General features: G+C 43.4%; 2 protein-coding genes across 6 annotated transcripts; one reads left to right on the top strand and one right to left on the bottom strand.

Annotated features, from left to right (window-relative positions):
- Nucleotides 1-34,161: 34,161 nt before the first annotated feature.
- INSIG2 (insulin induced gene 2) lies at nucleotides 34,162-46,900 on the bottom strand. Of its 5 annotated transcripts, none has more exons than XM_073305246.2 (6): nucleotides 46,520-46,900; nucleotides 40,720-41,054; nucleotides 38,388-38,512; nucleotides 35,658-35,824; nucleotides 35,075-35,174; nucleotides 34,162-34,463 (listed from the first exon to the last, which is right to left on the bottom strand). In XM_073305246.2, the coding sequence occupies exons 2-6, from the start codon at nucleotides 40,961-40,963 to the stop codon at nucleotides 34,422-34,424; spliced, it is 678 nt and encodes a 225-aa protein (XP_073161347.1). In that variant the 5' UTR covers nucleotides 40,964-41,054; nucleotides 46,520-46,900; the 3' UTR covers nucleotides 34,162-34,421. The 5 variants fall into 5 exon arrangements, with proteins under 5 accessions (XP_073161347.1, XP_073161348.1, XP_073161349.1 ...); XM_073305247.2 differs by having other exon boundaries at nucleotides 40,720-41,075; XM_073305248.2 differs by lacking the exon at nucleotides 40,720-41,054 and having other exon boundaries at nucleotides 46,520-46,880.
- A 9,524-nt stretch (nucleotides 46,901-56,424) lies between these two features.
- LOC140895484 (uncharacterized) lies at nucleotides 56,425-59,180 on the top strand. The gene is made up of 3 exons (XM_073305244.2): nucleotides 56,425-57,452; nucleotides 57,549-57,954; nucleotides 58,533-59,180. Exons 1-3 carry the CDS (start codon nucleotides 57,261-57,263, stop codon nucleotides 58,787-58,789), a joined length of 855 nt encoding a protein of 284 aa, XP_073161345.2. The 5' UTR covers nucleotides 56,425-57,260; the 3' UTR covers nucleotides 58,790-59,180.
- Nucleotides 59,181-68,270: the final 9,090 nt, after the last annotated feature.

The raw sequence follows: 68,270 nt of genomic DNA on the forward strand, positions 1-68,270 counted from the left end.
CTGCTTTCCCTTCATCCACAGAACCAGTAATCTCATCATAGAAGGTGATTAGTCAGGCACGACCTTCCCTTGGTGAACCCATGCTGACTGTTCCTGATCACTTTCCTCTCATGTAAGTGCTTCAGGGTAGATTCCTTAAGGACCTGCTCCATGATTTTTCTGGGGACTGAGGTGAGGCTGACTGGCCTGTAGTTCCCAGGATCCTCCTTCTTCCCTTTTTTAAAGATTGGCACTACATTAGCCTTTTTCCAGTCATCCGGGACTTCCCCCGTTCGCCACAAGTTTTCAAAGATAATGACCAATGGCTCTGCAATCACAGCCACCAATTCCTTTAGCACTCTCGGATGCAACGCATCCGGCCCCATGGACTTTTGCATGTCCAGCTTTTCTAAATAGTCCCTAACAACCTCTTTCTCCACAGAGGGCTGGTCACCTACTCCCCATGCTGTGTTGCCCAGCGCAGCAGTCTGGGAGCTGACCTTGTTCGTGAAGACAGAGACAAAGAAAGCATTGAGTACATTAGCTTTTTCCACATCCTCTGTCACTAGGTTGCCTCCCTCTTTCAGTAAGGGGCCCACACTTTCCTTGGCTTTCTTCTTGTTGCCAACATACCTGAAGAAACCCTTTTGTTACTCTTAATATCTCTTGCTAGCTGCAGTTCCAGTATCTGGGCAGTATCTGGAATGGGGGCAGGAGCTGGGGTTGGTTGGGGCAGTGCAGGGCAATCAGGGGCAGGGGTTCCGGGGGCAGTCAGGGGAGGGAGAGGATGGGGCACGGGTCCTGGGGGGGGGCTGTTAGGGAACAGGGTGGGTTGGATAGGGCAGGAGTTCCGAGGAGGGCTGTCAGGGGGCAAGAAGCAAGGGGGGGCGGATGGGGGCAGGGGCACACCCTGGCCCAGCTTCCCCTAACCAGCCCTCCATACAATTTCTGAAACCCAATGTGGCCCTCAGCCCAAAAAGTTTGCCCGCCCCTGCACTACACAGATGTTTGTTGTAGGAATTAATGACAATTAGCTGCAAATGTTCAGGTCCTGTCTGCACTAGAATTTACAATCATGTTAGCATGTGTGTAACAATGGCCAGGTTCACTATCTTGGGACTTTTGTTACTTTTCAACGAAACAACATGAAACTGGCTTGAGCCCCCACCCAGTTACCTGGGAAATTTACACACCAGCTCCTGGGTGTCTCTAAAAGGCAATACTTCCTCACTCACAAGCACAGAGTCCGAGTGTAGCAAAGAAACTTTTAATAAAAGGAGGGAAGTCACCCAGCATTAAATTGGAAAAACACCACAAACAGGGTTCATAACATAAACCATGAGCAAAAGACCCACCCCCAAGTAAGTTGGGCAGTGTCCTTTTCTCCCAACTTCTTAAATCCAGCAACCAAAAGCCCCTTTAGCATGCCTGTCCTTTCTCGGCACCTCATAACAGTTGTTGTCCTTGGTCAGGGCAAACTCAGAGTTCAGAGGTGCATCTGCAGAGTTCACCTCCCACCCTGGGTGTGGAGGGGAGAGTAAAAAGGCGCCTTGCTTGCTCAGCTGCCCAGCCACTCACTCACTGTTCCTCTTCACCAGCCGATTGGCGCTGCGCTCGGCTCCTCTCCACCAGCTGCCCCGCCGGCCGATTGACACTCGGCTCTTCTTCACCAGCTGCCCCGCCAGCTGATCGCCGCGCCTCTCCACCAACCACTCTGTCAACCAATCACCAGTCCACCAGGGTGACTTCAGGCCTCACAGCTCTCAGTAATTGTAACTGTTAGTGGAGAAACCTCACTGCTGGTGCACACTAGGCAGTGTCTTGCATCAGAGACACAGCCTCAAAGCACATCTAATGCTTAGACCTAACTATCAATGATTTCAGCTCTGCAGAGTGTAACAAGACTCTCAATTAAGCCTAAATTAGTCTGTTGTTATTATACAGGAAAGAGCACCCACCCAACCAAGCACAAATACCTATCCCCACCCTCTCTCAATTCACTGAGCTTTGGAACCCATGCCCCCTGCCTAGCAAGTGCCATTTAGTTGAGGGTGAGTCCTTCAATCAGGGTATGCCAAGCACAGTTCTGCTGCCCTTGATTCACACAACAAGGATAACAATCCTTTATTACTCCTGCCCCAATAACAAGGGAACTGGGGATCCAACACCAGCCAAAAGTGATCCTTTGGGCAAGCAATCCCATCATGCTGAGCACCTAGGCAGGGTGGGTGTGCCTATTCAAACAAGATCAGCTCCTGAAGTCCTCTTCCACAGCTCATCACTAGATGTCAGCAGAGAGCTCATTCAGACCCTGCTTACGTGAGTTAAAATATGACTAAAATTCCAAGTATAACCATACTATAGAAGAGTGTGAATCTTTGTCCCCAGATAGTGGCTGGTTCACATAAGGTTCATTATTTTAGCTCTGTGGTTGATGTATGTGGCCTGATATCAGGAATATATATCTGTTTGATATTTAGGAATGATCATTATTACAAAAATAACAAGGATACATGTTATTCCAGTTCATTTAACTAGGATGATGGCAGCAATGGTAAGAATTTATTTAAATTTGAAATTTCAATGACATTTTGAATTTCAAAATTCAGAAATAAAATGACAAGACATTTTCATTAAAGTCTTTCATAATTCATTCTATTGTATAGACAAGGTGTGTGACTGGAACAATAGTTCAGTTTTTAAATGATGTAGAACTTTGAGAGTCACCCAAAACTCTATAGGGTGAAATCCTGAAAAAACTCCTATTGACTTCAATAGCACCATGATTTCCCCCTAAAAGGTCTTCACTAGATTAAGCAATGTTAAGATAAGTGAAGACCTAAGACCTAAGACCTATTCTATTTTGTATATGTTCCTATTCTGCCCTCCTCACTGTAGTATATAAGCACCTTCCAGAAATGAATTAACATGTGACTAATATCTGTCATGTGTGGTTCATTCTTTCTCTCACTCTCTCCCCAGAGGAAGAATTGTGGATTTGAAATTTGGATTCTTTTTAAAAAATGTACACGCTGCTCTGTCTCTCTGCTAGAAAAGGCCAGTTGAAGACGTGTGCCTTGCACTTGGAATAGAAGATAGTGAGATTTGTGATGGTTCTTTGTTCCTGTGGCAGTTCATTCCACAGTCTCACACTGGACTCCGAGAAAGCTTTGTCTCCTCCTGCATAGACAAGCTTTAGTCTTATGGTATAAAGTTCCATTGTGGTTGAGGAGTGGAGCTGTTGATTACAGCCCTCACCCCAGAGCTTTAGATGATCTTTGAATTACCCTGGGCCCAGGGCACTAAGTACCTTGAAATCAGGGACCTGCACATAAAAACGTCAGTGAATTGAGTGAAATCTTTTTTGCAACCCTGTAGAAAAATTAAACTCCCATTTTTGTTGCTGGCCTTACCAATATGACAATACTAGCTATTGTGTGTGCAGACACACACACACACACTTTCTACTAACAGCCAAATGTAATTTGAACTCCTCAGCTCATTCCAACTATTTACAAGTATCATACATCATAAACAGACCACCTCTTCGGTAACATTCTTTCAGAAAGCTGTATAATATATTGGCATAATAGTCTTTTTCAGGGAAAGCATTTCATTTCAATAAAATGTGTGCCACCATATTTAATCAATCATATTGATTGACAACAGCAATAGTTGAGTATCGCAGCAGATGCTGCTACTACCTCATTCTTATTCCAGCTTCATTTCTCAATCAAATCCATGTGTAAAAAAATATAACGTGCTGCCAAGATAATGTAATAAAACTTCAACTGAAATGCACACCAGCAAGACCAAAACTGATAAGTCAAAGTATGGGAAAAGTTAACTTTAGAAAAATCATTTATGACATGCAAATATTAAAGTTTTATAGACTAGCTATGCAAAGACTAGCCCTAATAAAAATGGGAAAGTTTCAGATATCAGTGTTGAATAGTCATTGGGAAATTAGCTCTGGGCATATTTAAAATATTTTGCAACAAACCTTAAATTTTGTTAGTATTATCTGAGTTGGATTCAACTGGTCATTTCACAAGTGAGATGACTTATAACTTCTATCTGAACAGCTGTGTTGTTTCTGTTGTGGTGAATACCAGTTAGCAGTGATGCATTGCTCTATGCCAGAGGCTGAACGAGCCGCTTTTGAAGTTAATGATTCATATAAGCATACAGTGAGCCCCAATTGTTAGTATGTCAAGTACAGTATAAAATTACTGTATTCCAACTCCCAACTTCATTAAAGTTCTTTCTAAGCAACCTGCATACCTCACTTTACCAAAATAAGGTTTGATGACCAACTGAGACCACCCTCATAGTGGATTTGCTTTATCATATATTTAGGCCCAGATCCTCAGAGGTATATGGGCACCTAACTCCCATTGATTGGAATTTCAATATGTTGGATTTTCATGCATATAGTGTTATAAATCCATTAACTGTTAGATCACTATAACATAATGGGCCAGGTCCTCAACGAGTGTAATTTGGTGTAGTTCCATTAATGTTAACACAGCAATGCAGTCGTGCTCCAGCTGAGGATCTGACCCAACATGTCTATCTATCTCTAGCAATATATCTTTTTCTGAAGTCTCTGTTTTATGCCATTCAAGTACCATGGCACATTATATTTTTAAAAGAGTCAGTATATTAAAAAAAAACCCAGAAAACATAAATCTCCAAATAAGTCTCCTTTTATGCTTCAGAATAATTGAGTGGTTTTCTGGGTGTCTTGAAATTAACTAGAAGATGCAGCCAATGACAATATAATTAGGCTATGGATGCCAGTATTGTCTGGCATCCTTCAAGCTAACCTCACACCCAGAACTGAATTTAGCAGGAATGATGTTGATAGCAACTAGAAGAACACACAGTTCCTCATAGTAGCAGTCACCCTGATGAATTTCTTATTCTAAATCAATGGAAAGTGAACCAGGAAACAGGCCAAACAGACCTCAGGAAATTTTTCCCAGAATCATTTTCTCACTGAGATGCCATCTTTTCTTGTCTTTTTAAATTAGTATATTGCTCATGACATGAAAGGTGCCAGATTCACAGTTCTCCAGACTAATTAGAAAGGGTTCAGAAAAGAGCTACAAGAATAATTCGTCTGGAAAACATGAGAGACTAAAGAAGCTCAGTCTATTTAGTTTAACAAAAAGAAGGATAAGAGGTGATTTAATCACGGTCTACAAATACCTACATGGGGAGATGGTTTTTGGTGGTAGAGGGCTCTTTATTCTATCAGACAAAGGCATTACAAGACCGACAGGTTAGAAGCTGAAGCTAGACAAATTTAGCTAAGGCTTAATTTTTTGACAGTGAGGGTCAATAACCATTGGAAGAACTTTCTTAGGCATGTGGTGGATTCTCCATCAGCTGAGGTCTTTAGATCAAGGTTGAATGTCTTTTAAAAATATGCTTTAGTTCAACCATGGACTTGATACAGGAACCACGTGGTGAAATTCTATGGCCTATGTTATACAGGAAGTCAGACAAGAGGATTGTAATGGTCTCTTCTGGCCTTAAAAATCTATGAAAATCCTCTAGTTACACATGAGGTATAACTGTGAAATTTTGGGAGGACATAGGGCCTAAACCTGTGAGGTGACGAGTATCCTCAGCTCCCAACTAAATCAAAATAAAATAGCCTATAATATAGTTCACCTGGCAGTCAAAGAATGTAGTTTGAATTATTCAGGACTTCACTGGAGGTACTCACAGACTAAAAACCATGGATCCCTGTCCTCTAGAAAATGTAGTGAGCGGAAAGCAGGTTGAAATTTTTGGGTGAATAGTAAATTTGCTGAAAAATGTATTTGTGGTGGTACACAGTACTCATGAATTCAGGTCAAATTCATTTAATACTTTTGGCCAACCCCCACCCCACCCCACCCCAAAAACCCTGAAAACAAAAATTTTGAAAGTGTCAAAATTGTTTGTTTTGCAAATATCAATTCAAATCACCATTTTGTTTCAAAATGTCATTTTCAATCCATATCCAAAATGTTTCATTTTTGACCCAAACAATTTTTTACAGTCTTCATTTTGTTGAGAAAAACTGAAAAAAAATCAAGTTTCAATTTGAAACTAACCAGATTTGGTTTTTTTAGATTTTTTTGGTTTGGCCACTCAACTGAAAAGACAATTACTCACTTGGCTCTAAATGAAACTAACAACTCATTTCACATAGACCACCAACCAATCATATTATACAAAAGGCTTTGAAATCCCATACCAGCCTGCTTAGCCATCCATTCCCCTTATTATGGTTATATTTTATATACCATAGCAGTGACTAATGTTCAGTTTGTGAACAAACACAATGGACATACTTTCCTTTTAGTGTTTTAGTTTGGAATACAAAAGCTCTTGGAACATACATGAATACAATTTTATTGGCCTATGCATCATGTCTGTCTTTCTAGATTTGTATAATGGCACTCATCATTGTTGTAACTGAGTGTCTTGCATGAGAAGCAAACACAGTTATTATAATGCAATGTGTTGGGCTGGGATGGTGCACAAGGTGCAAGGAGACTTTTGGGTTTGCTTTGATGATGAAGATGATGATGATGATGAAGAATTTATTGGGCTTCAGTCTCTCTCACAAGTTTGTAGCCTACCCGTCTACACATGTAGAATTTTTAAATGTTCTCAGCTTTGCCTCTATGTAGTTCTTTGAAAGGAACCTCTATATTTTTAGCACAAGAACCCTTTTTTTCCTTCCCCCATATTTTTAAAAAGTGATTATAAATATCTGTGAAAGTAACTGGGGTGAATGGTTGGAGACCACTGAAGCCGTCTGTTTACCCACTGAAGAGATACAGCTCTTGCCAGCTTCCCCAGGCTGCCCCTGCCAATGGGCCTCAGCACCCTGGCTAGAAGTGCAAGAGTAGTTCTTTTTCCATGTCTTCACTTCTGAGATGCCAACACAAATGCTGATTAGTGCCAGTTAATGAATCAGTGCAGTGGGTTTTCCAATGGGAAGGCCCCGGGGGTAGGGCAGGTGGTTCCGTTATACCAGGTCAAGGTTTGGCAGGGGCCTGCATAGGCAGCATCCTGAGCAGTGCTTGTGCATAGAGATACAACATCATGGCCATGTTTTGGTGGAGCAGCAGGCTGCCTGTTGCCACCAACGCACAGGGGATCCACTCATGGATAACATAGCTTGGGTCTCACCAGGCCCAGTGGAGACAGAGAGATTCCAGCTGGAGGTGACAGCACACAGCAGAGACCGGACACTTCGCTGAGCTGCAGCACTGGAGGTTTCCTCTTTTCAGAAAGGTTTCAGAGGAACAGCCGTGTTAGTCTGTATTCGCAAAAAGAAAAGGAGTACTTGTGGCACCTTAGAGACTAACCAATTTATTTGAGCATGAGCTTTCGTGAGCTACAGCTCACTGATGAAGTGAGCTGTAGCTCACGAAAGCTCATGCTCAAATAAATTGGTTAGTCTCTAAGGTGCCACAAGTACTCCTTTTCTTTTCAGAAACAAATTCCCAGCCGCTCCTCCTTCCCTTAGGGCTTGGAAAGGGAGAGTGAGTATCACCTGGCTACGGTACCTCAGCATCCTCCCAAACCTGATTCTAAGGCCCCAAGCCATACCATTCCTCATCCTGAATCCGATCTAAATCATATAACTAACCCAAACATCCCAATATCCCAGTAAGTCATTCTTCTCTTAACTGAAAGGGTTCACGCTTCTTCCTGCCCTTTCCTACATGGAAACTTTATACTAGGGAACCAAAATTAGACTCTCTCTTCATGTCCTCACCTATGGCCAGGTTACCACATGCTGCCTTCAAGAGCTCATGCATTTAAGCCTGCCAATTCAGGACATGCTCGGCTCTGGATGCATAATCGCTAATTGGCAGATCCAGGTGGACATTCCAGCCAGGAAAAGCAAATTAAAAAAACAACCCCCTTGAACAAGACACCCTGACAGTGCGTGATGTATCGTATACCAGAACAAAGGAACAGCAACACAGCACTAGAGCAGAGCTTTTGGAGATGATGCTGTGAAAAACCTGCCCACACTTAGAATGGAGAAACATCTTGTGAAGTCTTTCTTAGCTCTGCTTGCCTAAAGAAGCCCTGTAACTATTATATTACAAAAACTCGGCCACTGGAGTAGTGTTGATCCTGACACTTCAAATGTGCTGTAAGCATTCCTTGGCTCTCAAAGTGGCTCCAAAGAAAGAACGTGATGAAACAGTAAGTGTTATATAAAAATGTAGATAAGACAGATGGATCTGCTGGAAATTTGTCCTGATTTGTCCCTTGCAATCTCCCACACTATGCCTAGTACTCAGAAGTACTAGACACAGTGGTTCTCAAGCAATTTACCATTGTGGGACACATATGCAGTTCTATGTGTTATGTGGGCTGCGTCCACACAATCGATATATTACCTGTATGGCCCTGAGGATGTCACATGGGCCACAACTGTGTGCTGATTGGTCCGCAATCCATGGGTGGAGAACCACTGTATAGAGGAACATGACTTACTCCAAAACTCATCACTGCTGCCATGTCTTAATCAGCCAGAGGGGTCACTGTTGAGGCATTCATTCCCTCCCTCCAGGAGATGAACCAGCCTGCTGCCTTCTTCCTGCTGCTAGCCCCCTGGAGTAAGAAGCTGAGAATCACGTCTGCGTTTCCATCGTGGCCATTCAGAGCAGAGTTTCATTTTCAAAGAAAGCCATTTAGACATGAGAATAACAATATTTTGCATTAAGAATATTAAAACCCCTCCCCAATACCAATGAATTAAACCTCCCAACAGTCTTCTGAGGTGGGTAAGTGTTATTTTCCCCACTGTGCAGCTGGAGAAACTGAAGCATGGAGAGGTTCAGAATTGCCCAAGATCACACATTGAGGATTCTGGGACATTCACCCAGCCCAGGAGCTGGTTATCTGGCCTTAATGTGTCTCTGTGTTCTACAAAACATACCTGCTCCTGACCGATTCACTGTTCCAAGTGATGCATTATAATTTGGTTGAAGAACTTCAAAACGGAGGACAAGGATCAGCCTCTGCTCCATTAAAGACAGAGACGAGCAATATATAGAATCATAGAATATCAGGGTTGGAAGGGACCCCAGAAGGTCATCTAGTCCAACCCCCTGCTCGAAGCAGGACCAATTCCCAGTTAAATCATCCCAGCCAGGGCTTTGTCAAGCCTGACCTTAAAAACCTCTAAGGAAGGAGATTCTACCACCTCCCTAGGTAACACATTCCAGTGTTTCACCCCCTCATAGTGAAAAAGTTTTTCCTAATATCCAATCTAAACCTCCCCCACTGCAACTTGAGACCATTACTCCTCGTTCTGTCATCTGCTACCATTGAGAACAGTCTAGAGCCATCCTCTTTGGAACCCCCTTTCAGGTAGTTGAAAGCAGCTATCAAATCCCCCCTCATTCTTCTCTTCTGCAGTCTTAGGATGACCAGATGTCCCCATTTTATAGGAACAGTCCCAATTTTGGGGTCTTTTTCTTATATAGGCTCCTAATACCCCCCACCCCCGTCCTGGATTTTTCACATTTGCTGTCTGGTCACCCTAATCAGTCTGGTCCTAACAATAGGGAGTCTGGATTACCTCTTTAAAAGGGATATTGGCCTGACCACTGATTCTCTCTTGGGCTGCTTAAACCCCCTTTTTCTTTATTGTGGTTCCAGTGCTTCAAAGAAACCTGCAGATCTCTGCATACATGCTTAGTCTTCACAGCATCAGGCCCTCTGCATATGTATTACATACAAAAAACATTAAAAGAATGCTGAGGAAGCAGTTGGGACAAGAGGGAAGGCTAGCCTGCCCCCCCACCCTTCTCTCCCAGGAGTTGGGGCAGTTCCTGCCCCATGTGGTGCCACCAGAGGGGACAATGAGCCTCCGAGGCCATGTACTGGCCTGTTAGGGGTAGCCTAACCTGGCTCTTTCTCTCACTGCACCTGCGGTTGGTGGACCTCTGGTCCCACATGTTGTCCCCCCAGGGAGCGGGGAGAAGAATGGGCCACAGGGGCCTGATACTAACAGGAGGGAGGGAGGGAAAGAGACGCCTGGCTTGGCTCTCTTCTCCCTCCAACCTCTATTACACCTGTTCTGGCTCTTAGGTATTCTCACTGCAAAGTGGTCGTAAATATGTTCCACCACAAAAGTTTGGCTTCAGGATTATTTGCCATCTTCCACTCCTTCTCATCTAAGGAAGGGTGACAGGTGACAGCTGCGGTGGTGGCTTTTGTGATGAGGAGAATGGAATGCTACAAACTTGGCCAAAACCACCTAATTCGTTTGACATAAGACACTGAACAACATCAGATATGATGTTTCTTTTTCAATACTCTGCAGTGTGGAACAAATTTCTTCCTCTTCAGTGTGAAGAACTCACTTCACACCCTGAGGTTCTTGGATTGTATCTATGTTGCAGCTGTCATTCTGGAAGGTTGCTAGTTTGGAGGCTAATTTTAAAAAGACATGTACACTATGGATTGGGGTGGGAGCCAGGAAACCTTGAGTGTGTGTCCTCCAATATCCCATTGCAAAAATGCATCTAAAGCCATGCCAAATCTTCATGAAGCAATGTATCAATATTTAACTAACTTTACCCTATGCCAGTTTACAGTGCCCAGTATAGGCCAGAATATTCCAGGGGTATGAATAAAGGACTGAGAGGCACGAATTAGGCAGGCAGGCAAATTGTGAATACCGTGATTACTGATTTTGAGTGGCTGTGAATTGTGCAGTCAGTTATGCTAAAACATCGAATTTTCCTTCCTCACCTCAAACTCTCCTCCTCTAGTCTCTTATTTGTTTCCTCTAGCTGTTCTAGTTTGTTGGTCACACTGCGAATTCTCTGGGGGTAGGAACTACAATTTAATACATATTTGTATAGCACAGCAGATAGCACAACAGGACTCTGACTTGAATGAAGCTTTTAGGTGTTGCCACAATATACAGGATAGGAAATACTTAATTCTAGGTCTGGTTCAAACATTGAGTTAGTGGGTAACTTTGGTAGCAAATGTTTCAAGCAAAAATAAATAGTTATTGTCCTGATTTATAATCTACACAATATCCTGATTAACTTGATTTCTTCCTTCAAGTAAAGGTTTTGATAAGCTGGAGTTTGATTAGAGCTGCTAAAAGGGACAACTGCAACTACATTATCTTGACTTTTGAATAACACTTCCAAGAGAAGGCAGAAGCACCAACCCTTAATTGAATCTAAGATTCCATTTGCCTTGAACTAATAGCTGAGGAATTCAGTATAATTTCTTCCCTGAGAAAAGTGAGATAAATGATGTGTTCATGTCTATCAGGTAAAATATTTGATCACTTAACTTCTCAGTCATCACTGATCTTTAATCACTTATTATGTAATGTTACACCCAATACAGATTGCAATGGGGGAAAAAACATAACAGTCATGCAGCCTGCAGAAGCAAGAATGTAATTTGTCTCCAGCAGGAAGGTTGCTCTTTTCTGCACACTTTGTTTACAGCATCATCTATCATCTGTGAAAATCGCCAGGAGGTAGCGGGAACAAAGCTTAGCTGAAGTCACATGAGGCAAACTGTCTTCTTATAGTCTCATACTGATAGTAGCCAAATCCTAAAAATTTCCCAGGGCAAAGACATGTAAAGCAATGCCAAATCAGTCAGTCTAAAAGGGTTTTTAAACTCCCACCCACTACTATAGAGCAGAATAATATTGCTCATGCTACCTCTTTGAACGCTACTGTGCTGGGATACCAATTACATTTGCAGATTATAAATGGGTAACAACATGATCCTTGTCAGGGAAAGCGAAGCAATTTTCATTCGAGAATCAAGTATGTTCCCTGATTCGTGTCAGTGTATCCTGAACTGCTGACGACTTTTTCTAGGCTGTGAACTGTCCATTTATTGGGGGAAGGGGGAGAAGAAAGAAGTAGAAGAAAAAATATTTCTTCACTAAGAAACTTTCAGATCCCATGAAACCTGACTACAGCTTGGCATGTTCTTCCAAGCACAGCATGCAAAAGTAATAAGATTTTATGATGCGATTATTAGACATTGTGGGCCGGAGCCATCTGCTAAGAGGGGGACGTTCTGCTCTCGGAACATCCTGGTTGTAATTTGCACGGTGCTTGAATTCTTGAAAGTTACCAGGAGTTCTAACTTAGTGTGGATATCAACTGACAATCACAGCATGAAAAACAAAATGACTCAGCAATTTGGTCTTCTTATGCAAACTGATTCCAGAGCAGGGATACTGTCATGGTTTGCATTTAGATTTCTCACCATCTGTAATAGGAATACTGAATTTTCCAATCTGCTGAAAATCTAAAACATAATTATTCCTCCCCAAAGTGAATGCTGCCTATCTGACAAAACACAAAGCCTGGTGATAGCAGACAGGATATAATCTTCCTGATTCACAGTTATGGCTGTGTTCAGTTTTCCATTAATAAAAATCTCTAATGGCTACACTTTTAATGTGTGCCGTAGACAGACAGGATTCAGCCCCCTACCAAAGCCCATGGAGATTCCCTGTGCAATGACAGTTTAGTCGGATTTCATGCAGGGATTGTGAATGACTAAGTATGAGCAGTGGGATTTTGAAAAGTGTGCAGCATTGGCCTACCTCTTTTCCTATTGAAATCAATGGGGTTGGGAGTGGTTTATCATTGACTTTGGGCTGTAATAGCTTCTGAGGAATTTTCATCCATGTAGTCAGCTTCATTTGATTGGCTTCAACTGGAACTCTACATGCCGAGGGCTTGTAGGACTGGCCCTATGGTATCTATTTGGATGATAAGATTTTCGGTCCTACGTGCAAGTACCACTAACATTTTCAAACTTTGGAGCTGTGGATATGCTGCACCTCTGTAGACCAGGCTAATAATTCAGTTGTTCACAATATTGATATAGGCTCTGGACTTTAGTTCCCAAGTTTGGAAACTTTGGCCTAATTTAACATTTTTCAAATATTAGTAACATTTCATTAGCAACAAAGTACGTTGTGGAAGGCCCATGAGAATGAAAACAAGGACTCATTGTGGGTCTGAAGTGGCTGTCACAACAGCAAGCATATTGTAATATACATAAAGGAAGTCTATAAATTGCAGACGAGAAGTCATGACGGGGGTAAAATGGACAGCACTTTGCTTGCCGTACCAGCCACGTCCTGTCATTTCTTGAATGGATACATCTGGTGATTATCTGGTCTCACTCCACAATCAAACAGTGTATGGCTACAAAGACCTACTGCACCTATGTCCACCATGAAATCCTACACTAGACTAAGGGCTGGGCTCTGGGTTGAACTATGCACCTGCAAGATAGGGGAGTAAGAAATCCTCTTCTGCCTCTATCTTGCCTACCAGGCCCTTGGACAGGAGTGGACTGGTAGAGATGGGGGGCTGAACAGAGCCTTGACTCCTCTCCCCCACCATTCCAGCCAGCAAAGCTGAGCCAGTAATGGGTAGGGGAATAATAAGTTGTCACTGATATAGGCAGCAGAAAATAACTAACGCCCCCACCTCCACACCAAGGGGAGAGAAGGGAGGGAGTTGTGACTCCCCGAGCCACAGTTCCTTCCCTGGGAAGCTCCTGGAGCTGCTCTGCCCTTCGCATGGGCTGAGTCCTTGTGGCAAAATCTAACACTAAAGGAGAAGCTTACTATGGGGAAAAAAATGGACTTGCTCCACAGCTGGTGTAAATGGAGCATGTTGATTTACAACAGCTGAGGATCTGATTCATTATCTTTAGGTGCAGGGAAGTTGGGTAATTTTTTTCTTAATGACTAGAGCTATGCCTAGACTACACAGCATGCAACTGCGCCATTGTACAATCTCTAGCTCTACGCCAATGAGAGACCTCTCCTGTCAACATAATTAAGCCACCCCCAATGAGCAGTGGTTGCTATGTAGGCGGGAGAAGCAAGTTCTCCTGCTCACCTAAAGCACTGTACACACTAGGATGACCAGACAGCAAATGTGAAAAATTGGGACAGGGGGTGGAGGATGATAGGAGCCTATATAAGAAAAAGACCCAAAAACTGGGACATCTGGTCACCCTAGTACACAGCGGCACTTCTGTCGGTGTAACTTATGTTGCTCAGGGAAGTGGTTTATTCACACACATTCAATGTAAGTTATACTGACTAAGTGGTAGTGTAGACATAGACATGACTAAGGTGCAGAGTGCTTTTTGCAGGCAGCTTTGTGTGGGTCGCATTCATCTAAGAAGAAGAGAGAACATCACCACTGGATGTGTCCGCTCTGGTAGCAATCGATGCACAGTGTATGCCACTGATGAGGACAAATAACAAGCATCACATGGGGAGAGGAGCACGATGCAGCACTACCCTTCTGAGTATATGTCAAGCAACAAAATGAGCGCTACAAAAGTCAGCCATAACAGGCCACTCTAGGATGTCTCATGTATTTGGAGTTTATCTATGCAATATGAGTCTAAAACCTCTAATTTGAAACCAAAACACACATGCTGTTCTGAGCCATTGACACAAAAATATATTTTTTCCATAGCATTTCTAATATCAAAAATGAATAATTCTTTCATGTTACAGTAATGTATAGCCCACCTAAAACTTCATTATTACCACTGACAGAAGGACAGGTGTTAACAGCTTGGGGATGAACAGGTGTGGGGAATGGTGGCAAAATTTGAAGGGAAACGTATGAGTGACTTAGCCTTTGTAAGAGGATTTCTCAAGCTTGTATAATACTAATGTAAATATCAGCTGCAACCTACACCATTGCATCAAATTATTTCACTCCCCCATGATCTTCTCCACCGCCTCTGACTATCATCAGAAGTATCTGTTAATTGCCAGGGCAACAGCATTTTCCCTAATATAAAATGGATTTGGACTTTTAGCAATAGGTGTTCTAAACTATGGACACCAAAGAGTATGTTAATTCAGGAGACAACAGGACATGGAGTTGAGAAATACAGATTCATCAGCAAAGAAAAGGAAGATCTCCGCTAATCAATTAACCTACACTGGACCCAACACTGTGAGAAAGTATTGTGCATAAAGGGACAAAATTCTCTATGACAGATGGCACTTGGCCTCATGCTATTACTGAGTTACTGCTCACGAGCTTGTTTACCTCCCATTCAGAAACACTAAAATTGCTTATTTATTTTAAAGAGAGAAGTGGAAATGCTTATTTACCAAATCAATCAAGGCTTACTAAGGCAGAACAGCCACAATCCTCACTCCCCTAGAACATTAGATACTTCACTGATTTCAAGTGGCAATTATCCACTGCATTTTTTGCAGCCCACTCTGACTAGAGGCATTTTAATTTGCAGATTTTGATGAAAATTGTCGTATTTTTTTAATTGCCTATTTCACCAAACTGAATTTTGAAGCAAGTGATTAACTGGAAGCTGCTTTTCTCGCCCCCCCCCCCCCGCCCTTGCCCCCAACTGAGTTGCCTTGGGCAAGCAAGAAAAATATTTGTCAAGACCCATGTCTGGGTATTTCACGTTTGAGCTGAGAAATGCACAACTGCCTTCAAGTCAACATTAGGTATACCAGAAACATCACTATTATTTAACAGTAGCTGAAATGTCAAAAACAAGCTGTGCCTGGCATTTTGACAAGACAGACAGTGTTGAAAAGGAACCACTTTTTCAACACTTGGGAAACTGTAGAGCAAAACTGTACAGTTATCACTTGGCCCTGGGCAGGACTGTAGAGGTTTAAGTTTAGATTCTCAGGATTGGGTTATTAGGGAGTACTAAATTATTATCATTTGTATTCTAGTAGTCTCTGCCATGGACCAGGACTGCATTGTGTTAGGCACTGTACATAGTGAGGACAAAACCCTGCCCCAAAGCTAGATAAAACAAAACCTGAAGTCCCAATCCTACAAATGCTCACAGGTATGCTTGGCTTTACACACATGAAGTCAATGTGACTGTTCACAAGCCTGACAGTAAGAATGTATGTAACTTTTTCCAGATTGGGACCTAAATTATGACTCAGTGAGTGTTTGTTAGAAATAAACCAAAAATATTTTAAATCAGACATCCTCCCTAGAAGTTTATTAATTATCATCAAAATTTGATTTGGCACATTTTTATTAAAAATAGCATTGTGAAGGGGGAAAAACCCTTGATACTGAAATAGCGTAGAAAAATTAAAATCAAATATACTTTCCTCTGAACAGAAGAGCAACTTGAGGGAGATCTTTTTAACCGTGGGGTTAAGAAGTGACAGTTCTTGTGATCCAGAATATTGGGTGGGTCAGTGCTAGAAGCGGACAATACTCTCTCTATATATTGATGATAGTTTTAAAGAATTCTAATTAGCAGGATGGACAAGGTGTTATGCAATTAAAAGACTCAAAAGCATCAAATATATGTTCCGCATAGTACAAGCAACTGTTGACCAGCTTCAGGTAGGTTAACTGGCTGCATCTCTCTGTGCTTCACCAAGATTCAGGTAAACAATTTCTAACCTGTTCATTTCATCCCACTAGGAACCTTTGATATCAACCAGTTTTAGGCCATGTATCGTAGCTCACGTAGATTTGTCTGTATAAACATCTTTGAACTGAATTTCACAGTTGTTGGTTTCCTGAGCAAAAGCTAGAGTCCAATAATTCATACCCGTTGATCCTTGGGTGAAGGATCATGATTTCTTCTCTCTCCAAACTCCTGCCTACAAACCTTTAACTTTGTACCAAAGGACAGTTGCAAAACAGATCTCTGCTTGTTCTACTAGTGGTTTTCTACTTCAGGGTCAAACTCTACTGAGAGTTATGAAGACTGGACTAAATGAACCACTACTTCAATGTACTAGGAGTCCTGAAGACTTTCACACTACTTTTGGAGCTTCAGGGAATCATCCATACAAAGAGAATGGGTATCCTCAGAGCAGAGAGATTCCACATACAAAGAAGTATTTGTTTATTTTTCTGCTGATGTCAGGAAATATATTTCAGTTTCTAATGCCCAGGAGAACTTTCCCTTCACCGACCCACAGTGCAATGAACAGGGTCTGTAGACATAACATCAAGAAAACTTTACCGTGAGCAGATACCCACCTCAGACATTTCAAATGTAGATTTCACCAACTCTCACCCAGGTCACCGCTAACTGTTTGTGCTTGTTACACTGCTTTTGGGAAGCCAGTGGCTAACTGTGGATCTGAAATCACATGGAACATTATTATTGTTTAATCAGAAGAGACACAGGCCCGAATCAATCTGGAGCTGAATTTCCTACCGTGAAATATCAAACAAAAATGAATGAATATGGCAATCTGTTATGAAAACAAGCTCACCAATAGCCAACACTTTGCACTCACATCATTATTACTCTGATCTGCCACATCTGATGCTAACAAATTCGTCCCTCTGAAGAGTTGACATACCCTATAAAAAGTGCACCTTGTAAATCACAAAGAAAGATGACTGTTTTCATCCATGATGAAAGAGAAGGAGGGAAAGGCAAATTTCACAGCTTGTTCTTGTCTATCTAGGTACATTTCTGACCCTTTATTGCCTTAGGAAAAGGACTGAACAATTATTGTAACATTCTTGAGCGTTCTCAACCATGGTGGGCTAAATTCTCTGCGGTGAAACTGCTGCAAATCCACTGAGGTCAATGGAGCTGTGCCAGTTTAGCAGAGTACTTGGCCCTGTTGCCTCAGTTAATTGAGTAATGATTGTACTTGACAGTTAGTACAGAACAAGCATTTGTTTTTAAAAAGGAAAACAGTGGGTTCTTTCAATGCTAACCCACCCTATAAATAGTCCCAGTTTTCCAAGAACTTAAGTGCCTTTAAATCAAACTCATATGTGTAAACTAGTTTGAAGGGAGGGGCAGAGGAAGAGAAAGGAGAAGAGGATATCACTTTTACTTCTTTGGTATTTTTGAGTGATAGGGGATTTCAGCAGTGGAGGATGAGCAAGTGACTGCTTGAAAAGCAAGGCAGCCTGTTTTTCAGTTGTACCTCATTAAAACACACACCCATCACAATCAAAGTTATTTCTGCTCCACATAAACTTGATGTACTCTCACATTACCAGCAAAATTACTGAAGATCAGATCCTCACAAGACCGCTTTGCACTGCTTCAGTGGGTACTTAAAGTTGCCGAAAGACTGCAGCTCAAGAATGGCCTATGCTAAGGGACTGCTAGCCCTTGGTATAAGGTGATATTCAAGGTTGGATTAGGGGTGGGGATGGAATGGGGCAAATGCACAACATACTCTGCCAATTCTAGGCAGCAGAGTGACTCCTTAGGAGCAGTTACTCACTGTTATAATTTGAAGCAGGCCCAAGGATCAGAGAGTGTCTGTCTGAACACTGTACCTGTGGATCTGGCTCCCAATCTTGAAATTCAGGCTGTGAAAAAAACCCATTGATCATTTCAAGCTTTCTTGTCCCTTACTGTTCGTTGTGTAGTCCTGTGCAAAATGTTGTGGTTTCCCTTTCCCAGAGATGGATACATAATTTGTAACAATTCCTTTGCTGAATTTTGTTTCCATTTCTGTTCACGAATTTTCACTGAATAATTGCTTTGAATAATTCTTGCTTCAAAAACTAGTCACAGCAAATATTCAAAATCTGAAATTCAAGCTGCTTTTACCACAAGGCACATTCCCGTTCCCTGATTTGCTGAGCATAACTTTGAGTGAAGTTTCTAGTGCACACACACTCACATTTACAAATTCAATATTCCCTTTCTGAATATATTTTGCAACATTAGCTTAAGTTGCACTATTTCAGCAACCATCCCCACCAGTAAACTTATTTATTAGCATATTCATCGAAAGCAAACACAACAGGGGCATGGGCATAGCAGACGAGAATCTCTTTTTAACATTTGGATGAATATTCATGGAAAATAATATTGCATTGGCCTTCAAAAAAGTTCACACAGCTCAAGGCAGTTGCTGCGTGAGAAGAGAGACGTTTCTGTTTATCTGGGATTTGGAACATCATGAGTTCTGTATGGGAATCTAAAACATAGAATTTTCTGAACTCTCAACTAGTATATCTGTAATGTACTTACTAGTATCTCTCTCCCTCATCTTCTCTTTCTTATTGTTGTATTTGATTCCTTGAAATTATGGTACACTGGGTGCATTAGAAAATACCTAGAGCAGAAGTATTAACAGGAGAGTTAATCTTTTGGACCTCACACCTCGGACAGCAGAGTTCTAATGACTGCTAGAAAAAAAAAGAAATCCCCTTAAAAAAAAAAAATGCAAAGCTGCCCTTTAGCCTGGATTTAAGCCTGCAAAGTGAGGTCAGGAGAGGACTGCTGCTTCCCCTCGGAACTAACTTTCTTTCAGGAGTCAAAACACTAACTGCCAGTATGCTGCGTACAAATCTGTGCAAAAAGTTTATACTTTAATTTGAGGCTGCTACTTGCCTGCTGAAGAAAATTGAGGACAAAGCAGTCCTTTTGCTCAAACCATGATCATATACATCATGAAAATGCAATGTGACTGCATGAAACAATTAAACTAAGTAATGTTTACTATTCCACTGTCATTAACTAGTTGGATTTACCTTTCATTTAAGATTTAGAGTTGGACATTAAATTCCAACATGCCTCCTGCTTTGCATTTAGTGCTGGCATCAGAACTAACAGCACTAGATGATTAGTCCCACTGTGAGGCACATACTCCTTCCAAGCCGAGGTTGTACTTTTACAAGCACTACATTTCACATTTAACACCACTTAAGTGTGTGATGTTTATCCATTAATGTTATAAATGGGCATTACTAGCAACGATTCCAAATGTAAAAAACACGCAAGACGGGCCGTGTGATACACTTGTTATGACAACACTCTTTCCTTATGAGCTGGGGGAGGGAAGGGGCTGCCAGTCCCTACTGCTGCAGAATCCAGCCAAACACAAAGATGGAAAGACTGGCTGTGACAGAGTGCTAGGAGCCTACAGCTGACCCAGCATTCTGGTCACTAAGATTATGTCTATACAGGGATAAAAAAAACCACCGCTAGCCTGGGTCAGCTGACTTGGGCTCATGGGGCTTGGGCTGAAGGGATGAAAATTGCTGTGTAGACATTTGAGCTCAGGCTGGAGCCCGAACACTGCAAGTGGGGAGGGCCCCAAAGCTTGGGTTCCAGCCTGAGCCCAAATGTCTCCACAGCAATTTTCAGCCCTGTGATCCCAAGACAGGTGACGCATGCCAGCTGTGGCCATGTTGCAGGTCTTTTATCCCTGCCTAGATGGACGCTGAGGTACTAGCTATTTCTCCCATGGAGCGCAGTCAATTGGGAGATGGTGCTCAATGTCTTAATTAGGTGGGAGGCTGACGAGCTAATGAGAGCAATCAGCTTGTCAGCTGGTAACAGTTACAGGACAGGAAGAAAGTGCTGGGAAGTCTGCCAGGGGATACAGGATCTCAGGATGGTGAGATCTTGCCTTCTCCCTTCCCCAGCAAGCGGGTAAGGAGGTTGTTTACTTCTAACAGTATGGTGCTGCACAAGGCTGTACTGGTAAGCTGGTGCAGTGGACCCAATAAACAACACACTGGTGTTCATGAACTTGAGAGCAACTAATCTGTTTGTGGTGGCCCAAGGTGTGGAGAAGGTGGCCCTGTCACACTGGCTTAGAGGGGGAACATAGAGAGAGGAAAGTTGGAAAAGGGTGGAGAGGACACAGGGTAGCTCCACCCCACTCCTCCTCCAAGGATGGACACTCCATTGTAAAACTCCTGCACCTACCTTTTGGCCTATACAGGACAGGTGACCTCAACAATTATTCAGAGCCATTAATAGCTCAGATCCCACAGACTTCATTTCTACATACAAACCACTGGCAACTGCGATCCCCAGGACATCATGGATCACAAAGCTCAGAACAAAGCCTGTGAGGACAAGGAATCTTGGGGTCAGGTGGGAGGAGGGGATCCAGCGGTCTAGGACAGTTTAGATGAGGCCAGAGTCCTCTAGGTTTCTCAACCTTTTTGATACCAGGCACCAGTGTGCTGCTTCCCTAAACTGTCAGGGAAATCTCAGGGGCCGGTGCCGATCCACAGACCAGCCGTTGAGAAACATTATTCTAAGAGATGCTGCCAAGCTTCCTATTTGACAAAGCTTTTCCACAGCAAAAGAAAGGCATTCACAGCCTTCTACCCTTCCTCCCTCCTCAAGAAAAGAAAAAAAAGACTCTACCCCAGGCAGAGCTGTCTATAACCGAAGAAAGGAGAAAAACTAGAAACTCCATGGAGCCTGGGACTTCTCTATTGCCAATCTCAATCTATTGTGTCTGGAAGGTGCTCTGATGACGGGCAGCAGCACAGAATGGATACATCATTTACGTCTCTGCAGTGTTTAGAACAATTGGGTCCTGGTCTCTAGGCACTATCATAACAAAATAGTAACAGTCAGACATATACAACCTACCCACTAAAGCACCCAATGCATCACCTAAGAAAAAGCTACATGTCAAAACAGCAACAAAATGAGGACTGCAGCCTACAAAAGACTCTCTCCAAAAGGTCTTGATGGGCTAAAGGAAATTTAAAAGAAAAAAGAAATATCTAAGTTACAAAGCATACAGCAGAAGTTTCATCCAACTTCCAGACACAGAACTCTGGGTCACCACCAAGCTGGTAATTTGGTAAGTGACATCACTGAAAGCTCTGTGTTTTCCTTGTCCATGGGAGAGGACATCAGCCGTGGGTTTGGGCTGGCAAGACCAGACCTAAAACCAATCCCTGTTAGATCCCAATAGACAGTCTCTGGCTCCTACTATTGTGGTTTATCATTACTATTTGTTTACAGTTCCTTCAACCAGTTTTTACATGTGTATGACAGTGCCTGTATTTAAGACCATTTGAATTAAGCTTTCACACACAGGTGTGAGGCACTGCATTAAAATGCTTTCATAAAATCCAGATCCATTAGACCTACTCCTTTCATCCAAACATCAAAAGAGCAATCACATTCATGTGGCTTGATTTACTCTTTGTAAACTCATGCTGTCTATTGTTCATAACTGTCACCCTCTAGTAAGAAAATGAACTCTCTCTTTCCATATTTGTTCCATTATTTTATTAGGGACTCAAGTGAGATTTCCACATATTTAATGAAGCACCAGTCGTCACAGAGTCATAGTACTCTTTATCCAATTGCTCCTGCCAGGGTTTCTTTTATATTAATATTTAAAGGACTGGCATCATGTTTGCTTTCTTCACAGCTGCCAACCCCCACTTCCCCAAATCACAGGGTAGCTTTCCATGGCTTTTTTTTTTTTAAATTGCAAAGGTCAGTAAATTCATTAGCTAAAGACTTTGAGAACCTGCAGGAGTGAACGTAAGATCTGTCACACTGCATCAGACCAACGATTCGTCTAGTGCAATATCCAATCTCAAACAATGGATAGTACTAGATATTTCTAAGAAATGTGTAAACCTCCCTGTTAAGGACAATTATGCAATAACTTTCCCATGGGAGTGGGGTGGAGTTTTTTCCTAACCCCATGCAACTGTTTGGCATGACCTAGTATGACGTAGAGTTGCCAAGTTTGGTTGAATGTATTCCTGGAGGTTTCATCATATAACGATCTTCAATTATAGATTAATCTTTAATTCCTGGAGACTCCAGAACACTCCGGGAGGGTTAGCAACCCTAGCATAAGGGCTCTATTCATTGTACATGCTTACCCTGTGTAGCATAACTATGGATATTCTTATTATTCATTTGTCTAATCTTTAATTTTACATGCTCTTTTCCTCAATACTACCTTGTGCCAATGAGTTACAAAGTGTACTCACTGACAAATGAGTTTTTTAAATAACTGTTTCTATTACAGTAGCAGCCAGAAGCCTCAATTAGGGATCTGGGACCTATTTAGCTAGACACTATAATACAAAGGCCTCCCCTTCTCCAAAGAGTACACAGTCTATACACCTGTTAAGACAACAAGTGTATAAAACAAACAGATGGGCCTGGAAAAAGACAAGGTAGACAATGAAACAATCCGGTTTATATTAATAAATAAAGGTGTCAGTATGCCAATGGCCTAGCCATTGTGCAGTGATTTATAGGCATCAAGGCAGAGGTGAGTTTCAAGGAGGAAACAGAAAGAGGAAATGTCTTGCCTGGCAATTTCATTGCTTTAAATTCCTTGCTACAGCATTGAGAAGAGGTAGAGAAATGCCCAATTTATGTTCTTTATAACGTTCATTATTGTAAATAGTTCCATCGTACCACATCTTCCCTGTTTCCTCTCTAATCTAAATAACCCTAACCCTTTTAGTATCCCCCACTTTAGATGTTTATACGGATATCATCATCCAGAGGTGTGTGAGATCTCATTAGATAAAATGAGGGATGTAAACCCTCAATCTTCAGTCCATAAATTAACCACTAACTCACAGGTGTTAGGGAAAAGCTTTGCCTACGAGTTATTTCGTAACAGTTCATAGAAACATAGGAATTGTCATGCTGGATCAGACCCAAGGTCCATCTAGTCCAGTATTCTGTTTCTGACAGTGGCCAGCACCAGGTGCTTCAGAGGAAGCTGTAAGAATGCTGGAGCAAGCAGATATGGGAAAATCTGCCCCCACATCATCTCTCAGCTTAATCTCTAATACTTAAAGATTGATTTAAACCATGCAGCATGAGGCTTCATATCCCTTCCAAAATTTTTGTTAGCATTACCTATTATGACAACAGGGATATGTGTGTAATAATTCCTATGTTCAGATGTGAAGTCATTTAATACCCCTGTCAAGGTTCCTTCCCCACTCTGAACGCTACAGTACAGATGTGGGGACCTGCATGAAAAACCTCCTAAGCTTCTCTTTACCAGCTTAGGTCAAAACTTCCCCAAGGTACAAAATATTCCACCCTTTGTCCTTGGATTGGCCGCTACCACCACCAAACAAATACTGGTTACTGGGGAAGAGCTGTTTGGACACATTTTTCCCCCCAAAATACTTCCCAAAACCTTGCACCCCACTTTCTGGACAAGGTTTGGTAAAAAGCCTCACCGATTTGCCTAGGTGACTACAGACCCAGACCCTTGGATCTTAAGAACAATGAACAATCCTCCCAACACTTGCACCCCCTCCCCCTTTCCAGGGAAATGTTGGATAAAAAGCCTCACCAATTTGCATAGGTGACCACAAGCCCAAACCCTTGGATCTGAGAACAATGAACAAGCATTCAGTTTTCTTACGAGAAGACTTTTAATAGAAATAGAAGTAAATAGAAATCACCTCTGTAAAATCAGGATGGTAGATACCTTACAGGGTAATTAGATTCAAAACACAGAGAATCCCTCTAGGCAAAACCTTAAGTTACAAAAAAGATACACAGACAGAAATAGTTATTCTATTCAGCACAATTCTTTTCTCAGCCATTTAAAGAAATCATAATCTAACACATACCTAGCTAGATTACTTACTAAAAGTTCTAAGGCTCCATTCCTGGTCTATCCCCGGCAGAAACAGCATATAGACAGACACACAGACCCTTTGTTTCTCTCCCTCCTCCCAGCTTTTGAAAGTATCTTGTCTCCTCATTGGTCATTTTGGTCAGGTGCCAGTGAGGTTACCTTTAGCTTCTTAACCCTTTACAGGTGAGAGGATTTTTTTTCTCTGGCCAGGAGGGATTTTAAAGGGGTTTACCCTTCCCTTTATATTTATGACACACCCCCCAAATCTCAGCTAGAGTGAAACACTGGCTGGGATTTCTTCCTGGAGCTCTAGGAAAACAGAGTTAATAAGACACATGCATCTCTAAATATACTACCAAGTACATAAAGACTAACAATATTTTCCACATCTCAAGGATGATTTTAACCAGGTGATTCTGGGAAACTTTCACGGGAGAGTCCATCAGCCACTTTGTTAGAAGCTCCTGAGATGTGTTGGATGTCGAAATCAAAATCTTGGAGAGCTAAACTCCACCGAAGAAGTTTTTTGTTAGTTTCTTTGATGGTGTGAAGCCACTTCAGTGCAGCATGGTCGGTTTGCAGGTGGAAACGCCGTCCCCAAACATATGGGCGTAGCTTTTCCAGAGCATAGACAATGGCGTAACATTCTTTTTCAGTGACTGACCAGTTGCTTTCCCTCTCAGACAGTTTTTTGCTGAGAAACACTACAGGGTGGAATTCTTGATCAGGTCCTTTCTGCATTAAAACTGCTCCCACACCACGCTCGGACGCATCTGTGTTTCCTAGGAACGGTTTGTCAAAGTCTGGGGCCCTTAGTACAGGGTCAGACATGAGTGTCGCTTTAAGCTTGTTAAAGGCCTTCTGACACTTTTCGGTCCACTGAACAGCATTTGGCTGTTTCTGTTTGGTTAGGTCTGTCAGTGGGGCGGCGATTTGGCTGTATTGCAGTACAAATCGTCTGTAATAACCGGCCAAGCCTAAGAAGGATTGAACCTGTTTCTTTGACTTTGGGACAGGCCACTTTTGGATAGCATCCACTTTGGCCTGTAGGGGGCTGATAGTTCCTTGACCCACCTGGTGTCCAAGGTAAGTCACTCTGTTTAGGTCTATTTGACACTTCTTAGCCTTAACAATTAGTCCTGCCTCCCTTATGCGCTCAAGGACTTTTTGTAGATGTTCCAGGTGGTCTGCCCAGGAATCCAAAAATATGGCCACATCGTCAAGGTAGGCGACTGCATATTCTCCTAATCCCACTAGGAGACCATCTACAAGTCTTTGGAAGGTGGCGGGTGCATTTTGCAGCCCAAAAGGGAGCACATTAAATTCATACAGCCCGAGATGTGTGGTGAAGGCTGACCTTTCCTTGGCAGATTCATCTAGCGGTACTTGCCAGTACCCCTTGGTTAAGTCCAAGGTAGAGATGAACTGGGCCTGTCCCAGTTTCTCTAATAGTTCATCTGTGCGTGGCATTGGATAGTTGTCTGGGCAAGTTACAGCATTTAGCTTATGGTAGTCCGCGCAAAAACGTATTTCCCCATCTGGTTTGGGAACTAGAACCACTGGAGATGCCCATGCACTTCCAGAGGGGCGGATTACACCCATCTGTAACATATCCTGGATCTCCCATTCTATAGCAGTTTTAGCTTGAGGAGACACCCGGTAAGGTTGGACCCTAATTGGGTGAGCATTACCTGTGTCAATGGAGTGGTATGCCCGTTCAGTCAATCCTGGGGTGGCTGAGAACGTTGGTGCGTAGCTAGTGCACAGATCCTTGATCTGCTGTCGCTGCATATGCCCAAGGGTCATGGAGAGGTTCACCTCTTCTACACCACCAGCACATTTCCCTTCGTAGTAGACACCTTCAGGCCACTCAGCGTCGTCTCCTCCCTGGGCTGTAAACTGACAAACCTTTAATTCTCTGGAATAAAAGGGCTTTAGAGAATTAATATGGTACACCTTAGGCTTTCGGTTGGAGGTGGGGAATGCTATGAGATAATTAACAGCTCCCAGGCGCTCCTGGACCGTGAATGGCCCTTCCCACGATGCTTCCATTTTATGGGCCTGGAGCGCCTTTAAGACCATGACCTGGTCCCCTACTTTGAAGGAACGCTCTCTGGCATGTTTATCATACCAGGCTTTTTGCTCTTTTTGAGCATCCTGTAAGTTTTCTTTAGCAAGGGCTAAAGAGGTTCGGAGGGTGTTTTGTAGGTTGGTTACAAAGTCCAGAATGTTAGTTCCTGGAGAAGCTGTAAATCCCTCCCATTGCTGCTTCACCAACTGCAATGGCCCCTTAACCTCACAGCTATATACAAGTTCAAATGGGGAAAACCCTGAACTGGGATGTGGTACAGCTCTGTAGGCAAAGAGCAACTGCTGCAACACTAGGTCCCAATCATTGGAGTGCTCATTTACGAATTTACGTATCATGGCCCCCAAAGTTCCATTAAACTTCTCCACCATGCCATTTGTTTGATGGTGGTAAGGAGTGGCAACCAAGTGATTTACCCCATGAGCTTCCCAAAGGTTTTCCATAGTTCCTGCCAGGAAATTAGTCCCTGCATCTGTGAGGATGTCGGAGGGCCAACCTACCCTGGCAAAAATGTCTGCTAGTGCCTGGCACACACTTTTAGCCCTGGTGTTGCTTAGAGCTACTGCTTCCGGCCATCGGGTGGCAAAAACCATGAAAGTCAGTATGTACTGCTTTCCTCTGGGTGTCTTTTTTGGAAAAGGACCCAGAATATCCACAGCTACTCGCTGAAATGGAACTTCAATGATGGGGAGTGGCTGGAGAGGGGCTTTGACCTGGTCTTGGGGTTTTCCCACTCTTTGGCACACCTCACAAGACCGGACATAGGTAGAAACATACTTGCCCATTCCCTCCCAGTGGAATGACCCCCCCCCAAACGGTCTTTGGTCCTGTTCACCCCAGCATGGCCACTAGGGTGATCATGGGCTAAGCTCAAGAGCTTGGCCCGGTATTTAGTTGGAATACTGTCTCTGAGGATGCCAGTCTTCCTGGTGTCCACCAGAAAGAGTTTCCTTGTATAAAAGTCCTCTTTCTACAACAAACCTGGATCGATTAGAAGAGCTAAGAGGCAGTGGGTTGCTCCGTGCCGCCGTCCAAGCTCTCTGGAGGCTTTCATCTGCTTCCTGTTCGGTCTGGAACTGTTCCCTTGATGCTGGAGACATCAGTTCCTCATGGGATTGTGGACCTAGGCTTGGTCCCTCTGGAAGCGATGTAGGGGATGGGGCTGTTTCCGTTGACTGTGAACCGCTCTCCGCTGGTGCACTATGTTGGGATTCAGGCTCCAGCTGAGCCTCTTGTGTAGGGTTATGGGCTGCTGCCAGTTCAGGTTCGGTGGGGCCCTCTGGTGTTGAGGTTGCAAGTATTGGATTCAGTGCTGACAATGGGTCTGGTATTGGTTGTTCGGCTGGTTCCGGTTCTGGGACTGGTTCCCGTCTGGGTCTCTGGGACTGGATCCACTACTGCTGTTGCAGACATTGGCCTGGGGTCCGGGTCCATCACCTCTGACCGGGTCCTGATAGAAGTTTCCGGAACAGAGCTAGGCCTCACGGCTTGTTTAGCCTGGCTGCAGGTGACCGTTCCCACCCTCTTGGCCTGCTTCACATGATTGGCCAAGTCTTCCCCCAACAGCATGGGGATGGGATAATCATCATAGACTGCAAAAGTCCACGTTCCTGACCAGCCCTTGTACTGGACAGGCAACTTGTCTGTAGGCAAATTGAAAGAGTTGGACTTGAAGGGTTGAATCGTCACTTGGATCTCTGGGTTGATTAAATTGGGGTCCACTAAGGAAGCATAGATAGCTGACACTTGTGCGCTGGTGTCCCTCCACGCGGTGACCTTCTTCCCGCTCACACTCACAGTTTCCCTCCGCTCCAAGGGTATCTGGGAGGTATCCGGTGTGATTCCGGTGCAATGAACTGTAATCTGTTGGGATTCTTGGGGCAGTTGGCCTTTACATGCCCCAGCTCGCTACATTTAAAACATTGTCCAGCTGACGGATCACTCGGGCGCGGTGGGTTGCTGGAGAATGGGCTGGTGGGACGATAAGGTGACTGGAGGGTTCCTTGGGAGGTAGGTGGGGCCTTGGGCGGCCCCCGGTAATAGGGTGTTGTCTGGGGTTGTCCCTGCTGGTCTCCGCTCCAACTGCGATCAGTTTTCTTCTTCTTTGCCACCTCCACCCATCTGGCTCCAATCTCTCCTGCCTCGATTACAGATTTGGGCTTCCCATCTAGAATGTATCTTTCTATTTCCTCAGGAACACCCTCTAAGAATTGTTCCATTTGCATTAGGAAGGGCAAATTTACTGGAGATTCAACACTTGCTCCTGATATCCAGGCATCCCAGTGTTTCACAATGTGGTAGGCATGTCGGGTAAATGACACGTCTGGTTTCCACCTTAGGGCTCTGAACCTCTGACGAGATTGCTCGGGTGTTATCCCCATTCTGACTCTCACCTTGGATTTAAACAGTTCATACTTGTTCACGTGTTCTTTAGGCATTTCAGCTGCCACCTCAGCTAAGGGTCCACTGAGCTGTGGCCCCAGCTCTACCATGTATTGGTCGGTAGAGATGCTGTACCCAAGGCAGGCCCTTTCGAAGTTTTCTAGGAAGGCCTCAGTATCATCGCCTGCCTTGTAGGTGGGGAACTTTCTGGGATGGGAAGTGGTACTTGGAGAAGGATTGCTAGGGTTTGTTGGGATATTCTGCTGAGCCTTTATCTTCTCTATCTCCTCCACATGCTTCCTCTCTTTTTTCTTCTCCTCCAGTTCTTTGTCCCTTGCTTCCATAGCTCTCCTGTGAGCAGCCTCTTGGTGTTGTTCTGCCTCTTTCGCTGCCTCCCTTTCTTGTTCCTTCTCCTTCTTCTTCAGCCGCATGAGTTCTATCTGTCTTTCATGTTCCCTTTGTCTTTCCTCAGCCTGAAATCTGGCTAATTCCAGCTTTTTTCGAGCCGTGGATTTCGTCATTTTAACCTCTCTGTTTTTAACTAACTTTACACCCGAGGTTTAGAAATAAACAAACAAAACTTGGCTGTAAAATTTTGCTGTGCTGGAATAGAATACCTATTCTCTGATAGTGATTGTCAGCCTACAGAAAAAGACAATTCCCTTGTCTCTGCTCTGGGCCCAAATCAAATCAAAAAACCTCCAACTACTTGGAAACCTGCTTACCAGCAGCCCAAAGGAAAAAAAAAATTTCCTTTTTAAACTTGTGCTCCTTGTAAAAATTCAAAATCCCCCCCCCCCCAAAGAAACAAACAAACCCCTGCCACTTTTGTCTCCAGGCAAATGGGTAGAACACCCCCCCCCCCCATTTACTTTTAGGGGAAAAAAAAAACTCTGGGTTGGAAGACTGTGAATTTCCCTGCTGGAGTTAAGTACCCTGCCTCCAGGCAAAGAAAACCTGCAATTCACAAAGATAATCCCCTTTTGTCTCTGCTTGGCCACAAAGCAGAGAAAAACAAGCTGCTTTCAGTTTCAGCTGCTTTCTGGACTTCCCTTCCAAAGGAAAAAAAAATTTCCTTTTTAAAATCTGTATTTTTAGTTCAAAAAATCTCAACTGGATCTCAAAAAGATTTCAGGTTAATCCCATCACTATGCCACCATGTCAAGGTTCCCTCCCCACTCTGAACGCTAGGGTACAGATGTGGGGACCTGCATGAAAAACCTCCTAAGCTTCTCTTTACCAGCTTAGGTCAAAACTTCCCCAAGGTACAAAATATTCCACCCTTTGTCCTTGGATTGGCCGCTACCACCACCAAACAAATACTGGTTACTGGGGAAGAGCTGTTTGGACACGTCTTTCCGCCCAAAATACTTCCCAAAACCTTGCACCCCACCTTCTGGACAAGGTTTGGTAAAAAGCCTCACCAATTTGCCTAGGTGACTACAGACCCAGACCCTTGGATCTTAAGAACAATGAACAATCCTCCCAACACTTGCACCCCCCCCCTTTCCAGGGAAATGTTGGATAAAAAGCCTCACCAATTTGCATACGTGACCACAGACCCAAACCCTTGGATCTGAGAACAATGAAAAAGCATTCAGTTTTCTTACAAGACGACTTTTAATAGAAATAGAAGTAAATAGAAATCACCTCTGTAAAATCAGGATGGTAGATACCTTACAGGGTAATTAGATTCAAAACATAGAGAACCCCTCTAGGCAAAACCTTAAGTTACAAAAAAGATACACAGACAGAAATAGTTATTCTATTCAGCACAATTCTTTTCTCAGCCATTTAAAGAAATCATAATCTAACACATACCTAGCTAGATTACTTACTAAAAGTTCTAAGACTCCATTCCTGGTCTATGCCCGGCAGAAACGACACACAGACCCTTTGTTTCTCTCCCTCCTCCCAGCTTTTGAAACTATCTTGTCTCCTCATTGGTCATTTTGGTCAGGTGCCAGTGAGGTTACCTTTAGCTTCTTAACCTTTTACAGGTGAGAGGATTTTTTTTCTCTGGCCAGGAGGAATTTTAAAGGGGTTTACCCTTCCCTTTATATTTATGACAACCCCTATTTGTTTTCACTGGTTGCAATGCTCTTGACCTCTTCTATTTCTGTTATATTACTTTTGAGATGTCGTGTCGAAAACGGAACACAGACACTATTATACCTCAGCCTGAATATTTATCTGCCTTAATACACTTATGACTGATTGATTCTTCTTCTTTTTTTTTTGTTTGTTTTGGACTAGTACACCATATAGACCAGAAATTTTTATCTGGACTGCCCACAATGACACCCAGCTATCTTTCCTCTCTTTTCCGCTTATGTAAGATCCATCAATGTATATGAATAACTCAAACTGAACCTTCCAATGTGCATTAGATAACCACAGAAACATAGGGCTAACAAGGACCTCAAGAAGTCATCAAGTCCAGGCCCCCCCACATCTGTTTACAATGAAAGTTATATATGTACTATAGAATTGCTAAGCTTTGAAACTACTCAAAATTTTAGACTTGATCAACCTAACGTTGCCACCTCACTGTTAACCCCACCCAGTTCAGACCATTGATAAATACATTATACAATACAGGTCCTGTTATGGATTCTTGGGACCCCACAATTAACCTCTTTTCCACTTTATTTTCTGTCTGTTAAGCAGTTCAAGATAAAATTGGTTATTTGTATATATTCTCCCATCCAGCCCTGGTATTCCCCTATCAGCTTTCAGATTAAAAATGTGATCATTTTAAAGGCAGTTCAGTATCCAAGTTTTGTTAGAATCACTGTTGATTTAAGTCTCACTCCTTATTTAGTAATCCTGTTTTTAATCTAGTAGTTTTAAACAGGGGGACTGTGAAACCACCATGCCAGCTCTACAGCTAAAATTAGTGTGTGAAACACTTGCGGAGCTGGTTCGATATAATTATGAATGATTACTGCTTAAAAAAATAAACATGTCACAAAAGATTGTGATTATATTTAATACATATTTTGCTTTTAACAGGAGAAGTAAACAGCATAGACCTTACAACTCATAGTTAGTGAAGAGTTTATAGTGCTTATAAAGTTGTATCTAAAATATACCTTATTCATTCTATACGGAACGCTTTGAAGACAGTCTAATATAAATTACACACTATACAATAGCAGCATGTTCACACCACTATAGTTAAGGCTGTGCCAGCATTCCCATTATGTACCTCTTTTTTCAGGTTCTGAGTATTCCAGCCATAAAATTATAATGCAGTTTGAAAATTTGGCATACAAGGTTTTAGTCCGGCAGCAATTTATTTTAGTCAAGTAAGAATTAAAAAAATAACATCTCTATAATAAAGGAGACCACCCAAGTGCATTTTGCACAATCAGCTTAAAGTTTCAAAACTGAAATTTGGAAAGAAGTTAGCGAACAGTATATTCCAATCATTTTTAAATTAATGTGATTTTCAAATGTTGCAAAGTGGGTGCCACAAATGAACAATAACCACTTTTCACAAGGATTTTTGCTGTACATTTGAATACGCATGTCCTGTTTTCTATAAGCATGTAAACGAATAGATAGAAGAACTTATTACTAAGCAAATAATAAGAAATTTACTTACCTCCACACAGTGGTCACCATTAAAGCCCTGGAATCTGAGGTACCACATTACTTCCCTACAGCTATTGTAAAAATTATGATCAATATCTCAGCTTTTATGCCAATCATTGACTTTTTATGAAGACAACCATGCTGAGGATCTGATCAGGCAGTCCAACTGAAATCACTTGCCTGAGTAAGGAATGCAGATCAGGCCGAATGTTATGGAAAAAAAATACATTTAAAATATATCAGCAGGTTCCTTGTGAAATGCCAGAACCTGAAGATGGAATTACAGCCTTCATTTATGTAACATCCAAGGTTGCATTATTTATTATGGCCCTGATGGAGGAGAAACATCCCTAAACAGGAGTGCACTTAAGCATATGCTTAACGATAGCTTAAAGGAAAGAGCCTGCTTAAGTGCTTTCCTGAATTGTGACCAATATGTGAAAACGTGCACGAGGCACTGAAATGTCATGGAGCTGTAATAAGCCAATGAAAACCTGTGGAGCTTGCTGAACTGAGATCTCCAAATATCATTTGCTTATTTACACATTTTAAAAGCTTCATCCATGCAGAAGTTTTTCCTTCTGGTGACTCTTATTGTTGTTACATGCTATAGGAGGCATTTCACTGCATATGTTATAGACTTCAGATAGAAGCACACAAGACTGCAAAAAAATTGCCTATATCAGGCTTCATGTACAATACATACACAGACATTATTATTTATTAAAACTTATCTAAACATGTATTTGTTCTTTGGACCAACTTCAGTCTCCTTACGTGACTGTAACGTGTTTTAAAAATCTTTCATGGAAGATTAATAATAATAATAATTAAAATGCAATAAAAGAACTTGTTTAAACAACATCAAGACAGGGATGGAAGTCAAGAAACAAGAGGTGGGAATGTTCCAGGCCTCATTCACTGCTGGCATAATCAGGCAGAAATCAACGTAAATCAATCGGGGGGTGTCTATTTGAAGACAAGGAGAGTTTGCCCTATAATCTCAAGGGGGAATTGCAAACCCAAAACGGGAAACTGGGTGTAAGCCCCAAAATATAGGTCAGATTCCAACACACATATTGACAGAAGGAGAAGTGGTTAGTGCAATAACCTCCGTCTTGGAAGACTTGGGATCAAGTCCCTGCTCTAGCACAGATTTCCTGTGTGACCATGGGCAAGAAATTTAGCCTCTCTGTGCCTCAGTTCCCCATCTATAAAATGAGAATTACAGTACTTCCCTATCTCACAGTGAGGGTAGTGAGGATAAATACATTACAGAGTTTGAGACACTCAGATATTACATTAATGGGCCCATACACATACCTAAAATAGAACCTTCCCCCACCCACTAGTCCCACAGACTTCAGCCAGACTACTTGTAGAGTAAAGTATTACTCAGCATGACTAGTAGTGTCAGAATCTGGCCCTAGGTGATGCGTGTCTTCATTCATCAGTAGCAAGGCTGTGATTCTGTTCAGGGAGAAGACATGTTTATGATTAGCTACCAGCATGAGTTGCAATCTCTTCAACCTTAATTCTGAATTCTCTGGCTTTTACTAAACTATCAAAACCTTCAATTCCCCAAATTGCCTAGAAAAACTGAAGCACAATTTTCAGCTACAGTACAGTAACTCAGAGATCTGTTTGGCACTGTAACATCGTGAAAAAAAGATGGTAAACCTAGGTTCGATTGTTTTTTCGCCAATCTTGTTTATGAACAAATATTGTCAAATGTATTGCATACGAGTGTGACTTCACAGTAATCAGACACCAAGGTTTCTAACTGACTTACAGAAGCAGCAATCACAGATTGCAATAACGTGTACCATTCAAGGGGGAGGGGAAAACTGCATTTTGGCAATTTTATAGTCAAAATGTTCCTTATAGCATGTTCTTCCGACAGTTGTTTGTCATATATTTTCCTGTATACAAGATTTATTTTACTTTTCCTCAGTCCTGGTGAGATTTTTCTGCAATGACTTTGCATTCATACTGCAAAACAACCAAAGAAAATGAAAATTATTTGAGAACAAGGATTTATACAATTTAAGTTCTGAGTTAGACAGCTGTGAAAGGGAGGGATCTACATAGCAACTGACACAACAGCTCTGCCCACACTTTCTCCCAGATCAGTTCAGGACCCCAAACTTCCATGCTTTTCAGAGTACCCTCACCAATTACAGTTCTGTAGTAAGGATTTTGTACACAATCTATGCACGGAGTGCTGGCATTCTGTGCCTCCTTGCATAGCAAAAGAAAACCTAAGTACATTAGCTATTAACTTAGAGCTTATGCAGCTTTTTTCCCCTCACACATGGTGTTCTTATTTAGGCCTTGATCCCGCAAACGCTTGTTTGCATACAGAATGGAGTGAACACAATGAAACGGGGAACCCTTTAGGATATGTAGGGCACTTAGCAGCAGACAGAACTTCTGCTGGTGGCAGGGACATGCTGACCAAACTGAAAAGCACTGTCTCTGGACTCCCATCTTAGTCCACATCTGCAATTTGAATAACTATTAGGAAAGAATTTTTTAAAACCAGACACTACAAGCTCAGTACCCAAAAAAAAAGCAAAAACAAAAAACCCACCCTAACTTACCATTGCCAGCTGCCTACCAATGTTCCCCACAGTAATGCCACCAGCAAAAAATATACATGGTAACCAGGAACGAACATAAAGGAAATCTGGAGATGTATATCTAGAAAGGAATACAAGTTTGCATTATTATCTGTTTATTGCCAAGATTGAACTTAACCCTGTACGCAGTCCTTTCTTAAAAAAAAACTTATACTTTTAAAGTTAGGCACAGAGATAGACATACTGAGAAATCTGGATAGGGGAACAGATTAGCCTAAAGATACACACACTTGTAGTAGAAAGTTTGATTTCTTACTGCAAATATCAAATTTACTACCCATCCATTCATTCATTCTAATATCCTTTCTCTGTTTGATCCAGGTTGTTTTGCTGTTGGTAACGTAGCAGTTTTACAACTCCAAACCAAAATCTCAGTCTTACACACACATAAGCACTCACATGAATCGTCCAATTAAAGTAAAGTTACACATGTGTTTAAGTTTTAGCAAGTTCAGGGCTCAAGTTAAGTCAGATCTAGCTTCAATGTTCTTGTTTACTAATCTAACATGAATACCACTTAACCAGAGGAAAAATAAAGACTCACTGGTAAACCCCATTGTAGACCAGAAGCTGTGATACCAAGGTGGCCAGAAAAGCAATTCCTATTCCAAGACCAAAGCCACTTCGTGATCTATCAAAGGTCCACCATAGTCCAATTGAAAGCGCCGCTAGTGTAAGAGACAACTGTATGTTGTTGGCAAAATCCACTTTCTGTGGTCATTTGTTAAGGATCAGTTTTAAAGTGCCAACTTCAGGTGAAGATCAATAATATTTACCTTAACTAATTTTTGACCTGAAAAATAACACCCTCCTACATAAAAATAACACCTAGCTCTTGCATAAACACGGCTCTCTTCATTTAATACAACTAAATGGTATAAGAATACTATAATAATAATAATTATTATTAAAAAGCATTATTTTATCTGTGTTAAGAAAAGTATTTACTTAAAATGTTATTTTATGTTTACAGTATTTTTTAAACCCACAGTGTTGTCTCAGGACTTTGCTACAAACTGTACAAGTGTTTCAAAGTACAGGGAGACTAGACAGAAATTAAGCAGAATAGATTTACTGTAAAAATATTACTGTTCAGATGTAGCAGTACCAAGGACATTCCAGCCTCACCTGTTGCGCCTTTAATATCCTAAGGTTAAAACCTTAAATCTAGCATTAAATTGTCAAAATGCCATATATCTTATGTTGCTGCCTACTGAAATAAGGTCATTTGGAAAAACAATATCTATTTAATTTCAATAACTATTACATGTTTTAAATTAGAATAGTATTTTTATCTAGTAAAACATTTATCCAGAATCTTGTTTGCTTTTAAAAAAGCTACAGCTATGCAAAATATAAATACACAGCACCATCAAAATACTCATGTGAGTCAAGGTGGAAGATCAGTTATATCAATTTTTAAAAAAATATGATAAATTAATAATCCTAGCACTTTGCCCTCTTCAAAACACTTTACAAATATTAACTAATTTATTTTCTCAACATCTCTGTAAGAAAGTACCATTAAAGAGAGACTGTTATTCATACGCCTAAACTTAGATTTAGGGGGTGACAAATGTGTAGGTAAAAAGGTTGTCCTGGTCTCAACCACAGGAATCCACCAGCCTGGAGAAAGATCTAGTGGAGTCGTCTAACAAGAAATGGGGTAAACTGGATGGTAACAGAGAGAGAATGGCAGACACAAGGACACAATGACCAAATTAAAGTCAGATCAAATGTGGGAAAGTCCAAGATCCTAATGCTGCTATTTGAAAGTGAAATGAACTGAAGCTCAGGATTTTCAGGAAGCCATTTAGAAGAAAGTAGAGTTGCTACACTAATAATAGCTATGGAAGAGGCCTTGCTTCCTTAAAAATGTGGAATGGCTGATAATAAACTGCACAGGTGTTTGCTGAAAGTAATCTGACTCATGAGGAGTTCACCACTCATTTGTCAAGAAACAGGTCAGAATTTGTTAGGGTCCTGAATCTGAATGTGTCCACAGTCAGGAGATGGTCAGAAGTTGGTGGCATCCATGAGACCAGATGGACACATTGTCAGATATGGGAGAACTGAGGCCCGCAAGCGGACATTAGCAGAACCTAGCTTTGATAGCTCCAACTTCTCTGGCCACACTAGATAGGATGGGGTATTGTGGGAAAAGAACATCCATCCATCCAAAGGTAAGGCCACTTGAATGGGAACGCAGCGCATTTTCCATGCCTTCTTTTGGCATCTCATTTCATCCATTCTCTCTCTTCTAGTTCTCTTGCAGCTCGAAACAAGAAAGAGAGCCAGCAACACATGGCCAGGGAGTTTTCACCACACCACCAGCAATTCTCTGCAGATCAGAGTCTGAGACCTGATGCTAAAGATGAAACAATGAGCCTTCTAGAGATTCTTAATTTTCCTTTTAATTACTTGTCTTTGAGTCTGGGTTTGGGAGACTAGTTAATCGCCTTAACTTGGAGAGGGGGACCCTATACATGATGACACAAAGCACAACTGCTCATGGATTGCCAGTGAGGCATTGCAGTCCATTTCGAGGACCTGTTTTTGTCCAATGGGCTTCGGGGAATCATGACTCTTTCATCCATGGATAGTATTAGTCTAGTGTAAAGGTGTACATGGATTTCTGAGACTTCAGCAGGGAAACGATATTTCACATCATGCCACACTGACTCACTCGTAACTTCTCTCCTTTCCGCATATTCTAAGGCAAGTCACTTAGCCTATCTGCATCTCAGTCCCCCGCCCGTAAAATAGGGATAACGATGCTTATTCACTTTTGTAAAATGCTTTGAGATCCATGAATAACCAATGCCAAGTATTTTTTTCCTACCAATTTTCCCCCAGGCTTAGCAAAGTGCACACTCTTCATTGATGCTGTTGCACATGTGAAGTTTGGTCTTTAAACCTGTAACTGTATTGAGTTTACAATAAGTGCAAGAAGAGCATCCTTAAAAATTTCTCAGAGCATAAACTCCTTTTCCCACATGTACTTGAATAACTCTAAAAAAGACACAAATATATATTTTTTAAAAAAGGGTGGGAGATTTCAGTTTAAGTGGTATTTCCAGAAACTTATATGCATGACCTTCATGAACTAGTGCAGCTACTGGCATTCTATAACTGTTTTAACTCTAAGCTACACTCTGTATGTCCTTTTATACATCGTGGTGTAGAAACAGTTAAATTGTGAGCAGTTATTTAACCTTTGGTTCACCAGAAACTAATTTGTTACTGAAAACTTCATTACCACATAGAAGGATACAGCACTAGCGTGATTTATACCCACAAAGACTGCTACACATCGCATTACACTGGACCATTCTCTCTTAAATTTATGTGGCTCTCCCAGATGTCTGTCCATGCAGGGATACAACAACCCAATCACAGCTGTGGAAATATGAAAGAAAAATTAACAATTAAACCATCTGCACTATTTAGCTGCACTAGAGATAATCTAGGCCAAGATGGTTCTGGAACATAAAAACCAAATATTTTTCAAATACTGTCAAGATTTAAAAATAAAAATAAAGGCATTTCAGATAGTTTAGGCCCAAAACATAAGTTAATATTAAAAGGCTGCCTTAAAATTCAATGAAAACAGCTATAGGTTTATAATTTAAAATTCCCCTGCAGCATCTTCAGCCACAGCAGCTTTGTGCTGGTGCATAATACCAGGAAGGGGTGAAAATAAACTACAAGTGGGATTTTCTAAACATTGTCAAAACTTTTCCTTAAAACACTCACTATACCGTAGTTCCACCTATAAAGACAATTGCCACCCCAGCTGAGAGGAACAAGTGAAAGTGCTATTTAATGTTACGCTGTTTTAGTATGTCACACCTCAAGACTGTGACAAAGCCTGAACCTTAGACTTGCCTGGTAAAGAGTTTGTAGGTATGTAATGGTCTCAATTGCTTGCTAAGAGAGCGACACTATTGCAAATGGGACACTGTCATTTCAACCCCCAGAACAAATCCTTTAGGTAGAAACAACTGGAGTAGACTGTGCACTGAAAATAATGTGGGAGCACGGTGTGTAACTAAATGAGAACAGTAAGCATACCGCTGACCCTTTAAATCTTTTCAGAGCCTGTTTCCCCTCTCCCCTTGTAAGCCCCATGGACACAAAAGGCCCATCTTACTAAGAGATAATTTTACAGAATTACATCCATGTATTCTCTTTTACAAAACACACTTGAGATCATTCTTACTGTAAAAAGGCATAATAGATATGTTGTTGGATAGCTGAGCCCCGCTACAAATAGGAAAGAAAAATTCCTATGAGATGGCCAAATCAAACTGCCCTATCAGGAAATCAAACCCCTCATGAGCTCTATGTTAAGACAACCAATTTAAGCATAAAAAAATATGCAGCAAATACAGAGTACCATAGCAGCAAGATTAGAGAATAAGAGCTACGTTAGACAGCAACTTACAGAATAGACAAGTACATAACTGTGACCAAAATATTCCAAATACAGAGAGAACAAAACTGACATACTGAGACAGCTATTTGGACAGTTTCCTCTCAAATCAGGCTCTTCTATGAAATCTGTGGTGAAATGATTCAACACCATACCAAAAGAAAGGTAATTAGAAAAAAGACTCAGCTTAAAAATTACCTTTAGCAAAACCCTGAAGCCAGAAGTGCCCAATAGACCAAAGGTAAGTTTACTGATTTGTATTACCACCCTCCAAAGAGGCAAATGGAATCCTCACTCTTATTAAAATCAAGCTCAAGGAAGATACTGTCTTTAAAATAAAGGTCTGCTTATAATAGAATTCCCCCATCCAGCTGCTCAGAATAATCCACTAGTAAAGTGTTATACTGACCCACTGACTGTGTTCTGAAGCCCAGACTCTGTGAGACTTTTAAAGGGAGCAGATTTCAGAGGACATCCGTTGCTAACAATCTGCCACTAACAAGAGCAAAGCAGCACCTTATGCCTACACCTCCCTTAGGATATAGGGGGACTGCTGCGTTCCAGACCACGTGGAGCTTTACAGATCTAAACCTGCACCTTGACCCGCACTCAGAAGCAAACAGGAAGCTGCAGCAAAAAATGGCATACTCTCATCACAGTTTACACCAGACAAGGCAAACTACTTCATGCCGCAAAATCTGGGATTTCCAGGTTCCTTTCCAGAGTTGCCCACAAAGGGCATGGCAGTAATCTAGCCTCAAGGTTACAATCATATGGATTTCTGTGGCTTGCCTAACTCTGTTTTCCTAATCCTGAAGACCAAGCATAATCTTCTGACTCAAGAACTCAGCACAGCACGGCTCAAACTAGCTAATATAGTTAGTTCTGCCTCAGTGCAGGGGACTGGACTAAATGATCTATCAAGGTCCTTCCCAGTGCTACACTTCTATGATTCACAGTACAACTTCTGTAAAATGTAGAAAGAGCTTTTGGGAGCAGAGAAGGAGGAAACAGATAGATGGGAAAGGCAGTAGGACTAGATCCAAAATTTTAAATCTTCCACATTTTTCTATTAATGAAGGATTTTTAATTTCCTCACTACCAACCCTCCACCCCCACCCCATATCACACACACACACACACACACACAGTTGGCACCTTCTGACATTACCTGCAGCTGTGCCACAACAAGGTGGTACCCACCAAGCTGAAGAGAAGATGCTCGTGATCACATCTGGTGGAAAAAGCGTGACATTTCTCTGAATCTGTAACAAGTTTAATACTAATGCAAGAAGTACACCAATAAAAAACAGTACTATTCCACGAATCACCAAGTTCATGCCATGACTGGTTACAGATGAAATGTATGGACCACACTTTTTTGGTATGGTTGGTGCTGCATCGCTTTCTGCCATGACGTGCCAGGCGATATCCACCGGTGTGATTGGGGAGGAGCCACTTCCAGTCAGTATTTTAACTCTCTCAATTTAAAACGTTCCCCAAACCCTGTGAAAACAATAGACAAGGCTGGAAAAAAAAAACATTTTTACAAAAACATTTTTTAACCTGTTAAAAAATATATTTAAAAATAAGTCAAGCTTTTCTGAATTTGAAGAAAATATAATTTACCTTCTGAAGAAGGCAAACCGCAACAGAACTAGCTCTATCTGCAACAATGCTATTGCAGTTCTGTCTGCAATCATGCGTTAAGCTGATGAATATGCTGCTAAAAATTAAGTTTTAGCAACAGCTTTACATACTTTGGAGGGGGGAAAAACCCAACCCGAGAATGAGTGGACAGCATGGCTGATGACGTGGGACCATATGGCGCAAGAACAGGAAATAAAAACTACTCAGGAGGAGGTGCTTGCTTCAGAAAAAACTGAGTTTGTGATGACTTTGATGGGGAAGAAGACAGTGAAGTCGTACCAGAGTATAGGTAGTTCAGAAGAGAATGAGGCATCTCATTTCAAGGCAGCTGTGGCGTTACATGCTTCTTTGATCTTCAAAAGAAGCCAGTAAAAAAATCACAGTGTACAGTGGAGAAATGAAATTTGAGAAAAAATTTTGCAGGGTGGAGGCAACAACCTTTGTAATAATTGAGAAGAGAAGGTGAGTCTTTGAAAGCTAGAAGGGCACATAATGCCATTACACAGAAATTCTCATGAAGGCAACACAGAATTCATTAAAATCTGTGTAATAGGATGTTAAGAAAAATGATTCTTGGCTACAAAACTAACAGTGCAAAGAGGTTAAAAAAAAAAAAACCCTCCACCTTCCCATCAGCATCAGAGCACTCCATACATGCCCAGCTCTATACACTCTAGATAGGAATGCCAGAATTTCCTTAATAACCACCTTTCTTAAAACCGTCAATCAAAACTGCTGTTTTACATGGATTCAACATCACATTCATGTCGGACATGGACAGCTTAGCCACCTGGAACTTTAAAGAAAACAAACATTGTTTTTAAATTTGAAACTGCCAACTGGTGGCAGCTTTCGATAACTCTTACTCATGGCCACATGGATAGAGACAGAAATAGAATTGTTTCCCCATTCCATTCCTTGATCAGCAGATACATAAGGTGCATAGCCACAAAGGCAAGGTGGAGGAGCACTGTGTCCGGCAGGGCATCCACTTTTACAGAGTAGAAATTTTGGAGGAAATTACAAGTGGCAGACGTACCAAATCTGAGGTTAACTATACTAATACTGGTTAAGCCACAGCAACCAACTCCAGAAAGGATCTAATGCACACCATACTGTTTTCAATACTTATGATCTACAGCTAAGTAGAAATCCATACTTTTTGAGAGGGTTACCAAAGAGGCCACATAAAAAAAGTGTAGCCCTATCCACATAGAACTTCAATCTTGTGGCTTGAGCATCAATTTACTCACGTGGACAATCGTAATGACTCCAACAGAACTACACTCATGAGCAGTTAAGTGTGCGACTCAGGTTTGTGAGCCTGAAATGCTGCCATTATTGTGGATACAGAGGGCCTACTTTTCTGTCCTCCTGCATCTTGTACGGTCATTTACACCAGTGCTAAATTCACAACACTACCAGATCTGATGCAGCTCTGGCATGATGGCGCAGATGATAAATCTCCATTACATTTTTAGTTATCTAGAATGGAGCAGCAACATCTTAAATAACAAAGAGACTTTTTTTAAAAATATGAAGCTGGCAGTTTATCTCACTGCTGCCACTGCAGCGTCATGTCACTCTTGCCCCTAAGGAGGGGAAAAGAGGAGAGCAGGGCAAGGTTAATGAGCACCATACAAAACGAGAAGACAGCAAAAGCAGCAGCAAAAGTATCAAATCTGATTAGTGGGATAAGCCATGGACCTCTAGCGTAACCAAGGAAGTTCCAAGTAAGAATATGTCATTGCTTAAATAAGTAAAATAAAAAGCATGGGATTGAAGGGTCAACACTGGGGAGCAGTGTGGCCTACTATGTAGAACACTGGACTGGGCCTCCGGAGACCTGGCTTCTATTCTTGGCTCTGCCATTAGCAGGTGAGGTGATTTTGGGCAAGTCACTTCACCTACCTGTGCCTCGGTAAAATGGGGATCGTGATACTGATCTCCTTTTGTAAAGTGCTTTGAGACCTACTGCTGAAAAATGTTAGATACAGCTTGGTGTTATTATTATTAATTACCAGAGAAAACTTATTGGCAGTAGCATGGATGGAGTTTAATGACACCAGCATACACAATATTAAAAGAATTCAGCAGACAATGATTCATGAAACAACGGACAACATTCATCAAGCAATCACAGGCCTTGCCCATGGTAGGAAATTACTTCTTTTACAGCAGCAGTGCAGCTGCAGTGGTTCTATTAACCATGCAAACTCTGCTGTGGACCAGACATTTTTACCACAGCGTCACCTTGACCGTTCAGAGAAAGGAAAGGAATTCCCTAGTACAGAGGCATCTATGCAGAGTATGAACATGTTTACAGCAGCGAGCACTTTGCCTTGAATTAGCAGCATGGAGTATTGGTTAAGAGCAGGCAACGAGAACACAGGACTCCTGGGTTCTACTCCTGGCTCTGCCATTGATTTGCTGTGTGATTTTAAGGAAAATTGACTTACCTCTGTTCCTCAGTTTCCCCACCCATACATAAGGGACAACAACTGACCAACCTTTATAAAGCACCAAGATCCTATGTTTTTGCAATGTATTATTACTGTGCTTCCTGTACTAATTGTGGAGATTAAGATTTCTGAGGGAAGTTACAGCTGTGGGTATGGGAAGGGTGTGTGCATGCATATATATACACACACACACTAATCAAAATCAGTTACATTTTATCCAAAGCTTCCATCCAGGTCGGAATAATGACACTACAGTTTACAATTTGACCCTACAACATTGCTGTGCCTTCACCTCTTGGAAATGGATATTTAAAGCTGTAACAATGCAGGAAAGCTACAAAACTAGCATCTTTACAAGACAGGCTCAGCTCCAGTTTATCCCTTCTGTGGCACACCACTTCAACTTTTTAGTGAGGGGAAACTGTGCCACATGAAGGCTTTGGGAGTCATGTGCAATAATTAAATTATCACCTGCGATTTTTTTCCAGTCACTGCAATGTCTCTAACAGGAAAAGCATCGTGAAACTGCTCCAAGTTTACCAGTTGAGCTAATCAATAAGGCTCATTTGTGTGAATCCCACAAATAAGCTATTCTTATGTAATATACAGATGTTATGCAGAACATGGTGGAGTGGAAAAGAAGACTGAGTTTCTTAAACTAAAAATCTAGCACCAGGTGATGAGAACCAGGAAATGAAAAGCTACCATTATGACAGAGATTTCAAATGTAGATGAGGACTAAGTTTCCCTCATGACATTAAAATCCAGGAACTTCACCTCAAAGCCAAGTCAAAGTTCCCCCAAACCAATAGCTTCTCAGGCTGAGGTAGTTAAGGCATGTCAGTTTCCTAGCCAACAGTACACAAGGGAGTGATGTGGCCAGCATCACATCAGACAGATTTGACTGCCCTAAACCAATGGATCAGGGACTCAGTTTGCAGCTGAGTGAACTGGAAGTGGCCTTTCAGTGTGAGATCAAGTTAGACTTGAACCCATGACAACCTTCGGGATTGCAGTCAAGCACCTTAACCACTCAGACACCACACCAATAACTTTGCAGCTTTCCCTGTCCTGCCCTTACTGATTCCTGGCCTTGCAAGTCTCATTCATTTGGAAGGAGACTCTGTGAGACATTTTGGATTAATTTGAAGGTGGGTTGTTTTTTTTTAAGTCAATGTTGTGATTATGAGAAGTACCAGCCTGACAGCCGTGGAAAGCAAAAACATAGAACAGAACAGGTTCAGGACAGACAATAGCAGTGCAAGTTTCTCCACTACAGCCTGCCACGGTGGCTCTGGCACATGTTCAGAGATAAGAGAGTAGCCAGAGGGCAAGGTGATTTCAGGCCTTCATTAGTCTGCCAACAAGAGCATCTGCTGTGAGGGTGGATTTTTCAGAAAGATGTGTGTTGTCTGAGGACCACCAAACCCAGTTCACGTACGCCCATTTCATGTACTTTAGGGGCTGCAGCCCAGGGCCCTGGGCTAAGGGGGATCCCAGTGCAGCAGGGCTCAGGCAGGCTGCCTGCATGCTGTGGCCTCATGCTGCTCCTGAAGGCGGACAGCTGCTGGCATGTCTTTGTGGCCCCTGGTCGGGGTGGGAGGAGAGACAGTTCTGGGTGCTGCCCTGCCCCCAGCACCACCCCTGCAGCTTCCATTGGCCAATGGGAGCTGCAGGGCAGTGCCTGCGGGCACAGGCAGCTCACGGAGACATGCTGTCCCCCTCCGGGCTGGGGCGCACAGAGACGGCTGCTTCCATGAGCAGTGTGGGGCGGTGCAGGCAGGCAGCTTGCCTGAGCCCTGCTGCACCACCGGCTAGGAGACACCTATGCTAAGTGCCTCCTGGCCGGAGCCTGCACCTCACACACTCTCCTGCACCCCAACCTCCTGCCCCCGGTCAGAATCCCCACCTGCACCCAAACTCCCTCCCAGACCCTGCACCCCAACCCCCTGCCAGAATCCCCTCCTGCACCCAAACTCCCTCCCAGACCCTGCACCCCTCACCCTCTCCTGCACCCTAACACTCCGCCCCAGCCTGGAGCCCAGTCCTGCACCCAAACTCCCTCGCAGAAAGAAACTAATATAACACCTGTTCTAAGGTAAGAAGTAGGCTATTTTGAATTAACTTAATTATATTCTACATGTTTTAAGACTGAAATGTATCCATGAAGGGCTTTATGTTAATTAAAAGGCAAGTTTAGTAATAGTGTTAATAGCCTCGATGCCATAATTGTGATCATTTTGTTTTAAATTAGGAAAACGACTTGTATACGGGGCCCCCACAAAATCTAATAGCCCCAGGCCCAAAGGAGAGTTAATCCGGCCCTGCCTATGCCAACAGTCGGCTATCAGGTGGCAACAACTCTCAGTGACTGGGACTAGGACCGACATGAAGCAGTGCATTGTTATTAATCATTTGGGGGCAAATTCTGCCCTTGGACAGGCATATAAAATTCCTCCTGCAGCCAACAAGGGGCTTGCGTGCCCAGAGGGCAGCATTTGACCCTTACCCAGGCCTGGATGTCTACGTGGCACCTTCTGACACATAATACAGGGCTGACTCCTGCCGGGGGGAGTTCACTGCACAGATCCCAAAAAGGGAACCCCGGAGCCACCCGGCTGAACACGACATTTGAAGTCACTCTCTCCAGGGGAAAGGTTTTAGCAGCGAGACATCACCAGCCTAGTCAGGGGTGCAGCCCTGTCCCATCCCAGCTGCATCCTCCAGAAGGACCCGCCCTTATCTCCCTCTCCTCCCCCCGCTGAGTGCCTCTGCCCCCCCCCCCTCCCGACCTACCCCTCCCACTGCAAGCCAGTGCCCAGCCCCAGGGCAAGTGTCCGCCACAGCTCCCTTACTTACTCTGCCTCCGCCATCTTCTCCCTCCCCTGCCTCAGTCTCCGCCTTGCGCAGGCTCCACGGCGCTCAGCTGGGCCGGGGCGAACAGCTGACTCGGGGCACCGGGGATTCCGTGGGGCCGGGCCCGCTGTAGACGAGCTCGGGGCACTGGGGCTTCCGCGGGGGCCAGTCAGGGCGCTTGCAAAAGCACGGAGCGGAGCCGTGGTTCCCCTTCGCTCCTGTAATAAACGAAGCAGGAGGCGAGCAGCCTTCGTTTCCACGGGTGCTGGGAAAAGGGGAGGTGGGGGCTTACCAGAAACGAGAGAGAGAGAGAGACACGTCAAGAGAGAGATTCCTGGAAAAAGTGCAAGAAGACTTTAGTGTAGCCTGTAATATACAGAGAGGAAGGAAATGCACCCACCAAGCAGCGGCTCAACTAAAGAGACAGTGAGGAAGGAGGTAAAAGTGCAAAAACAAACAGGAATTCAAAAAATAAAATAAACAGTGCTAAGAAACGGGAGGGGAGCAAGCTAAAAAAGGTACAGTGGAGGAAAAACGGAAGTGAGCTCGTGCTAAAACGGGGGGAGGAATTATTCAAAGAGTAAGCAAGGCAAAGAAATGCATCATTAAAAAAAAGTCTTTTTAAAAGACTGAAAAGTTAGAGCGAGGATGAGAAACTGCAATAAGAAATAATCTGTAACAAAAAAATACTACAGCTCCTATCCTGCAAAAAGAAAAGGAGGACTAGTGGCACCTTCAAGACTAACCAATTTATTTGAGCATAAGCTTTCGTGAGCTACGGCTCACTTAATCAGCTATGCAAATACTTAACTATACTCCCATTGACTTATTTTAAACCTAGCCGCAGTGACTTCGGTGCAACTGGATTTAAAAGAATTCAGTGTTTTAGGCCTGAAGAAGAAACTTCAGTTGCAGTCTTTGAATTCTTTTTTCTCCATTATATTGCTTTTTATAAAATTATTTGTTACGTGTCGCCTTCAGCTGCATTTTTTAAGATTTTTTTTCCTGTGAATTCATTAGCTCATTGACTTCAGTGGGATTACTCCGGAGTAACATTAAGGATGTGTGTAAAGCATTTGCAGGATTGGGGCCTATGAAATGAAGAAAATGGAGGCTGGAAAGAAATACTAAAAAATGAAAAGAGAATCCGTGCGAAATGAAATAATACTTAAAATGCAGAAAGAATGTGGATAAGGTATTAAAAATGCAAAAATACAATATATAAAAAATAGACTTTTCAAATGTAATTTAAAAGTGTATAACAAATGAATAAAAGATCAATTAATATATAACAAAGTTACGTTCAATTAATGCAACTGCACTTTCTTTTTAAAATGCAAAACGCTGGCCTTTGTTGTGAATCCAGTTCATTACTAAAGCAGGAAGCGCAAAGCTGAGTCTCTGTGTAAAATCCTTTTGTTTTCAGCTTTGTTGTTGTGCTTAATAAATTTCACTAACAGGGATAAAGATTTCCTCATTTGCGATTAATTTCAAAGAGGCTTTAAAAATTGTTGGCCTGAACTGGGCCATTTCTCCTACGAAGATTTGCGCACATGCTTAACGTTGTTTAACAGCGTTGGTTCGCTGATTAGGGCAAAATGAACAGAGATTACTAATCCAGGGATACCATTTTTATCACTAATTTGTGGCACCTGTAGACTTCCTTGGGGGAGAAGCTACAATATGAGGCGCACACCCTCTGGTAAACTAACTTGATGAGCAGGAAGAACAATAAATAACATCCCGGAGGCTTGTTATTTATATTTTTAGAAATCTGAGAGAAATATCATTGGGAGAGAATGCTATGACTCATTCCATTATGGTGTTAGTCAATGAACTTTCTTTTTAATCTTATTCCACGTGTATTATTAAATACAGTACAATGGATTTAGAATACTTACAAATCATAGTCATTCAGGTCGACTATTGTATTGCAAGTACTTTGCTATATCCACATTACAAAATCACTGGTATGATGATTGGAATGTGGTTTGTTGTTGCAAATAAGAGTGCAAACTCCAATACAATCGCAAGAAGAGTGATTGGTTAACATGGAATTATTTTATATTATGTATTACAGTAGCACCCAAAGGCCCCAGTCACAGCTAGGGCCTCATTATGCTGGACTACGTACAAATATATAGTAAGGAACAGTCCTTGCCACAAAACAGTTACAATCTAATTTAAGGCAAGACACAAGAGATTGTGACAGATATATTAAGAAATGGGGGAAGGAAGAAGCGGTTCACTGTGATAGGAGTACATCATTACAGAAGTGATCTAGGTGTGCAGTTATCTACTTTCAAGTCATTCAGTGTCTGTTTTTGTTTTATACAATAGAGATTAACAAAAAATATTGATCTCAGTTACTCCTACAGCCAACTGCTTAGTCAGTGTGTTTTATGTGATGATATTTGACTTCCAGTTTTTGGATCCTGCAAGGCAAAAGAAGTTTTTTTAATCAGATAAAATGACCTTTTTGGATGTAAGATAAACTCCTTAGGACAGCTGCCTCGCCAAGACAAAGCATTGCTAGTTTTACTGTACTTATGGCTCAGGAGCTTTATTCAAAGACAAGGCCTGTCAGTCCACTGGGGACAACTTTCTCGTAAAAGCTTTATACAAACAAAATGAGTGCATTAGAGAAAGGAATAGCTTGAATGTATGAAGACTACAGTTGATTGATGGATCTTTTTCTTGTCATATATATGACCTAATAATGTTTTATCTTTAAATAAGTTAAGGTTACTTATAGTCTGGGCCACCAAGTGTTTAGTACAATAAAATTACAAGGAACTAATCTGCAAAGAAAAATTAAACTGATCACTTTACAAATATTGACTGTATGAGTAGAGGGTGGGGGGAATGAAAGTCTAATATGTGACAGAATAAACAACGAGGGTTGGTATAAATAAATCAGTGCAGCTCCAAGAACTTCAGTGGGCCTATGCCAATTTGTGCCAGCTGAAGATCTACCCACCTTTCAATGTAGCTGAATAGAAGAGAATATTTTAAAGAACAAAAAAAGATAGGGGGAAAAAAGGATAGGAAGTTGTGTTTGAATTTGAGATTGCAGAAGGAAGCAAATCAGAAAAGAGGTGTGCCAACAGAGAAGGTAGACATAAAGGCCAAAATGTAGACTCTAGGGATTTCGTACTTACTTGGACATTGACAGGAATTATAATGAAACCACACAGAGAAGGCATCTTTTCTGGAGAGCACTAAAAGGCTCTTTCTTTACATAGACCTCACAAAAACAAAACAAGATACAGAATATCTTGGACTTAGTCCCCTGAGATGAATATTTCCCTTAGTATGAACAAGATAACAAAAAGTTGTTTAGCATAAAGGAGCGCCCAAGATGATCACATAACTTAAAAAACAAAAAGCAAACAACTAGAATGGCTTTTTTTCCCCACATTTGTCTCCATGCCTGCTACTTTAAAAAAAAAAAAAGGTATTTTGTAACACTTTTTTATGAATTCCTGCAAATTGTGGCCACCTACCTCCAGAGACCCCCCTACCCAGAGAAACCACAAACCCAATCTCCAGGGAACCCTACTAACAAAAAAACAAACCCTGGCTACGAGGAGCCTACCCACAGAAACCCACACCCTAGCTCCAAATAAACTCACTATCGGAACCATAACCCTGCCTCCAATTACCCAATTTGGAATGCTAACACTAGTCCGGGGAGCCCTAGTCAAAGAAACACTAACCATAGCTCCAAGTACCCTACCCATTGCAACTCTACCCCTGACTCCAAGTATCCTATCCATAGAAACCCTAACCTTAGGGCGGGGAGCCCTACCCATAGGAACCCTGACCTTAGCCCCAAGTCCCTTACCTATTTGAAGCCTAACCCTAGGGCAGGGAACCCTACCCATAGAAACCCTAGTGCTAGGGAGCCCTACCCATAGGAACCCTAACCCTAGGGCAGGGAGCCCTACTCCTAGGAACCCTGACCCTAGGGCGGGGAGCTATACTCATAGGATCCCTAACCCTGCAGCAGGGAGCCCTACCCATGGGATCCCTAGCCCTAGCCCCAAGTCCCTTACCGATACAAGCCCTAACCCTAGGCCCAAGTCCCCTATCCATAGGAACCCTAACCCTAGGGCAGGAAGGTAAGTTCCCTGTAAGTTGTGTGGCTGCACGGCAGGCTACCAAGGGCCGCGCAGGTGTGGAGAGGAGTCTCTCCTCTGGCCCGGCTCTGGTGGAGCTGCTGGGGAGAGAAGCCCCTTGCCCAGCCCAGGCCCGCTGGAGCTGCCAGGGAGAGGAGATGCTCCCCGAGCCCGGCCCAGCCCCGCCAGAGCTGCTGGGGAGAGCAACCCCTCCCCCAGCCCAGCTCAGGCCTGCTGGAACTGCCGTGGCTCAGGAGAGGCACCTCTCACCTGGCCCTGAGCTGCTGTGGCGAGAGAGGGCTGTGGGGAGTCGTCTCGCAGCCCCGGGACAGCCTGCACTCCAAACCCCTCGTCCCCAGCCCCACCCCCACCCCAGAGCCTGCACCCCAAACCTCTTCCCCAGCCCTGAGCCCCCTCCTGCACCCCAAACCCCACATCACTGGCCCCACCCCAGAGCCCACACCCCCAGCCAGAGCCCTCATACCCCCACACCCCAACACTCTGCTCTAGCCCTGAGCTCTCTCCCGCACAATCCCCTCATCCCTGACCCCACCCCAGAGGCTGCACCCCCAGCCAATCCCCTCATCCCTGACCCCACCCCAGAGGCTGCACCCCCAGCCAGAGCCCTCACCCGCCTGCAGCCCAACCCTCTGCCCCAGCCGAGAGCCCATTGCCACACTCCTTACCCGTCGCCCCCACCACCACACATCACCTCCATAGTGGTGCGCGTAACAAAATTCATTACACACATGGACATAAATAATTAAAGGGAACACTGGTGGGGAGTCTCACCCATAGGAATCCTAACCCTAGGCTGGGGACCCCTACCCATAGGAACCTTAACCCTAGCTCCAGGTACCCTCCCTATAGGAACCTTAGCTCAAGGACGGGGAGCCCTACCCATAGGAATCCTAACCTTAGCTCCAGGTACCCTCCCCATAGGAACCTTAGCTCAAGGGCAGGGAGCCCTACCCATAGGAATCCTAACCCTAGCTCCACGTACCCTCCCCATAGGAATGCTTACCATAGGGCAGGGAGCCCTCCCCAAAGCAACACTAATCCTAGCTCCAAATACCCTAACCTAGGAACCCTAACCCTAGGACTGGGAGCCCTCCCCTTAGGAGCTTTAACCCTATGCCAGAGACTCTTACCCACAGGATCCCTAACCCTACCTCCAAGTACCTTACCCATAGGAGCCCAAATCCTAGCTCCCAGAACCCTACCCATAGGAATCCTACCCCTAACTCCAAGTGCCCTGCCCATAGGAACCCTAACCCTAGCTCCAAGTATTCTACCCATAGGAACCCTAATCCTAGGACTGAGGGCCATACCGAGAGGAACCCTAATCCTAGCTCCATGTATCCTACCTCAAGGAACTCTAACCAAAAGTGGGGGGAACCCGAACCATAGGAACCCTATCCCTAGTACCAAGTACCCTCCCTATAGCAATGCTAACCCTAAGGCGGGGAGCCCTTCCCATAGCAACCCTAACCCAAGCTCCAAACACCCTACCCACAGGAGTCATAACCCTAACTCCAAGTACCCTACCGATAGGAACCCTACCCATTGGTGCCCTAACTCTAGGGCGGGGAACCCTACCCACAGGAACCTTAACCGTAGCTCTAAGAACCCTACCCATAGGAACCCTAGCCCTAGCTCTAAGAACCCTACCCATAGGAACCCTAACCCTAGCTCCAGGTACCCTACCCATAGGAACCCTACTCCTAGGAACCTTAGCTCTAGGGCGGGGAGTCCTACCCAAAGCAACACTAATCCTAGCTCCAAATACCCTACCTGTAGGATCCCTAACCCCAATTCCAAGTACCGTACTGATAGGAACGCTAACTCTAGGGTGCGGCGCCCTACCCATATGAACTCTAACCCTAGTGAGGTTAGCAATTGTTCACCTTAAGAGGTGATATTGAAACAGGCTGGCTACCAAAACATGTGCCTTTAAAGCAGTATAAATGAAGAAGAGGAGGACAATGAATTGAGGGACGAGAGAGAGGCAGACAGGAAGAGACTCAATAATCTACACTGGTCTGTAGGTCACAATGTGGCCACATGTGACATAAATGTCCAAGTTGCTCTTGGATCTATGTGCGCGTGTGTATTGGGTAGGAAGAGAACTCTCCTTTGCTTGTGCTCAGCACAGTGCTGTTGGGGAGAGCAGGAATTGCTTCTTGCTAATGCTTCCATGTGTTAACTGAATGGGGGGAATAATGAAGCTAGGGCTATATTACTGCCTCCTTTCTACACCAGTTAGTGTGTGTGTTGGTGGGGAGGCGTGCACAGTGCACCAATTGTAAGAGTGCAGAAATGCCAGGCAGCAGAATGTACTGCTCTAGGAACCTTAGCTCTAGGGCGGGGAGCCCTACCCACAGCAACACTAATCCTAGCTCCAAATACCCTACCAAACACCTACAAGAGCTCTATCAAGCATTCTTACAACTACAATACCCACCTGCTGAAGTGAAGAAACAGATTGACAGAGCCAGAAGAGTACCCAGAAGTCACCTACTACAGGACAGGCCCAACAAAGAAAATAACAGAATGCCACTTGCCGTCACCTTCAGCCCCCAACTAAAACCTCTCCAGCGCATCATCAAGGATCTACAACCTATCCTGAAGGATGACTCATCACTCTCACAGATCTTGGAGACAGGCCAGTCCTTGCTTACAGACAAGGTGAAACAAATACTCACCAGCAACCACATACCACACAACAAAAACACTAACCCAGGAACCTATCCTAGCAACAAAGCCCGTTGCCAGCTGTGTCCACATATCTATTCAGGGGACATCATCATAGAGCCTAATCACATCAGCCACACTATCAGAGGCTTGTTCACCTGCACATCTACCAATGTGATATATGCCATCAGGTGCCAGCAATGCCCCTCTGCCATGTACATTGGCCAAACCGGAAAGTCTCTGCGTAAAAGAATAAATGGACACAAATCAGACATCAAGAATTATAACATTCAAAAACTAGTCAGAGAACACGTCAGTTTCTCTGGTTACTCGATTACAGACCTAAAAGTTGCAATTCTTCAACAAAAAAGCTTCAAAAACAAACTCCAACGAGAGACTGTTGAATTGGAATTAATTTGCAAACTGGACACCATTACATTAGGCTTGACTAAAGGCTGGGAGTGGATGTGTCATTACACAAAGTAAAACTATTTCCCCATGTTTATTCCACCTTCCCCCCTGCCCTCCCACTGTTCCTCACACGTTCTTGTCAACTGCTGGAAATGGCCCACCTTGATTATCACTACAAAAGCTTTTTTTTCTCTCCTGCTGGTAATAGCTCACCTTACCTGATCACTCTCTTTACAGTATGTATGGTAACACCCATTTTTTCATGTTCTCTGTGTATATAAAATCTCTCCACTGTATTTTCCACTGCATGCATCCGATGAAGTGAGCTGTAGCTCACAAAAGCTTATGCTCAAATAAATTTGTTAGTCTCTAAGGTGCCATAAGTACTCCTTTTCTTTTTACTGCTTGTGCCCGCAAGGGCTGCGGGGGAGATACCAGCAAAAGAAGGACACTCAGGCCTAAGAATAGTAAACTCTGCTTTATTGAAGGAAAGAAGAACTTATGCTCCAATCTGTGCGGGGAGCCCCTAGGACGCGCGGAGGGGCTGCAGGGGACTCTGGCCATTCGGGACAGCTGACCAGGCAGGACTCCACCTGGGGGGAGTCCTCTGCAGTGCTATATTCTTTGCGCTTATCTCGGGGTTACATGGGGTCAACAGCTGGCTACATTCTTATATGTACGATTTATGCTTATTACATAAACTGACTTGTTTACAGGCAAAAATATGCTGAGCTATGCTACAATGTCTTTTGGCAGGGTCTGTCGGACAAAGTTCATTGAAACTGCCTGCATCCTCCGCTTACCTCCAGTCACATACTCAGTCCACCACTTAGCTCCTCGCCAATCTTCAGCAACCTTGCCCCTACACTGCTCTAGAGGAATTCTTTCTGAGACAGAATTCTCCCTAGGATCTCCCTCTCCATTGCAGGTTTCAGAGTAACAGCCGTGTTAGTCTGTATTCGCAAAAAGAAAAGGAGTATTTGTGGCACCTTAGAGACTAACCAATTTATTTGAGCATAAGCTTTCGTGAGCTACAGCTCACTTCATTTACAGTATGCATCCGATGAAGTGAGCTGTAGCTCACGAAAGCTTATGCTCAAATAAATTGGTTATCTAAGGTGCCACAAGTACTCCTTTCCTCTCCATTGCAGCTCTGATGTATCTCCTCCAGCCTGTCTCTGGCTGTCAAATCCAGAATCAAGTTCAAAGGGTTTGGTAATCAAACTCTTGGTGAGGCAGAAACAGCTCCTGAGGTACCAGATGGAGAATTCAGAGGTTGAGCCTGAATGGCAAAGAAAGACATTGGGAAAGAAATTAAATGAGCTGAATTTAAACAGATTATAGCAAACAAATCAAAATTCAGAGGCAGTCATTTTGAAGAGTCAGAGGAACTGCTGAGGGAGAAGCTTACAAAAATCCAAAGGCAAAGCAAATTTAAAGAAACAGACATCAGGTGTGTTACCTATGTGTGGCTGTCATCATGGCCCACACTGGGGATTGGAGCATGGACGTCTAGGAGTAAGAGTGTAGGTTGCTATAACTTGGGGCTGTGATAGGCTCATATCCTCTGTGGATTAGGCAATGAGGGGAAACACTTCCTGTGACTAGTGGAGATTATTCTCAGAAGAAAACCCCACGTACTGTTGCCTGTATTTTTCAGAGGGCTACAGATATCCAGACAGAAGCCTCTGTAAACTGCTTCTTCTCAGGTATGAGGCCAAATTTGCTTTCACTTACATGCATGCAGCTCCATGGAAATCAAGTTCCACAAGTGTAACTGAGAACAGAGTTTGGCCCAAGGGGTCTGTAGTGTGTGAATGTGAATGTATCACACACACACCCTGTCCTGCAAGGAGGCTACCATGTAGATTATGTTGGAGTCTGACTAAGAGCGAGTAGTCAGCAGTGTCTGCCTCTTCTTTATTGCAAAATCCGGGCGACTACACCAGGTACAACTGTGCATCTGAGGCACCATCTATAACAGTAAAAAAGGTCTTTATTTTATAAACAGTATCTAGCAAAATATATCTGTACAAAATACCCTACAAAGTTCCTGGAAAGCCTTCTTGAAAGTTTCCCATCCATACAGAAGGCCTCTGGAAGGTCTTCAGACATGTGGAAATGTATAATTAGGCACATTTTCCATAGATTTCCTTTATTCTGGCAGCTAAGGCTGCTGTCTTGTCTCTCCTTCACAAAAGGAGGCAGACTAGCCATTCTGGTTAGCATGCAGCTGGGACACATGCAAAAATCAGAACTGCTGATGTGTTTTGCAACATATGGGAAGCTTGTTATGCACAAAGGGGCAGCACACTGTGAATGTTTCCAATATCTTGGCAAGAATACAACCTGCTATAGATAAGTTGTATAAAATTGGCTTTTCAACAAGGTTGGCATTTCATAGACTGAAGCATAACAAAGCAGTAGCAATGTTAAACTATCAGCTCACATCTGTTCTTACACGTGAAAAGGGTTGTTGCTTATCTCACATTATGGATGGAATATAAAATCCTAGGGATGATATCAGTGACAGTCTTCGTTTGGTTTATTTGTTTATTTTACTGCTTGCAGAAAGTGCTGGATCACCAGCTCCAGAGACTAAAGCCCTTTATTTATCTACTGAACAGGTGCAGTGTGGACAGTCCCAGCACAAGTTTGCCCACACCAGCCTGCCAACATGTCTCAGCAGTGATCTAGTCTCCATACACATTCAGTCCTTGGCATCCCTGCTGAGGCTGCTACCTAGGGAGTGATATAGTGCCAATGACGCTGGTGGTTTCTGTGATATGGAGACCTGCCCACTAGGAACATGACCAAGACAACCTCATTACATCATACACCGAACAGCCACAGACAGCCATCATATTGTAGGATTTAGGTTTTAAATAATGCCACTGACATTATGGGTTTGATCACTACCAAATGAGGCCAGATTCAGAAGACCTAGATGTGAAAGGCATCCTACTGCATTATTAATTCCATAGGACATCCAGATTCTAAGAGTTAAATAAAACTAAAATACAGGAAATCAATGCAGGAAGATAGAACTTCAGCCGCATACTTTTCTTTTTTTTAAAGAAAAGGAAGGTTTGTGTGAACTTAAATGTGCTAAAACAATGAAGAGAAAGGTCACAGAAAGGAAATTGAAAATGTATAGACATAAGGTAATGCATTTCCTAAGCATTATGTGTGTGTCATTTGGCAATAAATACAATAGAAATCAAAACAAGGTCAAGATGAATGTATAAGCCCTGGTCTACACTAGGAGTTGAGGTCAAATTTAGCAGTGTTAAATCGATTTAACCCTGCACCCGTCCACACGACGAAGACCTTTTTTTCGACTTAAAGGGCTCTTAAAATCGATTTCCTTACTCCACCCCTGACAAGGGGATTAGCGCTGAAATCGGCCTTGCTGGGTCGAATTTGGGGTACTGTGGACACAATTAGACGGTATTGGCCTCTGGGAGCTATCCCAGAATGCTCCATTGTGACCGCTCTGGACAGCACTCTCAACTCAGATGCACTGGCCAGGTAGACAGAAAAAGGCCCGCGAACTTTTGAATTTCAATTTCCTGTTTGGCCAGCATGGCAAGCTGCAGGTGACCATGCAGAGCTCATTAGCAGAGGTGACCATGCAGAGCTCATCAGCAGAGGTGACCATGATGGAGTCCCAGAATCGCAAAAGAGCTCCAGCATGGACCAAACGGGAGGTACGGGATCTGATCGCTGAGTGGGGAGAGGAATCCGTGCTATCAGAACTATGTTCCAGTTTTTGAAATGCCAAAACATTTGTCAAAATCTCCCAGGGCAAGAAGGACAGAGGCCATAACAGGGACCCGAAGCAGTGCCACATGAAACTTAAGGAGCTGAGGCAAGCCTACCAGAAAACCAGAGAGGCGAACGGACGCTCCGGGTCAGAGCCCAAAACATGCCGCTTCTATGATGAGCTGCATGCCATTTTAGGGGATTCAGCCACCACTACCCCAGCTGTGTTGTTTGACTCCTTCAATGGAGATGGAGGCAACACGGAAGCAGGTTTTGGGGATGAGGAAGATGATGATGATGAGGTTGTAGATAGCTCACAGCAAGCAAGCGGAGAAACCGATTTTCCCAACAGCCAGAAACTGTTTCTCACCCTGGACCTGGAGCCAGTACCCCCCAAACCCACCCAAGGCTGCCTCTCGGATCCGCCAGGTGGAGAAGGGACCTTTGGTGAGTGTACCTTTTAAAATACTATACATGGTTTAAAAGCAAGCATGTTTAATGATTAATTTGCCCTGGCATTTGCAGCTCTCCTGGATGTACTCCCAAAGCCTTTGCAAAAGGTTTCTGGGGAGGGCAGCCTTATTCCATCCACCATGGTAGGACGCTTTACCACTCCAGGCCAGTAGCACGTACTTGGGAATCATTGTAGAACAAAGCATTGCAGTGTATGTTTGCTGGCGTTCAAACAACATCTGTTCTTTATCTCTCTGTGTTGTCCTCAGGAGAGTGATATCATTCATAGTCACCTGGTTGAAATAGGGTGCTTTTCTTAAGGGGACATTCAGAGGTGCCCGTTCTTGCTGGGCTGTTTGCCTGTGGCTGAACAGAAATGTTCCCCACTGTTAGCCATGGGGAGGGGGGAGGAGCTAGCCATGCGCGGGGGGAGGCAAAATGCGACCTTAGAATGAAAGCACATGTGCTATGTATGTAATGTTAACAGCAAGGTTTACTGTGACAGAGTGTACCCACTGTTCTATAAAATGTGTCTTTTTAAATACCACTGTCCCTTTTTTTTTCTCCACCAGCTGCATGTGTTTCAAGGATCACAGGATCTTCTTCTTCCCAGAGGCTAGCGAAGATTAGAAGGCGAAAAAAATGCACTCGCGATGAAATGTTCTCTGAGCTCATGCTGTCCTGCCTCACTGACATAGCACAGACGAATGAGTGGAGGCAGACAATGTCAGAGTGCAGGAAAGCACAAAATGACTGGGAGGAGAGGTGGAGGGTTGAAGAGAGTAAGTGGCGGGCTGAAAAGAGGGCTGAAGCTGAAAGGTGGTGGTAGCGTGATGAGAGGAGGCAGGATTCAATGCTGAGGCTGCTGGAGGGTCAAACTAATATGCCCCAGCGATTGATTGAGCGTCAGGAAAGGCAGCAGGAGCACAGACCACCACTACAACCCGCGTGTAACCAACCGCCCTCCTCCCCAAGTTCCATAGCCTCCTCACCCAGACGCCCAAGAACGCATTGCAGGGGCCTCTGGCCACCCAGCCACTCCACCCCAGAGGATTGCCGAAGCAACAGAAGGCTGGCATTCAATAAGTTTTAAACTTTTAAACTTTTAAAGTGCTGTGTGGCCTTGTCCTTCCCTCCTCCACCACTCCTGGTGCTTCTCTCCTCCACCACCCCTCCTGGGCTACCTTGGTAATTATCCCCCTATTTGTGTGATGAATTAATAAAGAATGCATGAATGTGAAGCAGCAATGACTTTATTGCCTCTACAAGCGGTGATCGAAGGAAGGAGGGGAGGGTGGTTAGCCATAAATGTCTCCCCCTTACTCTCACAGATATTGTGGAGTGCACAGCAAGCAGTAATAGTGGGAATATTGGTTTTGCTGAGGTATAACCGAGTCAGTAAACTGCGCCAGCGTGCTTTTAAACGTACAAATGCCCAAATGCACTACCACCATTCTGCACTTGTTCAGCCTGTAGTTGAACAGCTCCTGACTACTGTCCAGGCTGCCTGTGTATGGCTTCATGAGCCATGCCATTAAGGGATAGGCTGGGTCGCCAAGGATAACTATAGGCATTTCAACATCCCCAATGGTTATTTTCTGGTCTGGGAATAAAGTCCCTTCCTGCAGCTTTTGAAACAGACCAGAGTTCCTGAAGATGCGAGTGTCATGTACCTTTCCCAGCCATCCCACGTTGATGTTGGTGAAATGTCCCTTGTGATCTACCAGTGCTTGCAGCACTATTGAAAAGTACCCCTTGCGGTTTATGTACTCGCCGGCTTGGTGCTCCGGTGCCAAGATAGGGATATGGTTTCTGTCTATGGCCCCACCACAGTTAGGGAATCCCATTGCAGCAAAGTCATCCACTATGACCTGCACATTTCCTAGGGTCACTACCCTTGATATCAGCAGATCTTTGATTGCGTTGGCTACTTCCATCACAGCAGCCCCCACAGTAGATTTGCCCACTCCAAATTGATTCCCGACTGACCGGTAGCTGTCTGACGTTGCAAGCTTCCACAGGGCTATTGCCACTCACTTCTGAACTGTGAGGGCTGCTCTCATCTTGGTATTCTTGCGCCTCAGGGCAGGGGAAAGCAAGTCACAAAGTTCCATGAAAGTGCCCTTATGCCTGCAAAAGTTTTGCAGCCACTGGGAATCGTCCCAGACCTGCAACACTGTGTGGTCCCACCAGTCTGTGCTTGTTTCCTGAGCCCAGAATTGGCGTTCCACCGCATGAACCTGCCCGTTAGCACCATGATGCCCACATTGCCAGGGCCCGTGCTTTGAGAGAAGTCTGTGTCCATGTCCTCATCACTCTTGTCACCACGCTGACGTCACCTACTCGCCCGGTTTCGCTTTGCCAGGTTCTGGTGCTGCATATACTGCTAGATAATTCGTGTGGTGTTTAATGTGCTCCTAATTGCCAAAGTGATCTGAGCGGGCTCCATGTTTGCCGTGGTATAGCGTCTGCACAGAAAAAAGGCACGGAATGATTGTCTGTTGTTGCCCTGATGGAGGGAGGGGCGACTGACGACATGGCTTACAGGGAATTAAAATCAACAAAGGGGGTGGCTTTGCGAGAAACAGAATGGCCCCCTCAAGGATAGAACTCAAAACCTCAAGGATAGAAGTCAAAATTGGTTTAGCAGGCCGTTGATTTCATGGAGGGAGGGAGGAGAAAATGAATACAAAACAAATCTGGTCTATTTCTTGTTTTGAGCCACTTCATCTATCTTTATACATCTTGCTGGAAGCAAACTGTGCAGTACGACAGCTAGCCAACGTCATCTCCTGGGTGCTCGGCAGAAGACGGTGCAGTATGACTGCTGGCCATCATCTTCTGCTGGCTGCTGATTAAAAGACAGTGCACTGCCGGTAGGACTCAATCGCCATGAGACGAAACTTAAAAGGGAAATGACCTGGCTGAGTCACTCCCATGTTTGTCCAGGCGCCCCTGACCTCATCGAGGTCGGTTAAAAGAGCACCCAGGACTATGTCGACGACGGCTACCAGTCATACTGCACTGTCTGCTGCCAAAAGGCAATAAACTGCTGCTGTGTAGCAATGCAGTACTGCGTCTGCCAGCACCCAGGAGACATACGGTGACAGTTAGCTGAGCGGGCTCCATGCTTGCCGTAGTATGGCGTCTGCACAGGTAACTCAAGGAAAAAGGCACAAAACGATTGCCTGCCCTTGCTTTCATGGAAGGAGGGAGGGAAGGGGGGCCTGACGATATGTACCCAGAACCACCTGCACCAATGTTTTAGCCCCATCAGGGACTGGGATTTCTACCCAGAATTCAAATGGGCGGCTGAGACTGGAGGAACTGTGGGATAGCTACCCACAGTGCAACGCTCTGGAAGTCGACAGTTGCCTCGGTACTGTGGACACACTCCGCCGACTACATGCACTTAGAGCATTTGTGTGGGGACACACACAGTCGACTGTATAAAAACGCTTTCTACAAAACCAACTTCTATGAATTCGACCTAATTTCATAGTGTAGACATACCCTAAGCAAGTGAGAAGAAAGAAGCACATGTCAGCCTAAGCAAATGACTGGAAGGATTGGAGAATTAAATAAGGAATGGAAATAAATAAACTGCAACAGTGGGGAATGAAAGAAATCTTCCACAAGAGGTTAAAATGTTGTACAGACCCAATAAAAAATATCTAGAGTATCCATGAAATATGAGGTCAGTGATGGAGATGATTTCCCTGTCCAAAGTAGACAAAGATTTTTTGGGAACATTCAGCCCTGGTATAAAAATGCACATGCCACTGACTCAGTATTACTATCCCTGAGCATTAAAATCTCATGAGTCAGGCTCCAATAGATTCATAGATATTTAGGTCAGAAGGGACCATTATGATCATCTAGTCTGACCTCCTGCACAATGCAGGCCACAGAATTAAATAATAAATGTTGGCTTCTTTTCCTTTGCCTTTTGAGTCTTTGGGGTCAAACTTTCAAGTTTTTCTCTACAACCATGAGAACTAGAAATTTACTTTTAAAAAAGGAAAGCTGAGAGTCTCATGTACTGTAATCACAAGATTCCAGAAGCTGGGGCTTTAACACCAAATATCACAAGACTTATAACTAGTCATGGTCAGAAAGTTTGAAGCAAAATGGACAAAATATTTTCTCAGACATTATTTTCCATGAGATTGATTTCACTGTTTAAGTCAGTTTTACTTATAACTTGTTTTAGCCATAGGTGTATTGAAAACCGTTGTTAATCACACCTGAAAATAATGTGTAGACAGGACTCATTAGTAGAGCTGGTTGGAAAAATTCTTCCACAGAAAATTGATATTTTTTGGTGAAAATTTTAATACAAAAATAGATTTCAGCTGAAATGCAGGATTTTTTAATTAAACAAATTAAAATTTTCCTCAGAAAGCAGACACTTTTCACAAAAAAAATCCTTTAATTGAAAACCACATTTCCACCAGCCCCACTCATTATACTGAGTAAATCTCTAAACCAGAGGATAAGATTCATAGTCTTAGATTCTAAGACTAGGAGAGATCATTGTGATCATCTAGTCTGACCTCCTGCGTAATACAGGCCATGGGTCTTCCCCAAAATAATTCCTGTTTGAAGAGCAGGATATGACACTTGTCTATACCACTTGGATATAGTACCCCACCTAAACTTTGTCTTTTGTTGCTGGGTGGTGTTAATTAGCTGCCATATTGTACCAAAAACGTGACTGCATTTCAGTAGTTAGTAATGTGATTATATAAAATGCTTCAGGATGAATGGATCCATAGCCCAGAAACCTACTCAACATACAGTAGTTTTCACCACAACTATAAAGGGAGGAATTATTCATGCGTATTGAATTAATATTACTATTATATTCACAATAGATATGGAGAAACGATGTATTTCAAAAATGAAGGTAATGCCTAGAGTGGCTGCATGATATAAATATTCGCAAAAAGAGCCCTTAGATAGTCGGTTTTGTACTGTAGATTGATCTGGCCCAAAACATTAAACCCTTTTCCCTCCTCCTTTTTAGTTTTGCTGCTTTTGCTATAATCTTTGTTAGAAACTGATTGGAAAGACTTGTCTATTTCTTCTACAGTCATCCATCAACCAGTGTCAGCAATGAGTCCTGAAGCAATCCTGGTTTTACAACTGTCTACACTGCTGTTTTAGCTTCTGTTTCTGGAAAAAGCATTGATAACAATGCAGATTTAATTTTTGAGAACATTGGAGCAGAACCCTTCAAATCTGGGTGGAGTCTGAATCCAGATCTAATCTTTATGCCTTGGGCCCATCTCCAGGTTTTCACAATAACAAAAAATGTTTCTGTTTTCAGCATTAGCTTTATTATGTTTTACCTCATGTTATTTAAGGTTGCCCCAGGGCTTTTGAGCATACATTCTTTCTGAGGTCTGATTCAACAAGATACTTATACATGCGTCCCACCTTAAACATGTCAGTAGTCCTACTGAAGTCAATGGGAATATACATGTGCTTAATGCCAGGCATGTGCCTAGATACCTTGGTGATATGGGGGCACTGAATTAAAGCCTGGTCTAGACAGGATCTCAGGTTTCCCCTTGTCCCTTTGTTCCTGTTTATTATGGCAATGCATTTCGGACACACTCTCTGCTGGTATAAATTGGCACTACTACACTGGAGTGGCATTGATTTATACCAGTAAAGAATTTGGGCTGTGTACTCTCAAGGAACCCAAATAATATCTCCATACTTCTGTTTGGAATTTTTGGATGAGATCTAGGCTTCTGATGGTATTTCCATCATCCAAGTATTAAAGTGCTCTGAGCAGGCCAGGTCTTGCATAAATGGAAACTCATGTACAAATAGAAATATTGGAAACACAAAGAATTATTAAAACTTATGTCTTTTATTATTTACCCACTGGATCCTTTACAGACTGGAAAAGTCGGATGAGAAACCTTTTCCAAGAACAATATTAAGTCATTCCAAAGAAGGTGCTAAAATATAATGATTGAACCATCTGTTTTCAATATTAGCTAGCAGTCTCTTTTTATAGAGTTGTGATCAAACTCCAGTAGGTAACATTCTCTGAGTTATCTGATATTCACATTGTTTTTACTTCTGTTCCTTAGGTAAGTGTTGAGCTCCATGTCCATTGTTCATATAATATGATCAGTTTGCAAAATGATACCAGCCTTTCATAGTACAATGCAAGAAATTATCACATATTGCTTCTGAAAGTCTCATGAAGTTCTTCCATTCCAAATAAATTCCAAGACATGAACAGGGAGTGGCCGGTGCACATGGTAGAAACAAGACACATTTCTGGAGTGTGTAGCGCCAATCTGTTTCAAGGTAACCTTCTCATACAATTTCTTAATGGAAATTCCCCAGTGCTTAGCACAATCTTGCTGCCATTCCATGTGCAGTGGAGCAAAGATAATGTTTCATGCTACTAAATAGGATTCCGATTGGGTAAGGTCAGAAAAGTGTTACGGCATTTTGTTGCTTCCTGTTGAAAACTGAAACCTGTTGTAATTTAGTGGTTCCCAAACATTTGACTACGATGACCCACCAACTGCATTTTGTCTTTTTTTTTTGCAACCCCCCACCACCATTACATATATGCCCCCTCTGTCCGGGCACTGCAATTCTAATCCCAGGCCGGTGCAGAGGGGAGGCTCTGGAGGTATGCGTGGGGGGGTGGTTGAGGAGCAATCCCACCCCACTTTCACCCCTCAATGGCAGCTCCTGTCCCACTGGTCTGGGCCCGGCTCCCTACTCCAGGCCTTGTAACCTAGTGCAGTGTCACTCGGGCAGCCAGGCCAAATCTGAGTGGCACTGAAACCCCAGGCACCAGGTCGTAACACCCAGAGCAGGAAGCCAGGCCCAGCCCTGTGGGACAGAAACTGTTGCTGAAGCCTGAGTGCAGTGTGGGCTTGCTCTGCAACCCCCTCCTCTAGGCCTCCCCTCCATACTGTGCCAAGAGAAGTATATATTTGCCTAGGCTGGGGCACAGTGTTGGGTTAATCCCGCCTTGGATGTGGTGACCCATCTGGAGCCTTCCCGCAAGAGCACTGGTGGGTCAGGACCCACTGTTAGGGAAACACTGCATATGGAGTAAACTGAGTGATGCTTTGTCTAGAACCTCAATGACTATCTGCAGCCTCAGAAACAGTGGTCTAATCTTTACAATCAACTTGATCCTCCATCAAACACCTTCAGACAGGACTTGATCTCCAGTGGGAATATTAGAACATTGGTGAGTGATGCATATCTTATTAGCGTCCTTGTGCTGCTTCACACAGTGCACAACCTGTGGAACTCATTGCCAGGTGATGTTGTGAAGGCCAAAAGTATAACTGGGTTCAAAAAAGAATTAGATAAGTTCATGACGGGTAGGTCCATCAATGGCTATTAGCCAAGATTGCTAAGCCTCTGACTGCCAGAAGCTGGGACTGGAAGACAGGAGATGGATCATTTGATAATTGCCTTGTTCTGTTCATTCCCTCTGAGGCATCTGGCATTGGCCACTGTCGAAAGACAGGATACTGGGCTAGATGGACCATTGGTCTGACCTAGTATGGCCATTCTTATGATCTTATGCTTTAGCAATACTGCCATTGTTCCTGGCTTTCTCTTTCACTGCATATAAATAAGAAATCTGATTTGTGTTCTATTCAACTTATTCCTAAATAAGAAATCTCATTCTTATTCATTTGGAGGGTATGAGCTTCAAATGCTTTACTGAGATTTTCTTGTCTGCTTTGGTAACAAATATGCTACCTGTGCTCAGGACCGTGTCTTCCATCAACCAAATAAAATGTGTTCTGTTCATTTGTGTGTAACCCTTCTGCCCGTCAGAATTGGCAGCAACAAGGGCCAGGTTCAGTATCTAGGGGTTCCATTCCAATAACACAATGCAAACCGGCTCGAGCCCCCACCCAGTGACCTGGGACAAATATATACCACCCCCGCTGGGCGCCTCCAAGAGGCAATACTTCCCCTCTCGCAAGCACATAGTCTGAGTGTAGCAAAAGTCTTTTAATAACAGAGAGAAACAATGTGGCATTATGTTGGGGAAACACCACCAACCGGATTCATAACACAACCCATGAGCAAAAACAACCCCACCCCAGGCAAATTGGGGCATGCCCTTTTCCCTTTGGTTCTTGAGTCCAGCAACCCCAAAAGTCCAATGCCCCAAAAGTCTCTGTCCCTGGTCAGGGCAGCCCCAGAGTTCGAAAGTTTATCGGCGGAGCTTTACCTCCCAACCTGGGTGGAAATGGGACGGGGGTAAGAAGCACCTTACGTGATCTGAAGCTGACCGCCCCATAGCTCCATAGCGGCGCTCCGCTCCGCTCCGCCAGCCGCCCCACAAAACTCCTTCGCGCAGCTGCACTCCGCTCCACCAGCCGCCCCACGAACTCCTTCGCTCAGCTGCGCTCCGCTCCGCCAGCCGCCCCACGAACTCCTTCGCTCAGCTGCGCTCCGCTCCGCCAGCCGCCCCACGAACTCCTTCGCTCAGCTCCACGGCCCACAAGCAGCTCCTGCCATCCACACACTGCTCCGCGTCGAACTGCTTCACCAGCCGTCCCGCAAACTGCTCCACAATATATCTTCAGGCTCCCCCACTACTTAACACAACACTCAGTGATTTCAGCTCTTAGGTGAATTCAGCTTATAGTAGGGGAGCCCCAGTGCTGGTGCACTGTCAGCCCAAAGTGAGCTCAGCAGCCTATAACTAGACTTCTAATGAAATCAAAATTAGCTCTGATATTCCACAGTGGAGAGAGGAGGAAGTGCAATCAGCATGTAAGGCCCTCACCAAGGGGCCCATGCCACCAAGTATTACTACTTGTCCCTAGCCTCTCTCCCTTCACACAGTTTTGGAACCCATGACCCTTGCCTAGCGAGTGCTACTTAGATGATGGTGAATCCCTCCATCGTAACAAAAGGCCACGTACAGTTCCAAGCACAGTTCCCATAATCAGGGTAATAACAATTTATTCTTCCTGCCCCAATAACAGAGACACTGGGGATCCCACAGCAGCCAAAGTGACCATTTGGGCAGCTATGGTCTCATTCTAGGCATGGTGGGTGTGCCTATGCAAATGAGATCGGCCCCTGAAGTTCTTTTCCACAACTTGCCACACCTCACCACCAGATGTCAGGGTGGAGCTCATCCTGACACTGCTTACATGTGTATAATAAAACACTCTGAATTAAAGTGTCTCACTGGTGGCTAAGCATGCTCAAACACCAACCTTTCATTTTTAAAGTCCTTCATTCAAATACTGGCTCAGGCTCAAATGAAAATGTAACCTGTAGTTTTATACTGCTCTGTCATGGACATATATCCAAATCAGTAAGCCACCCCACTATGTGTGATATCAGAGACTCAAGACTAGATTACTGCATGTCAGGCATGAAGTTTGTTGGTAGAAATGTGTGGGAAAACTTGTAAAGCACTGTTCCTAATGGTCTGAGAAAAAGGGTAGGTGGCAAATTTTGCAGATAATACAAAATTACTCAAGATAGTTAAGTCCAAAGCAGACTCTGAAGAGATACAAAGGGGCCTTACAAAACTGAGTGACTGGGCAACAAAATGGCAGATGAAATTCAGTGCTGATAAATGCAAAGTAATGCACATTGGAAAACATAATCCCAACTATACATATGAAATGATGGGATTTAAATTAGCCATTACCATTCAAGAAACAGATACTGGAGTCGTGGATAATTCTCTGAAAACATCTGCTCAATGTGCAGCAACGGTCAAAGCTAACAAAATGTTAGGAATCATTAGGAATAGGATAGATAATAAGACAGAAAATATCATATTGCCTCTATATAAATCAATATGCCACACCTTGAATACTGCATGCAATTCTAGTTGCCCCATCTCAAAAAATATATATTAGAATTGGAAAAGGTACAGAGAAGGGCAACACAAATGATAAAGGATATGGAACAGCTTGCATATAAGGAGAGATTAAAAAGACTGGGGGCGTTCAGCTTGGAAAAGAGATGATTAAGTGGCGGGGTGGGGGGGGAAGGATATGATAGAGTCTATAGCAGTGGTTCTCAAAGTAGGACTGCTGCTTGTTCAGGGAAAGCCTCTGGCAGGCCGGGCTGGTTTGTTTACCTGCCGGGTACGCAGGTTCGGCCAATCATGGCTCCCACGGGCTGCGGTTCGCCACTACAGGCCAATGGGGGCTGCAGGAAGGGTGGCCAGCACATCCCTCAGCCCGCGCTGCTTCCCGCAGCCCCCATTGGCCTGGAGCGGTGAACCGTGGCCAGTGGGAGCCACGGTCAGCCGAACCTGCAGA

Source organism: Lepidochelys kempii, chromosome 11, assembly GCF_965140285.1.
Source record: "Lepidochelys kempii isolate rLepKem1 chromosome 11, rLepKem1.hap1, whole genome shotgun sequence".
NCBI lineage: Eukaryota > Metazoa > Chordata > Testudines > Cheloniidae > Lepidochelys > Lepidochelys kempii.

What these genes read in the sequence shown, in the direction of transcription:
- INSIG2 (XM_073305246.2), bottom strand. Translation starts at nt 40,963, where the DNA reads ATGGCAGAAAGCGATGCAGCACCAACCATACCAAAAAAGTGTGGTCCA. An exon ending in TTGTTGTGGCACAGCTGCAG is followed by an intron (nt 38,513 to 40,719) that starts GTAATGTCAGAA and finishes ATATTTCCACAG; the next exon opens with CTGTGATTGGGTTGTTGTAT. An exon ending in TTGGTAGGCAGCTGGCAATG is followed by an intron (nt 34,464 to 35,074) that starts GTAAGTTAGGGT and finishes GTTGTTTTGCAG; the next exon opens with TATGAATGCAAAGTCATTGC.
- LOC140895484 (XM_073305244.2), top strand. Translation starts at nt 57,261, where the DNA reads ATGCACTGGCCAGGTAGACAGAAAAAGGCCCGCGAACTTTTGAATTTC. An exon ending in CAGCATGGACCAAACGGGAG is followed by an intron (nt 57,453 to 57,548) that starts GTACGGGATCTG and finishes AAAATCTCCCAG; the next exon opens with GGCAAGAAGGACAGAGGCCA. An exon ending in AGGTGGAGAAGGGACCTTTG is followed by an intron (nt 57,955 to 58,532) that starts GTGAGTGTACCT and finishes TTTCTCCACCAG; the next exon opens with CTGCATGTGTTTCAAGGATC.